This window comes from Pomacea canaliculata, linkage group LG2 (assembly GCF_003073045.1).
Source record: "Pomacea canaliculata isolate SZHN2017 linkage group LG2, ASM307304v1, whole genome shotgun sequence".
Taxonomy (NCBI): domain Eukaryota; kingdom Metazoa; phylum Mollusca; class Gastropoda; order Architaenioglossa; family Ampullariidae; genus Pomacea; species Pomacea canaliculata.
In genome coordinates, this window is record NC_037591.1 from 11,586,524 (window position 1) to 11,658,612 (window position 72,089).

The window sequence follows — 72,089 nt, forward strand, 5'->3', positions numbered from 1 at the left end:
AAATTGTTAAGTTAATATTTTACAAAACCTATTGTATTACAAGCCTACAAACAACCAAAAGACAGATGGAAAAAGTAAGACTTTTTTCTCCCTGAATGTTTACTGATTATAGTCACACCGTGTCTGTGGCCACATTGGCTAGAAAACAAACAGCCTGTAGATAGCTCTATCAGTTCTGGAGTGTACAGAAACATGGGGTCCGCAAGAGAGGAAACGGGCATTGCAACAGCGATCAGGATGAAGATTGGTCCGGGGGCCGAGCGTTGTCCGATCAGCAGAGCCAGAACTGTCTTGCTCGCGCAATCAGTCGAGGATCGCACTTCTTTCAACATCTGCAGAAGTGTCCCAAACAATCACCTGGATGTCCTCGGACAAGAGACCAGAAGGCACGTGACTTGATGGCCTTTTCTATTGTAGACTCGACATCACTGTCATCTGACAGATCGTCATCATCGTTTTGCAATGCATCGTGACGCGCAACCGCACACGTTTTGTAAAATGTTCTTGATGGCCGAACCCTTGATCTCAGTGTCACCATCGTCCTCATTATAAAGGATCATCACGTGCACCATTTCTCTCCCTATCTTCGTTCATGCCATCATCCACAGACTGACTTTGAGTTTTCTTCGTCGACAGGGAGAACGTCCGTCTGCATCGCCTGCAAAAGGCTTCTTTTTATCGACTCATCAGTGGAAGCATATGCTTATCAGTTAGCTCAGTAGCTTTTTCCTTGCAGCCAATGAAACGCGAACTCGTTTTGGAAGCTCAGGATCTGACCACTGACTGACAAGTTCTTCTTCCTCAGTTGTCTCCAGCAGGCTCAAGAATAACAGAGCATGATCATACTGTTGGCGAGTAACGTAGTTTTTCAATCTCTTTTCTAAAATCTCGACATCTGATGAATCTTGCGGTCTAAATACGAATATCTCATTGAGAACATTCAGGTAGTTTGTGTAGTTCTTGATCATTTCATACAGTCTGCTTATCTCTTTCGGTTGGTGATTTGGAAACCTCATCCCTTGAACTGCACAACAGAGATCATAAAATGAAGGTCTGCTGGCCGGAAGGTCAGGCTCACTTGGAGGAAGTGATCTCACAGCTTGACACTGCATCTGCAAAGCTTCCTGGAGCAGCCTGCAGCCCTCGGCAGCGTATTCTTGTCTTTCTGCCTGATTTCTCGCTCCAGTTTTTTTTCCTCATGTAGATGAAACCCTACCTGCTCATGCGAACTGATTAACTGCATGGGAACACACTGGTGATTCTGTCATGTTAATTAGTTTAGAAAACTGGTTGAGAGCCTGATCATCGTCCCAACACAGACATACAAGTACTGCTAGATCGTAGATAGCTGGTGTATTGTCACCCTGGGAAATTTCAATCGCCTGCTGAAAATGATATACGCCGCTTGAACGTGTTCGTGATCTATGTCTAGGGACCCTGGTCTTGTTTGCTCCTCCAGGGGATATTTTGTCCTGCTGCCGCTCCCCTGCTTCCTCTCCTCGTGAAGATCTACCCCCGTGAATTGTACCTTTCTGTTTGAGGGGTTTTGTCTCCATGAGTGTGATTCAGACCCTCGCTCATTGTCATATCGTCTGCCTCTTGCACTAGCTCCCCAGTCCTGTCTTGACTGGTATTTCTCTTCCCTTGCTAGTTTTGTAAATGTAGTCCCGAGGTAATGGTGGGCAGTTGTTGTTGGTCTGATTTCAATGGCGCGTTCAAGAAGTTCTCGAGATCTCTGGAGCTGCTTCCGATTGCTGAAAAATTTCCCGCTGTACGTGAGCACGTGCGCGTCAGTGGGCGCTAGTTCCACGGCTTCTTCGTAACACTGTTCAGCGGTTATACCATGTTGTCTCGCTTTGACTTTTCACGTCTTCAAGCTCAGGAGACTTTGCGATTGCAGCAATGGTGCCCAGTTCCGACCAGGGCTTCGGCTCTTAGTGTGTGTGGGGCGTCGCTCTTCTTGGATTTCCAAGAGGAGAGTCAAAAGCTCTAAGCGGACCTTTCAGACGTTAACTGGAAGGGATTCGAATGTACATCACATAATTAGTGTGTGTAAAGCGCCTCAGAACGAGCGCCAGGCCTAACTTCCAAGTGTAGTCACATGGTCTGGCCTTGACGACCTCTCAAACATGTCCACCGCTAGATGAGCGTAGACCATCCCCATCCTCGAACACAGTAAGCGATTTCGGCTTTTAGGCGTCCCTACCTTCTCTTGAAAAGTTCTCCTGTTGGCGGAGGTTCTCTAACCTTTCAACTAGCCTGCTCTCTTCTTGCCTGTCTCCATTTCCCACTTTAATTACAGCCAATGGAGGCCAAAGCAACAACATATTAGAGTCATTATTGGTGGGTGATTTCAAGACATTTTCAATCTCTTCAACGCCTGTCGCGATCTTCCTCAGAAAAGCAGAAAGGCGATGAGAGTTAGAAGAGGCTGTCTTCTCAGCTTCTGTGCAATGTATGATCACCGTCTTTCTCGACGGATAATTTCTCTAGAAGAGTCTCTGTCGTTTCTGGTAAGCTTCTTGTAGTCATTTATTCGAAAAGATTAGGACTCTCTCAGCTTCCGACGAAAGATTTCTCTTTCTTTTTGCATACTGTTCACCTTTTAATCATGCTCGGTGAGAGGGCACCTGTAAAGACAACGTAATACTGTATATCAGTTGAATATACATTTATACACTTCTCCTGCTGCTGCTTCTGCTACTGCTACTTAGTATAACTCCTAGAGATTACTTCTAGAACTTTATACAATGGAGATCACTCAGCTCTAACATCTCTAAACCAAACCAAACGCTTACGCTACATAAAATAGAATAACAGCAATATGGATTTGCGATATGTCATTGTCGACATCCGATATGTCCCAGGTCTTATCTACCGCAGCTGTCACCACTCAGAGGCTATGAAGGCTGACATGTGTACATTTCTAAAATAAGTTGTTAAGCGACTGAGAAGCCTTTATCTTTCTTCGTTCTTTTTTCGAAAAACAGCTGCAAGTCAAGAGGTCTGAGAAGACAAGAAGAGGCATGCTAGTAGTATCAAGCTGTATCGATGTCTGAGATATGTCACGGATAGTCTGAAAGACACCCTGTACACACAACACCCCGTCCCCTTTAGCAACCAAGCAATGATAAACACGTTTCAACAATAACATTATTTGCTGGGCATTCAAGTGGAAACTCCTTACTATGTTTTTTTGGTTTTTGCTTTGTAAAATAATTCTTTGAAAAACTGAGTGGCAAATTAAGGTTATGCTAAGTGGATACAGTGGCCTGCCCGATCAGTCTTCTCTTGAAATATTCTTGATCTCAATTGGTTCTACCCTGAGAAGCTACTAGCAAGGTAAATAAAACTTTCAGTGGCACGTGTGCCACATAGTAATTATGAGATAATGTTAACAAGCATGACAGTAGATCAGCTTTTGTAAATCATTTTGTGCAATCATAGAGATAAGTGGAGCTATTCGCACGTGCGAACAATCCCTATTACTATTTTTTTGCCTATTGAATCTGTTGTACAATTCTCCGGGGTGCATTATAGGTGATATCTTCTAAAATTAGTCTATTTACAGAGAACAAGTTGATATTTGGCATTAAACTATCAAAAACTGTGCATTGTTCACAAAATGGAGGAAATTCGTTTTATACTCATGTATCACCATTTCAGTCATCGCTAAAGCTTAGAATGAAATATAGTTCCAGATTTATAGTTAATAAATATCAAAGTAAATAAATAAATAGAAGTATTTCATGTCTTACCTTCCTCCTGCTCTCTGTTCATTGTAATTTGTAGAACAGGTGTGCAGAGTGCGACTGTCCTGTCGACATGAAGCAGTGAAGTGTTTATTCGTCCCCAGTGCGACGAGAGCTAAAAATAGCTGCTCAGATTAAGAGCGGGGGGATTCCCAGTTCTCTCTTCTTTCGATTTCTACTTCCTAGTTGTTGCTGAATTCCTAGAAAAAACCGTTGGTCGTGCTATAACAGTTAGGAGAAAAATGCGTACACAATAAAGTGAACAAATAAATTTTAAAAAGACGTGTTCATCAGCTTTTCTATCTCATTTACACCCATTGTTATCAGACATCGATGAACAGGCATTAGAAACAAGGTACAAAAACAAATCAATTACTGTTCTGATTTTCAAAAATCTTCTCTTCAGGCATATATCTGACGTTTTTGTTCTTTGGCTTTGTTTTAATTTATTTATTCTTTGTTTCTGAAACGTCGCATGGTGTCAGCTAGGAAATAAAGTATAACTGATGAAGCCTGCAATCATTTCTTAAATCTATGAGATCCAAACAGAGGTGATAAGGATGGGAACGAACGATTAGAAATACTTTTATCAAAAAGATGAACCTGCTGTTTTTATGCGTTTGAATACATATTGGTGAATTAGGTTTATAATTTTATTTGTTAAATATTTTCTCATATTAAATTTGTTTCTTTAATTCAGATTTTTGTTGTTGGATTCTATTTCGTCTGAAAGTAACTGAAAGAGTGCGACAGTTAGGGAGAAGCACAAACTACATTCGACTTATCAGCGAATTAAGAATGACCATCTAAAAATGCATTTTATTTAAAAACAACTACTGTGATCTAATTCAATTTAGCAGCAGCGATGTGCTTCTAGGAATGGTCAACGAGGACAAGTTGTCAATAGAGTTGATTATTAGATGTCTAAAGCGAATATTTTGACAAATAAATAGAAAAAGTAAACGACAACCCTCATATTATGAGAAGGAAGTTTATTTACAGAGGTTTTCTACTGAAGCAATAAGTGTAACAACATTCCCTGTAGGGTTATCTATTAGGTTGTAGACTAAAGAAAAGCAACAAAAACTTAACTGATATTATGATATAACAAATTGTGCAAAGTGAAAGTATATCACCACCACACTTCGCCACTAGACTAAGAAACGGAATAAACATGAAGCCAGCTTTATTTATAATAAATGATAGTGTATGGATAAATTTCAATTGTCTAAGATATTCTAGTAACAGAGTATTAAACAAGAGCATAGAAATATATTGAACGCCTTTCCTTTCTGCCTAGAATAGTTGCAGGAGTTCTAAGAGCACGAACTAGAGTGTAGCACGTTCTCACGAAGAAGCACAAATACCTGTAACAAAGTGCTAACCCCATGCCAGTCAGATATGAAAGAAAGTTTATAGTTACACCTGATGGGTTGTTTTCCAGACCTCTGTGCTGAATACAAAAGCGTGTTTGAAAAGGTCAGGTTGTGTCTAGCGCTGCTGAACACAATATCACCTTGTGGGTAGGACAGTGTCATAACGGGGTAGACAGCTACCCCGTCTATGTAGTCCCCACAACAACCTTTACCAGTCACGAATGACTGACATGCATACCTCAGCCCTCCAATGTTTGCCTTTTTCGAGTGTTAGAAACTCTCATGGTATCGTACACACACACAAACACACGCACATATGCACTGCTCAAACTCCTAGGGGTAACGGTACAAAGCAAAGATATATCAGCCGGTGAACAACTGAGCTATGGTAAATATTAACATCTAGATTTATAAAGAAAAATACTAGCTTTCAGTTAACAACCAGTTAAAGAAAATTCATCGAGGTCCTCTTATAAGACATGGATACGTTGTAAAGAAAATTAAGAATAACACGCGGTAGTTTGGTAGACAATGGATTCCACACAGTCGCTTTACACCAAAGACAAAATCTACACAGTAGTTAATAATTAGCTGATAACCAAAAAGCTGTTCCAAGAACAGTAGATGTATTAAATGATAGCACAATGCAGGTTACTTTTCATTTCAGAAGGTAAAATCCACATAGCAGTTCAATATTAGCGAAAAACCATATAGTCGCTGCACACAGCGGGTTACATTTCATAGCAGTTACATAAACAATATTGTTTTCTCCTCCCTCTTTACCTTCACCAATCCCCCTTACATTTCAAACTCACCCTATTTATATGCTATCAGATGATCGTTCTAGAAAATTATCCCCCACTTTCCCACATTCTAATTACACAGTGGTATTGACCTTGCTAAAATGAACCCCAAGCAACAGGTCCACCAGACATCTGCGATGACAATCGCGCGACCCTTTACCCTCTACAATAAAAAAAAAACCATTGTACCACCAGCCGTCCCTCTACATCCCGCCACAATAAAAGGGGCAAACATACATTTATTTTAATTATATTTGTTTCTATGTCGCGGCCCTCACGTCCATAACATCGATGACCAAATAAGTTAAGAACAGTAAAGTCCAGAAAAAAACACAATAAGTATTGGCTTAAAACTCCTAAGCATCACAAAATACGATCATTATATATTTTCTTGTCAACGCTGTAGTTCGTTCTTCGGGGCCTCGGATCTTGAAAACCCGTGCATCACAAGTCACATATCATTTGTGATGTTTTTGTTCTACATGTGACGGTATCTCCAGATCGGGATGGACGATTTATTAGGATGGTATGTGTTAGGATGTAATGTTGCTCAAAGTCATAAGCAGCGTGGCACAATTAAGAGACTCGTATTATTGACTGCTAAAGACATCATAGGTCAAAGATAAAATATTATATTTGATTGATCCAATTTACCCATATCAGTCAGCAATCATTCAAAAGATTATGAAAATAAATTATAAAAAAAAGTGAATCTTCCTACTATATCTTAATAAAAAAAAAATGATGCAATTTTTGCAGTGTACATTCATGCAAGTGAAAACAGGTTACAAAATCTTATAAGGGTATCTTCAAGTTTAAATGATAAAATAGAAATTGACAGAAAATTATGGCTGCAATGAAAAGTTAAGCAGTATATATATATATATTGATACAATCTGATTTATCTTTATCATCAAATGCAAAACCAATTGCAAAATATCTTCATTCAGTTTTTGGAATGTCACATGTTGTCAATGGTTAAGTCAACAAGCAAACAAAACAGTCCAATGACAGCGCTGATATGTTCTGGATTGTAGGGTTTACGGTGTTGGAAGAGAGCAGGTGGACATTGCAACGAACGATCGGGATGAAGATTCGCCGGAAGCTCAGCGTTGTCCATAAGCAGAGCCACAAGTGTCTTGCGCCTGCTGTCTTCAACGGAAAGCGTTTCTGGAAGAATCATTAGAAATTTCTCGATAAATTCATCCGAGAACTTTCTTTGTCCACAGAGTAACAAGAGAATGCGGGATCTCTTGATCCTTTTGATGATTCGTTCGTCGTCACTGTCAAGTGACATATCATTTTCGGCATCCTCTGACATGCATATGGCGTGCAACCCGCACACGTTTTGCAAAATGTTCTTTATCGCCTGACCTTTATCTTTCATGTCATCATCATTTATGTCATGAAGAATCATCACGTGCCACCATTCCCCATCCCGATCTTGGTTCCAACTATCGTCCATGTAAGTTCTCATAATCCTTTCATCCGACTGGACATGTGCTGGAAGTGCCTGCAAAAAACATCTCTTTATGATTTTGTCATCAATGGAATCGGATGGCGTATCAGTTAGCTTCAAGAGATATTTACTGGCAGCCATAATACGAACTCGTCTTGGAAGTTTGGGATCTGACCATTGAGGGACTTTGTCTTCTTCCTTCGTTGTCTCCAACATGCTCAAGAATAATAGGGCATGTTGTACTGCTCGCGTCTAACATAGCCTTTCAATGTTGTCTCCAAAAAGACGGGGTCAGAGGTGTCCTGGGTCTGAATCCACGCATCTCTTTCAGAACACTCAGGTAGTCCACATATACCTTGATCATGTCAAAGAGTCTAGCTACCTCAAACTGAATTTCTTGTGAGTTCTTACTTTTTCCAGCACTGCAGAGTTCAAAGAATGAAGGTCTCGTAGCTTTGAAGTCAGGTACACAGGTGTGAATCGATGATACAAACTGACACTGCATCTGCAAAGCAGCTTGAAACATCTTTCGACTCTCAGCAGCATGTTTTTCTTCTGCTTTCTTAACCTTAGCTCGATGCTTCTTCCTCCTGTAGATTAGACCCGACTGTTCATATGCATTAATTATTTGAAGAGAGTTTCTGAGGAATTCAGTTTGATTAATCAGAATAGTGAACTGGTTAAGAGCCTCATCGTCGTCACCGACTAACACGTAAAATACTCCGAGATCGTAGATAGCTGGCGGGTTGTCTTCTCTAGACAATGTGATTGAATGTTGATAGTTTTCTTGTGCAAATGAAGCTCGTTTATCAGGCAGCTGTATTGATGCTGGTTTTATAGAAGATTTTATCATCATCTTATAATCCCATGACTGAAAATCAGGATGATTGTGATGACGACTGATGACAGCTGAAGCAGATTTTCTGCCTCCTGACTGGCGCTGGCGAATAGAGGCATTGATATGTTCATCGTCTGCACGAAAATATTGATCATCACCAAGAAGTTTACACGCTTGGTTTACATTCATGCTTGAGAGTTTCTTGAAGCCGATGAATAAGACATTCTGACAGCAGATTTCACGACGGTCAAAGCAGAAGTCCGTATCCCTTTTTATCTCTCTTTTGATTTTTCCTTTTCTTTGACCTCTGCCCATTGAACTACCTCCTCTAAAATGTTGTCTTGACTTTCTTTTTTGGTGAACTTTTGCCATTTTTACATACGTGTTTCCAAGATAGTGATGAGCAGTTGTTGTAGGTCTAATGTCAATGGCGCGCTCAAGCAGTTCGAGAGATTTTTCCAAATCATTTTTCATAAAATATTTTCCACTATAGGTAAGCACATGAACATCACGTGGAGCTAGTTCAACAGCTTTTTTAAAGCATAGTTTTGCCTGTGTAGGCCTATTTTTAGACCCTTTTGTTGCATTTTTCAGTTCCGGAAGAAATGCCGCCTGTTCTAGCAGCATACCAAGTTCGGTCAGTGCTCGACCCTTCATTATTTTCGGAGCATCACTGTTCCTGATTTCCACAAGAAGATCAAACGCTCTCAGTGCCATCTGGGACGTAATCTCAGAAGACAGTTGATAGTACATTCTGAAATTAATGTGTGTGAACCGTCTCAGAACTAAGGCGAGACTATATTTCCAGCTGTACTCGCGAGGTCTTTCCTGAACAACTTCTTCAAAAAGCTCCACTGCCAATGAAGAGGACTTCATCCCTATTCTAGAATAGAAGTAAGCCATCTCAGCTTTAGCATCAAGCACCTTATCACTGAAGTCCGCCTTTCCACGGAGTTCCTCCAGATTGTTAACAAGTCTTTCTGCTTCCTCCCTGTCCCCCATTTTCCACTGCATAACAGCCATGTTGGCCAAAGCAACAATATTTGTGTCATTGTTTGGTGAATTTAAGGTTGCATCAGCCTCGTCGATAGCTTCGTTGTTATCACTCATCAGAAACGAGAGAAAGGCAATGATATTGCAGAGGCATGTATTTTCCGCCGGTGTACGATAATGACGATCATCATTTCTTTCTGTTTTCAAACGATCTAACAAGTTCCTTTGTCGTGTTGGTGTCAGTTCGGATAAATCTTTTATCTGGAAAAAGTGTGGGAATTCCCTCAACCTCTCCCGAAGAATTTGTGAATTCATTTTCGGATTTTCTCCTTGGAACTCTGCAGCTGTAAACAAAAAAGTAAACAGACAACATTTTACTGAATTCTAACATATTTGATGAGATCTACAGACATAACAAAGTGTCAGTTAGTAGGAAGCAGGTTGTCCATGGGACATATTTTCTATCCCATCCCATCCATGGCAATTTATGCCTGTCCCATCCCATCCCATCCCACGGGACGTTTCCCATGGGATTCCCATGGTAATAACAATCCTATGGACAACACTGAAAACCACTTTCGGCTTTTGTTCTATAATTCCTGCTACTTCACATATAAATGATGATTCAGAGGAAAGATTTAAATCCTTGATGAATGACAATAACAGTAAATTTATTTTGCAATATCAAGTATCGACTACCATGGAAATACAAATGTGTGCTGCCCCATCCCATCCATCCATGGGACGTTTCCCATGGGATTCCCATGGGATTCCCATTCCTATGGACAACCCTGGTAGGAAGTCCCCTTTTTAGTATGTTTCCCTGTTATTTCGTGCTCGTGTTACAAAAAGTCTCTTTGGCATTTTCCTATTCACTATCGCCCTGCAAGTGTTCTAATGATGTTTGTCATTTTATACAGCACTATAGCTCTCGGTGAGGTAGTGTGCAACAGTCACTTTTATTCTATTCTAATTTCACGATCATAATTTTCTTACCCACGAAAAATGTCTATAGACTATTACCGAACTGTTTAATCGTTGTCATAGAGGTCAGGGTTGCGAGGTAAGGTTCTGTATTATATTGTTATTATGTTGTATTACGTTTCCTTGGCTTTGTCACAAGTTTTTTCTTCAAGTAATATCTAATCATTTTTTTCAGTACCATTGGCATCAGTTATAATTTTAGCTTTGTTTCGCTTGATTTCAGAAAGCATAAACAAATCCAGCGATCAACCACTCGGCAATCCGCTTCCACGAAATTGGATGAATGAAGCACTAAGTGAGGTGTCAAATCCGGTCAAAAACGGGGACAAGTATCAGGTTCTGAAACGATTCCTTAGTAAACTAAAACCTGTGCTAATTACCCAGAATGTTTGGACTGATAAATATCTAATTAATGTATCCTAACAGATCTGTTGCTTTGTGGGAGTTAATATTTGTAGTGGTAACAGTTGTCATTTGACAGAGCCTGTGCAATTAATCCACGTCAAGTGCAGTTTATCAAATATTTTAAAAAAAAAACATTTCGCTTGCCTTTAAAAGAGTTTTTGTGTTACTCAGGCTTATTTTGTAAATTATTTATAATTCATGCATTTCTGGGCTGTTGCTTAGACTGAATCTATTCCTGCAACTTGTTTAAGATATTTTCAACACAGTTCTAGGCCTCCAACTATTCGTTTTGGGTCTTACATTGTAATTTGTTTCATGGGCAAGTAATATAGGAATTTTTCTAAACAAACCAAAAAAATTATAAAATAATAAAAGTAGTATACGTTATGAATTTGAATGTGCTTAAACTTATGCACGGTCGACGGATTAGTTTGTACAACTAGTCTCGTTAGCAGGACTCAGAACACGAAATTTAATCATCATTTTCTTGACACTTTGCGAACTTCTCTTCACTAATCGCATGATTCCAGCTACACGATAATATGCTCAAGAGTTAAACATCGTGTTCATAAAGGATCACTCCAATTATAGATTGTTGTTCACGTTGACATAAAAATATGACAAGTATCGAAATGGAACTCATTTTAAAAGTCTTATTTCAGACTCATTGGAAGAGAAATAAAATTGTTTTGTCCTCTGGACCGAGTCAGCTAGTTTTAGTTCTTAAAAGTAGACAATAAGACGATGCTTCCCGCATATCATGGACTGCTAAACGCTTAACAAAAACGCCAATAATAATAATAATAATTTATTATTATTATTATATTATTATTATATTTATTATTATTATTATATTATTATTATATTATCATCATCGAGCTATGCGTAAAATGGTGTCTTACCTGTCTGCGAGCACTTCAGATTGAATCTTTTATATCGCTATTCGCTCGTAGGAGTTGTTCCGTCTTCGACGTGTACGTCCTTCAAACAAACTGAAATATTTTGTAAACAACTTACAAACAGAAATTAAACTTTAGTAAGAAAGTGATGTCAAAAACAACGAGATTGAAAGTATGTGTGTTTGTCACAGTTCTGTGTATACGGTTATAAGCTTTTCTTTTGCCGATCTAGTCAGTGAACTAAATAGTCGAGATATTGGACATTTGCCAAGCGAAGCAACGTTTCTCAAGTATGTTAAGGCGACTTGTTTTCTTTCCTACAAATTTTCTTTCAACCCTTAAGGACATATTCATGGCTGCGTTTGTTGCACCATTTCATCGAGTCGCCGACTGTGATTGAATTGCAGTTCTTCTCTCAAGAAGTACATAATCTGAGTCTTTTGATGTCAACAGAATTAATAAATATTCAGTATGTTGCAGCCATAAGATTTTACTTCGATGCGCAGAAGGCAAACGTATGCTGCACAAGGACAAGTGAACGAAGTGGTATTCACTTGTCAACGGGCGCATGAAGGGTGTATCAAACACTCTCCTTCTTACCGTCACTTTACTTTTCCTGATAAATCAGCCCATTTAGGGGTTGTTTGATGGCAAAGGGTAAGCCAGGTCCTAGAAAGCCTCTAATCACGACTTGCTGTTTCCAGTCAGGACTCACAACCAGCCAGGGTATGTATCCTCCTGACGTACAAGTCCTGTCTATATATTTGGCGAATACAGCTATGGACAGGCTGTCCCCGGTGTTGCTTTGCATCCTGTCCACAAGTACATTCTCGTCTATTGTCCGGTACAAAGATACAAAAGTAGTCGTTATACCTTTACGAGGACGAAACAAAGTCAACCAACACAAAAGCAGCGGATATGTGCTCACAAGGAGGTCGTTGCCCCTGTCGTCAAGGGCCAATTGGTATATTTAATCTCTTTTGCGCAGTAACCTGTCTTCGTGTAAAGAAAGCCAAACCAAATAAGTTTTATTTTAAAGGCTAACACGGGTGCTCGACGATAATCGCTGGAAGTAGAGCATATCGCAAAACCATAGTTCATATTATATGACTAAGAGCACTCGCACGGACAAAAACCAAGTTTTCTCTTAATCTCAGCCTGAGATTGTCAAGAGCGGAACGTGAGGTAAATGCGGTATTTCTAAGAGATGGAGTCGTCAACATGTGCTGACTTCGAAGAAAGCAATGCAATCATCGGTAAAGAGAAACAGACTGGGACACAAACATGTTAAATATTCACTTCGATACTCAGAAGTAGTTAATTGATATTCGTTTCCTCAAGACACTGGCTAACAAACGACAGCGGATTAACTTCGTTCCCAGTAACATTTGCTAGCTTTGTTTATTCGCGTCCCGACATGAACTAGCATATTGCGCATACAAAATATAATCGGTGTAGCTGGAAAGTGGAAGGGTGATTGCGATATCACACGAAGAAATGAGAAAATAAATTTAATAAATACGTTCTCGTCTATTTTTGTGACGTCGGTGTGAAAAGTCCATGCAATACATTCAGGTTATATGTCAGGTGGTGGCTTCGGTACGATGAACGATATTTTCATGAATTAACATGTGGCAGATTTTATATTTGTAGCTCACAAGAAGCCTTTACTTTAATATTAATTTAGTTGTTGCGGTTACTTCTGCGCTAATTCATAAATTTCTACCTTATTTATTCAAGCCCCCAAGACATAACACTTCTTACAAGCCTAACGAATGACATAAACGCTGCTGTTCAATTGATGCGATGCGATCCCAAATCTCAAAATCAGCCCTAGGTGAAAAAAAAGATATGATATTTCAGTAATGTGATGTTCAATCATGTTTGTATTTTAAAATTCTAATGATGTCATAATTTTAATGAGTTTAGAAGAATGTCACCCTAGTCAAGGCGAACCACTAGCCGGATATTCAAGGGGTGGAGACTCAAGAGGCGTGAGCCCAGCGATTTGCTTGTATTTGTGTGTTTAAAGATGCGTGCAGCACCTGCTCTATATCACAGCAAAAAGTGTAACTGGAAGGTTAAACAACCTAAAATACCTTTAAAGGTCAAGCATTATAAGATAAACCCAAATTGGTGAAAAAAAGGGTGGAAAGCAGATAAAGGAGGGTGTTATGATCCAAAAGTACTCTACATAAACCGAAAACCCAAAAACCAGCATTAAGAACATTAATTTGAGATAATAGAAGCCTATTCCTATTAAAGGGATCCGCCGCGATGGGAACGGACTAACTATACGACTAATAGCGAAAAAAAGATTTTTCTGTAAAAAAATTACACAACGAATAGGCAGTGTAAAAAGACAAACAAAAACGGTTCAACACTGAAGGTATGAACAGTTAGTTGCTGACATGCGTAAACACTCATTATTCTCATGCATCATACAAAACAAAAGCCCAGGAGAGTTTCAACAGTCAATCAGAAAGTTTATAACAAATGTACAGATGATCCTGCGAAAGGTTACTAACATTGCTCTATTACATTAACATCTAATATAAAGACTCCATTTCTAGAGAGGCATGTAGCACATATACTACGATACCTAATGTAAATGGTTTTGGTATAGTAACAAGCGTTCAATACCATACTCTTTAATGGATGTACAAAATACAAATCTATTTACATGGTAAAAAATACTGTCGAAGCAGACGCTATGACAATTTTATTGAAACACCTATTGAAACTTGACATTTCAAATTTATATATTTTGAAGCGAGAGATACCCCAATGCATGCACTAGGGTTAGATACAGATGAGTAGACAAAAGAATGATTGTAAAACAAAAAGTGTGGGAGAGTAATATGCAGGCGATTCAAGCTATTACCCATCCCCCAAAAATGATATCATTACAAGTAAAATAAATGGATGACATGTTTCTTTAACACCGCCTAGACCATAAGGAGTACGTGAATTCCCTTCTAACCCCATGCCTACCTTATCTCATCCAATTCCTTCCCAGTGACTGTTGTTCTGTCTATTTGCCATATCTATTCATCAGTAAATCATGTTCACTTTTTCTCACACTGCGATTCGTGCTTAATGATACTTGGTAATATTGTGACTTGGTAAACCAGTTGTCATTGACAGAGGCCTGTGCCAATTATCAGTCAAGTGCATGTTTATCAATATTTTTTACAAAAAACATTTCGCTTACCTATAAGATTTCTCTTGTGTTACTCCGCTTTATTTTGTAAATGTATATAAATTCATGCATTTCTGGTGTGCTTACTGACTCTATTCCTGCAACTTGTTAAGATATTTTCACACAGTTCTAGCATCCAACTTTGTTTGTCCACTTGTAATTGTTTCACTGGCAAGTAATATAGAACTTTTTAAACAAACCAAAAAAAATAAAATAAATATAAAGTAGATATAGTTATGAATTGCAATGGCTTAAACTTTATGCACTCGATGGATATTTGTTACAAAACTTTTTAATTTAAGGGGGGTTTTTTTTTCTTTTTTTTCGTTAACAGGACTGAACCACAATTTTTAATCATTTTCTTGACCACTTGTGCGAACTTCTCTTCTCTAATATCGCATGCTCCAGCCACCGAAAAAAGCTCAGAGTTAAACATGTGTCATAAAGATCACGATATGCTATAGTTGTTACGTTACATAAAAATTATAGCAAGCATCGAAATGGCAACACATTTTAGACTCTTATTTCAGCTTCACATGAAAGAAACTAAATGTTCTTGTCCTGGACGAGTCAGCTAGCTTTTGAGATTATCTTAAAATTTAGACATAAGACGATGCTTCCCGCATATCATGACTGCTAAAAACGCTAAACACCACATATTCATTATTCATTAATATCATTATTATTTTTTTTATCATCATCGAAGCTATGCGTAAAATGTGTCTTTACTGGTCTGCGCACTTCAATTGAATTGACTGTATTCTATCCATTCTTAGAGTTGTTCCGTCTTCACGTGTACGTCCCATTTACAAACTGAAAATATTTTGTAAACAACTACAACAGAAATTAAAACTTTAGTGAAAGGTATGTCAAAACACGTGATTAAATACTATCGTGTGTTTCCAGTTCATGACTCCTATATTTTATACTTTTCTTTTGCACAGATTAGTTCATAATATGCTCATCTTGCGACATTGCCAAGCGAAGCAGGGTCCTTCTCAAGTTTATTAAGGCGAAACTTGTTTTTTTTCACCTACAATTCTGTCAACCCTTAAAGACACATCATTCACTTCCGTTTGTGTTGCACCATCATCGACGTCGGCCGACTGTATTGATTGCGTTCTTCTCAAAGACGAACAACTAACGAGTCTTTGAAGTCACAGAATATAATATCGATGATTGCAGCGATAAAGTATTGACTTCGATAGCTCAGAGCAAACGTTTATGCATGCAAGACAGAACGAAGTGGTTACCTGTCCGCGCGTGAAGATGGTTCAAACACTCATCCTTCTACTCCTACTTTTCCTGATAAATCTAGCCATATTTAGCGGGTTGTTGCATGGCAAAGAGAGTAACGCCAAGTACTAGAAAGCCTCTATTCATCACTTGCTGTTCCTAGTCATGGGCTTGATTCAACACATCACACCAGGTATGTAATCCTCCTGTCGTACAAGTCTCTTGTCTATATCTTGGCGAATACAGCTATCGACAGCTGTCCCCGTTTGTTGCTTTGACATACCTCGTCCCCCCAACAACAAGTAAAACATCGTCGCTATTGGGGGGGGTTCCCCCCAACAAGAACACAGTAGTCGTTCGTTATAATACACCATTATCAGGACGAACGAACAGAAGTCAACAACACAAAAAAAGCAGGATATGTATTGCTCACAGTGAGGCAGTTTAGCCCTGTCGTCAAGAGCCAATTGGTATAATTTAATCTCTGGCGCGGTAACCATGTTATCGTAAAAGCCCAAACAATAATTTATTTTAAAGGGCTAACACGGGGTGCTCGACGATAATCGCTGGAAGTAGAGCATATCGCAAAACCATAGTTCATATTTTATTACTAAGAGGCACGGACAAATATAACAATGTTTTTCTCTTAATCTCACCTGGATTTGTCAAGAAAGCCGGACGTGGGGTAAATGCGGTATTTCTAAGAATGGAGTCGTCAACATGTGCTGACTTCGAAGAAAGTAATGCAATCATCGTTAAAGAAAACAGACTGGGACACAAATATGTTAAATATTCACTTCGATACTCAGATGTAGTTAATTGATATTCGTTTCCTCAAGACACTGGCTACAAACGACAGCGGATTAACTTCGTTCCCAGTAACATTTGCTAGCTTTGTTTATTCGCGTCCCGACATGAACTAGCATATTGCGCATACAAAATATAATCGGTGTAGCTGGAAAGTGGAAGGGTGATTGCGAAATCAAACGAAGAAATGAGCAAATAAATTTAATAAATACGTTCTCATCTATTTTTGTGCCGTCGGTGTGAAAAAGTCCATTCAACAGGTTATTATCAGCTGGTGCTTCATCCGATAACAATTTCACAAATTATGTGTCAGATTTTTATATGTTTACTCAGAGCTTTACTTAATATATATTCTTGTGTTGCTGGTTACCTTCTGCGCTAATTCTGATTAACTTCTACTTTTTATTCAACCTCGAAGAGATGAATTACAGCCTTACGATGACATTACGTGGCTGTTCAATGCGCATGCGTCCAATCTCAATCCTACCCTAGGTCTGAAAAAAGATTAATGGCATGTTTATATGCATGCATCATGTTCGTATTTTCAACGATTTTCTAATGATTCATAATTTATGAGTTAGAAGTAGTGTCGTGGTCAGGCGAAATTCCACTCGCCGAAAACGTTCAAGCGGTGAGCCCAGGCGTGTAAAAAGACAAAAAGGCGGTTCGACTGAAGGTATGAACGGTTATAGGTGCTGCATCCGTAACACTCTTTTATCTGCATGCATACAAAACAGCAAAAAAAATATTTCCAAGTTCTTCAATTAACAAAATGTACATCCATTCCTCAAAAAAGGTTTACTAAACTTGCTCTAATACATTTGATGCTCTAATACTAAAAGATCCATTTCTAGTGGGCTGTCCACATAAACTACATACCTTATGTACAGTTGGATTGTATATACATTTTCAACCGTTCACAACTTTATGTGTACAAATACTTTCATATGGTACTAAAATACTGTTCAAACACCTATGACATTTTATTTAAACACCTTTAAAACCTTGACATTTCAAATTTTTTTAAGGTGTTGCCTCCATGCATCACTTAGGGTTAGATATAGTAAGTGACAAAAGAAATGATTGTAACACAAAGAAAGAGGAGAGAGTATATACAATGAGATATCAAAGCATTTCTTCCCATCCCCCAAAAAATATCATCAAGTTCTAATAAAAGATGAATGTTTCTTTAACCTGCTAACCTGGAGTATTGATAGATTCACCTTCTATACCAGTGGTTCTCAAAGTTTTTCGGACCGCGGACCACATTACTTAAGTAAAAACTATGGCGGACCACCAAGGCCTAAGTAAAAAATATGGCGGACCACCAAGGCCTAAAAATCAGTCTGTACTATGAATTTCAAATTTAAATTGCCGCATTTGTTTCATTTTAATTCAAAACTAAATGTACTTCTGTGACAGTAGTATAGTAATAAGTTGACAAAACTACGTATACCTCGTTCTTTGTAATTAAAAATGTTAATACGAGGTTTGCATCACTTTAAAACACGACGACTGTCAGCAGCGGACCACCTGACTTATGCCCGCGGACCACACTTTGAGAACCACTGTTCTATAACCCATGCTCCCTTTCTCCTCTTCCTTGCTTGACTGCTTGTTCTGTCTTATTTTGCATTCTTCTTTTTCATGTACATGTTCACATTTTCTTACCTGCCATTCTGCTCTTAATGACTGGCTTGGTTCTGGGGCTTCTATCCTAATGGTATTATGTCTATGCATTTTAAAAACTTTTGTAAAGCACTTTCATCTTGCCTTTGATGGTGAGGGTCAAACACTATATAAATCAACATGTTCATCGTTATTAGATCATGATCATTATGAATAGGTCTGGGCATGGAACTGGATGACACCAATATACATGAATTTATTGACACTAGTTTCAATGTTTCTTGCTTCTAAATGGAATATAGCATCAAGCAAAAAAAAAAAAAAAACAACTAATCATAAAGAATAAAGATTCCAATCCATATTCTTGAAAGCCACAGTTCAACAAGTACAATATTCTATGGAATGTATTCTGTTCACAGCCAAAAGTGCTACTCCTGTGATGTTTGAACCTTAAAAATGAGACACGTGACTTTAATCATGTTCTAACAATCAATGTAAATGACCTTTTGAAAGATACAAGTAGACAGTGCTTATTAGAGTATTTATCTCCTTAAAAAGGTATATTGTTAGCATTTTTCTTCATCTATGGTTTGAAGAAAATGTATCATCACAATAGCTCATTCATGGTCAGGTATATGAGAACACAGGAAATCCACTTTATATATATAGGTGTTCATAAAAAATGTGACCCTAACAATCACAGATAAAAGACTTTTAAAAAATCAGTTATTCAGACATATTGCACTTCGCTGGTCTTTAGGTAAAACTGAACAAATATATTCAGATGTTAATATGAAACACTAGGGCTTAGGATCAAACATCATACAACAACCCTAATTTTTCTTCTGGGCAGGACATGCTACAAGTCTGAGAAGAATCCTCCATAAGCTGTCAAATAAACTGCACCAAATATCTTCACAATATTTTTCTTTCGTCTGAAGAACAGTAGCCTAATCAATATTTACTCAATACTAAAAGCCAAACTGAAAGGTATGGAAGTAAATACAGTGGAACCTCGGTTAACGAACTTAATCCGTTCTTGAAAGCTGTTCGTTATCCGAAATGTTCGTTATCCGAAACAATTTTTCCATAAGAAATAAAGGAAATAGATTTAATTGTTCCCAGCCCCTGTTACTCGCTAAATTTGAAAGTTACAGGCTATACAGTTTGTTTTAATGAGAACAGTTATATTGCAATAAAAATAATGGAGTTAAATAAACATAAAAACATTAACGAAAGCATTTAAACATCAGAAAACTTGCCGTTTTGATGGCGTGGGTGGATGGAGGTGTGGGGAGGAAGGGGTGGAATTTGATTTCCCCCTCCATGAGCACACGTGACATTATAAAATCGGGGGTGACTTCCTTTTTCTTTAACTTAGAGGTTAAAGGAAAAATCTTGTCCAGTGTCTGTTCCTTCTGTCTTTGTAAAACTCTTCGTAATACATTCACACATCATGCACCTTCATACTTTGAAATTCATTTCCTGTTTCAATTCATTTGTTGGCCGCTTCCTTGTCATTACCTCACTACTATTAATTGCTCTTAATCCTTTAGAACATTATTGAGGATTATCTATTAAAATAAAGCACTGCAATCACTAAATAAGAAGGATGCGCACAGATAAGGAACGACCGATCGTAACCTCGAGCACGAATGATGACATGCTTGGTCGGTCACGTGTGGTTCACGGTGGCTGTTCGTTATCCGAAATTTGTTCGCTATCCGAGACAACTTTTAACGAAATTTTTGTTCGTTAACCGAAATATTCGCTATCCGAGGCGTTCGCTAACCGAGGTTCCACTGTATACATATTTTATATGAAAATATAAAAAGTCAATAAGCAAGAAAGAAAACTACTTTCCTTTTCACCTTAATGGCTTTATCATGCCAGAGATTAACTCTACTAATTAAATAGTCAATATTTATGTCCATATTTAATCATACATCTTTTCTGTCACACTCTTTCCACTCAACTGAATTGTCGCCCATAAACAACTGAGAAGAAAACAAGAACACAATGAACCTGAGAAACCGTAAAAGCAACAAATACTACCAACCTCCTTGATGTTAACTTCAAGCATTACATGGGTTTCAAATTGTTTTGGGGAAATGGTAAACGCATAGCATTAAAATTTTAGGCTCAAAATTTTAAGTAATTATGGTTAACCATAAATATCACTCATGGTAACCCGATTTTACTCAAGATGCAATGTTAAGCCTGAGTACTGGTTAAGGTTAACCATTTTATAATAAAATTCCAAGTAATGTTCATGGCTAACACCTAAAAGGTTAATATTTGTCTGATAGCTTAAAAAATGCTTAAAATGATATTGCAGATAAAATAATAGAAAGCCATGAATTGATAAACGTTGGAAAATTTAGCCACACACTCTGTGTCTCTGCTACTAAGAATGATTATCGAATCACACAAATCAAGAAGGTAGACACTGACTAGTTGACATATTGCAGCCCAAAGCTTGTTCACCCTTGGAGCATGTGGAAATATAATTTGACCTTTTTACAAATGAGAACTGTGATACTCTAAGATTAGTATCACCTGCATAGAACAGAGCTATTGGCTCAGATTTGAGAAATATTTTGAAGATAATATACTAATGGCATGAACATGAACCAGATGTTGCAAAACACAAGTTTTTACACATCTGGGGCTATTTGTTGTCATATGTCAAACACATGGCTAGGTACTGCCGTTTATTACAAACCCTATGTTAACTCAAAACATTCCCAATCATGAACTTTTTGCATGAAGTTTCTTGCTGAGCCATCAAGTGGAATTTGTATTTCAACCACATGCAACTGACTGAGCTAGGAGTCACATACATGGACATGTACATGGGGGGGGGGGGGGGGAAATTGGTGTTTTACGCCGTGTCAGCAACTAAGGCTATATTACGGCAAGCAGCCAGCCCTGTAAACAGATGCCACGTACAGAGAAAGAACAGCGTGCCCGAGACGAGAAATGAACTCAGGGCAGCCAAACTTCACTGTATTGGTGACAGGCGCTAACCGTTGCGCCACCGGACCGCTCCTGGACATGTACATGGAGCTACGTTACAAAAACATAATGATCAAAATAACAACACGGAAAAGACATCAGGAAATGTAACTTCGTGGAGGTTAAATTAAGGTTAAGTAATTAAAAATGCTTCCTTTCATTCTGGGACTAGGGAATGGTAATAAATCATAAACGATGAGGCAGAAAAAAAAGTTCTGTAATGATATGCTGCAGAACACATTCGGTCATGGGCTATGATTGTACCAACAAAATTGGGAGGTGGTGCATTATCTTTCTTTATATAAATGTGTTTGGAGTTATTTTTAATAAATGTAGTTAATACAAAATAATATAAGAATGTCCTCAAATGTTCCAAATGGAGTTTCATTTTTATAAAACTTTCAGCAACCAACAACAATTATAAAATTCATGGCAAAAGATTTCTTTCTCTTCCATTACTGTACACATTTTCTTAAAAAAGAAAAGTCAAGACAACAACAATGCACCCACTCTATGATTATTTTATCTACGTTCATCCCTTTAGGGCAATTACTTTAACACCTTCTTTGTCAGTTGTTTAACAGTACATCAGCTGTTCTCATCACATATGCAATGATTGTTTACTAGTCATTCTTTCCGATGTGATAAATCAATGGTTCTTGATGCAAGAGGAACAAAGCTATTTGATATTATGTATCAAACAGTACTGCAAAAAATGTTCCTTCTTCCTTTGGTTGCACTGTACATCACATCTTACTGAAACAGTCTTTGGCACTTGTCCAGATAGCAATGCCCTGTGAAAACCAGAAAGTCACAAGCATTTAACATGTCATAAATGTATCAACGTATCATAATGTAAAACAAAACTGTTCACAGATGTAAGAGTTATATTCCCGTGCTTCCAGTGAGAAAAATCCAAATAAAGCTAAAAGGCACAGAAAATAAATAGGTATTTTGCTAGCATCTCAAAATATGAATAATGTGAAAATGCAAATCTATACAAATCTATATCAATACCTTTTTACATTGTTTGATCTGCATGACAGCATAATTGGTAAAGATCTCACGCAAATCTTTTACTTTTTGTCGTTTGAAACGGTCAATATCACGAAGAGATGCCTCTATAAATGCCCTGTAACAAAATGAGAGCTACACACATTTAAGCTGAATTTATTTGCACATCTTTTTCCTTTATTTAAGATTGTTCAAAATGGCTATTTTATTTTTTTCATGCCTTTTTATTTAAAAAAAAAGAAAGAAAGAAAGGTATACTCCTTTTTTAAAAAAGTGATCTGCATGATTACAACTATACTGATGAGGTGAGCTTTATGTTACTTCTGTTAGAGGGTGCTCTTCATCTTCTTCTCCTTCCCTCCATCCAACCCTAAACTATTTTTCAGTCTTATTACTCAATGAATAATAACAATCAACAAAGAACTATAACAGCAAGCTCTAGTCAATGAAATGATTTCAGTCACTTAGCTTACTATTTTTTTTCAACACCTTACCTCCCCTCCTCCCTCCAAAATATAGGAAAAATTGTTATAAGGTTAAAAACAAAGAAACAAAAACTTACTGTGTTTCTTCTGTAGAACGTTTAAGTTCTACTTCTGCTTGTACTATCTGTTCCTCCAGCTGCTTGAGTTTTGTCTCACGCTGCTCCGGAGTATCTCCCCCAAAAAGTTTACTCTTCATGCCACTGAGTGAGAATGAACTGGCACCTTTTCCATGTGCCTGTTGTCATAACAGACAGAACAAATCAAACAGACCTTTAATTTTATGTTTCCAACCTTCCACACATATTCGCAGGCATCAGTAAACTCTCCTCATGCTGGTGGAATATTCTCACTCTTATCTTTTAGGAAACCAAGAAAAAACATTATTACATGGGAGACAGGGAATGTAGCTGTGTTTTGCTGATTACATTCTACATACAGCAGCTACTCAAAATAAATGTGTCTAGATATACAGCATTTCAATTAAACAATTCATAAATATATGCCTAAATATTAGGTGAAAACATTTGTTTTCAAGTAAATGACACATTCTTAATTTTTTCAAGAAACGTTCCAGTTGAAAATGTTTTTAAAGTCATTTGTGTTCGATTGTCAATAAATAAAACATTTTTGCCATATTGTAGTTTTAGTATTGCACAGAGACCAAAACAGCACTGAAAAACATAAGAAATCAGCTCATTTATAAATGGATTTATGTCTAGATGACTTTCAAGGATGAAGAAACTCGTTTTTGTTTTCCCCTTTTAATGAAAAAGCATGCAATGCATGCTGACAACATGAAAGCATGTAAAAATGTTGCATTTGGCATATGCTATTTGCTGTCGTCTTTGATATTATCATAAATGTCTTATTTATATGGACCAAATGAAGGAAATACCATATTACAAATGGTAAATGTATACAAGTATAAACAAGGTTAATGGTACACGAAAAAAAACTGAAGCCTGTGCTAAACATACACACAAATAAGTCTACAACAGCTGTCAAATACATCTGTCAATAATTTTTTGCTAGTTGATAACTATACTTCTGAAAAGCAGAATAGGAATAAATTCTTGCATTTTTTATCCGTGAAAATTGTTTAAAGAGCAGCTGCTTACTATAAATATTAAAAATAAATAGCTTCCAGAAATTCATTAATTTCTTTTGGTAATCTAAATATAATCTTTCCTTATCTGAACATGAACCTAAAGAAATCAAACATACAATATACAAAATGAAATAACAAATGACATAAAGTAAAAAAATTATAAACTTTGATGAGCAACGAATCTGAAGGGGAAAAGAAATTATGAATCCTCAAAACTAGTTTGTCTGGACAGAAACTGATCTGAAAAAGCAAAATTGTAAACGACATCAGTCTGATCATTCTTACTTGCTCATGCTCCACAACACATATTTCATCTGGACATTGAAGGACTCTGAAGCATGTGTATCATTTTGACCCATCTAATGATCATGTTATAAAAGCAAAAAGAAAAACACTACTTATTTTTAAAACACAACATAAATCATTCCATCTGCAATTAACACTAAAAGGCAAAAAAAATCCAAAGCCAAAACTTCAGTCATTTAGAACAGTATAAATTAATGGATTTTCCCAGAAGAAAACATGGGTCTTTGCACATTCTCTTCCTTGGAACCTGACATGCTTGGAGCAGTTTTATATAAAACGTCATATAGAAAATAATATCAGGCAATCAACCACTTAAACCAAAGCCACCATAAATGATACTACACACTAGTGATACATCCCAGCTATGCCTGCATAAACGACAAATCACGCTTTCCAAACATGCATGATGGTATTCTTTTCAATTTTATTGTTACTAACTTAACACAGACAAAAATGGAGGTATCTAGTGGATGCCTTGTGTACCTCATAGGTACAAAGAAGACCGAGTGAGTAAGATACAAAGAATGTTCCTAAGAACTTTTAATCATTATGTTTAGGGTAACGTTTTTATTTTTTATGTGAGAACTATCATGCAAAAGTGCAAGTGAAGGAGAGACAGTTTACAAGAACAATGCTCAAGAACAATGCTATGCTTTCTGAGCAATTAGAATACAACCACTCACCACTGGTGGCTCCAAGCCATAAATGGCTGCACGCTGTATACAACATATTAACTAAGTGAGAAAGGTGGACCCACCATCATGCTGTAAAGATCACAGCTAGCATTTACGATACATTTTACTGCCTTTGTACTATACCATGTGCAGCTCATGTCAGATAACTTTGAATATGTTCCTAACTATCATACTGGTCAATCCCCATTCCTATGTTACATTCACATTTTAACATAAAGAATCAGTTAAAAGCCCCATACAAACAAGGAATTAGCTAAATTAAGAACTAAAACATGTCAATAAAAGCACTGACAGGTCTAAAAGGGCAAAAGTGGTACAATTATAACAAACTTCCCTTATCATATCTTAATTACATGTATTAGTATGTTTCTAAAATGCAGCCCAAGAGCTTCAAGAGCTTAAACACCTGGCAAGGAATACAGTCAAATCTCCCTACTATGCCACCCCGCTACTATGCCACTCTCGGTATTATGCCACTTTTGCTCGGTCCCGACTATAAATTCAATGTAAAAAAAAAAAAAATTACTATGCCACCCCCTACTCTCGCTACTATGCCACTTTTGTGTGACTGTTAAAAGACACAAGTTGTGAAATTTCGCGCAGTGCTCGATTATTATACTGTATGGTAGTGTGGGACATCGCAGTTAGGTAGGATGGAACATAGCACGCACACAGGGACGGTGGAGGCTGGCAATGTGGGGGTCAGACACGTGACAGAGGGAAGGTGTGAGGGGGTCGACTAGCGACAGGATGCAGGTGCGCGGATGTGGTTGGGAGGGGTGGAGGATGAAGAGGTGAGGGGGAGAATGAGAGGAGACAGCTAGCGAAGCCGACGATTCTTGAGAGCTTTGGACCAGACCTGGGCAAAGGCCTCCTGTCTCTGACTGGCCTGCCAGCCAGTATATATACTATACATATTGGGTAAAACTGAGTTAACTATATTAGTCCGGCCCTCTAAAACCATCCCAATTTCTCATGCGGCCCCTTGGGAAAATTAATTGCCCACCCCTGCTTTGGACTGACGGGTAACTTGAGCAAATAAAGCCGTTTTTACGAACCCTCACTTCTATGCCACTCTCGCTACTATGCCACTTTTGCTCAGTCCCGGTAGGTGGCATAGTAGGGAGATTTGACTGTACTTGGGGAAACAAATCTGAGTATAAACAGACTAAAGATGAGATACAATCTCAAAATTCTTTAACACTGTAAAATTTCACCTTGTTTTAGGATTAATTTCTCAACACCACTGCTGCATACCAAAATTTGCTAGCAAGTAGGAGCAAATTATATTAGATGTCATTTAAGTCCAAACTATCACCAAGATAATAGGTTCACGTTATCTCCCACTTTATGATTACTGAAAAACTGATGATTCCTAATTCCCTAGACATTAAGTAAACTCTGACAATTTTAATACACTCACACATGAGACATGCATGAGAAGAAAGAAACTTGAAAATTACAGCAAAGCTGTAATATACAGGCACAAGGTTGATGTTATAATATGTTGGTCTAAACTGTTTGGGTTAGAACTTTTTGAAATTTACAGTTTGTTAAGCAAGAATAAAAACAATTTTTTAAATCCACTACAAAAAAAAAAAATTTTTTTAAATTAGATAACGGAAGACAAATGCAAAGAATAAGTTAGGTAAATATCATTTCCTGAAAACAGAAAAGATGGTGCAAGATGCTGTTCGGGCAACCAAACTGCATAACACAAGAAAATATTATTGTAAAATTATTATTGCATTCGCTAATGTTAAATTTAAAATATAAATGCTGCCATTATGTCAAGTCTATCTCCAAAAGATAACTTTTTGGTAGGGAAAGAGAGAGGAGAACAAGGAAATCAACCTCTTTTCTTTACAATGAGGGATGGAGCCAGTAATTCTTTACAGCTCAGCATATGTTGCTCATATCTGAGTAAACCGGATTTTTCAACAACGTATGTCTGAAAAGAGTTAACAGGCTCCATCCCCAATCCAAGCCATATTGGGACACACCTTTTTCTCACCAAATAGATAAATAACAAGAAATTCAAAAAAATAAGACACATGCAGCAAAACAGCTCACAAAGTTTTCAGGGGTGAAGTACCAATGAATATCTTCACAAACCAAAAACAGAAAAGTACCAGTAGATCACGCTGACTTGCTCTGGATGATAATGTGTCTTCTGCTCTCTCAAGGTCATACTGGGTACATTCATAGCGTCTGCACACTGACCTGGTCATGCACAGAAATTTGAACAGAATTATCCTTTATAAAGAAAAAGCTGCAGAAAAAAATATTGTAAGCAAATGACAATGAAAAAGAGCTGAGTTAACAAAAAACATTAATGCAGGGAAGCGTTATATCCAACAAAACCTAATTAAATACTTATGTTTATCATCAAAAGTAGTACAGGCGGTCCTTGGGTTACGTCAGCCCCTAGTTACAATGTTTCGTGGTTACGACACATCTCCCATTTACTGTATAAAGCCTTGTTTCAACTTAAGTGGTTTTGCATCGTAAACATCGTAACGCTAACTTCATGCTTTTTTTTATTATTCCTGTTTCATTTTATTATTAAACGTATTTTATATGTGTTTTTGATAATTACTATGTTATAATAGGTGTTAGGACAGGATTTATGTACAGTATATATGTATGATCCGACTTACAGCGAAAATCGGTTTACGACGCGACGTAGGAACAGAACGTCGTAAATCGAGGACCGCCTGTATAATACTTTCCTAGGAGACAGACTCAATTACTTGAGCACTTAACACTTTTAGATAATTCATTCATACACTTGTATTTAAAAATTATATTCATTCATTTATTTTGTTTAAACAGACCTTAAAGAATCTCCAAAGGCATAATATTCTTTAAGCTGGTCAGCATACTGTTCTTCTTCTTCCAGAGCTGCATCCACTGATGAAGCGTAGCTGAATTTAATCACAAAAGTAAATCAGATTACACAAACAGGAAAAGAATTTCAAAATAAAAACATAAATAGGTCAAAATTAACACTTAAAGGAATGTCCTTTGATCAATCTTCAAAAGCATTAAATCTGAATGCTATGAAATTACAAGAGCTTGCTGGAACAAAGCTATGCCATTATTTTGTCTACAACACATCTACACAAATACCAATGATTTTTCAATTCTCATTGTTGACTAAAACAAAATCTGCATGAATTAATGGCTTACACATCCATGTAGTGTCCAGCACTTTGCAGTGGCTGTGCAATGTCCTTTTCTATCAGACTCCACTCATGAAAAACTCGTGCATAATTAGCATGCACCTTGTGAATTCCATACAGCTTGTCACATAATCGCTGAAAAATGCAATTTTAAAAATAAAAATCTACCATTTTCTAATACATTTATAAGAATGATTCTGTTGGCAAGTGATAATAACTAATGTAATCATGAAACAAATGATTCACAATCAGTCATTCATACACATGTGTACATGCACACACATATTAATGAATATCAAGCCATGCATAATTCAATCTGTATGAAACAAGAAACATTCAATGGCTGTGAAGCATAATATTTTAACAATGAACACCTACCACACGTATTTTAAGAATATTTGCAATGTTGTTTTGCAGTTCATTACTATAGTTTTTCAGCTCCTCAAAGCGACGATCAGGTTTCTTTAGGCGAAATGCTGCATTCAGTGCTTTCAGTCTTGATTCAGCCTGAATTCAACATGATGAAAAGTGCTTGTGAACATATAGACATCATACGCATAAAAGTACATATGTAAACAGCAAACAAGATATACACAGAAGAATCTGTACACAATTATGTATATTCAAATATCTTTCATTGGTACTTGCTCTAGTTCTTCATAAAACTCTTCTACTTCACAGTCATCATATATAAAGATCAGTGCATAGACCAGGACAATAGTGATATTGTAGGGTCTGGCAGAAGAGTGTGTGTATATGGCAGGGGGAATTAAAGCTTTACACGGAGCCAGCAACTAAGGTTATATCATGGCAAGGTAGTCAGCCCTGTAAACAGATGCCACATAAAAAGAAAGAACAGCATGCCTAAGATGAGAGCTGAACCCAGGACAGCCAACCCTCAATGGATTGGTGACAGGCACTAACCATTGTGCCACCAGACCTCCCCATCGAGTCTGGCAGAAATGCTGAGGAGATCAGAATTCCCAGAATGGGTGTGCAGCTGAGTACTGCTACGACTACCTCCCTGCAAAACACCACCCCTCCAGTAACAGACAATTTTCCATCACCCCTCCCTGCAGTGTGATGGAGGAAGGTGAGGGCAAAGTCACTGTTAAGCTGGGCCATAAGCTATCCAACAAGTTGTTCTAATTGCTGAAAGTCATCACTGTCCTGTCTCTGGGTTTATATGCTTGGCGCACCCATCTCCTTTCCAAGCCACCATACAGCCAATACACTGTACCCATCTTTGCCTTGCAAAAAGGTGGGCACTGGTCCCCAGCCAGTACCTTCATGGAAAATGTTCCCGCAGAGAGTGTGGTGTCCTGGCCAATGTCTATGTGCAGAGCACCCTCAGGATGGCAAGCCTATTAAAGTAGTTTTACCTGCCAAATAACTACTTTCAGATAATACAGATGCCCCAATCTATTCCTCTAAGTCTAAGTCTTACACTCCACGCATAGGTCTGAATAGAACCTGTTTGGTGTCTTGTTTTTGGACAGGTGCCCCTTTCAACTATCCCTCTAAGCCTCTCTATTTACAAGCACTTGAGTTCCTTAGGGTAATTATTTCCATGGGTCAGATGTCTCCATTGGGTTCTCTTGTTCAGCATCTCATACTCGAAAAGTGCACCTAAATAATGTGTGGATTAAGTCAGTTACAAAGCCTTAAGACAGTTCTGTATTGTTCTTTGTCACTACCTCCTCAAGTGAGGTGGATTAAAAGCATGCCGTTGCATTCTTGAATTTGGTAACCACTTCTGGAGCTCCTTCTCCAGAAAATTACTGTTTGATTACAGAAAATAAAGTGGGACCACAACCTTTCAGCAGTTCTAAGAATATAAACATGAGGTAAATTTTACAATTTCACAAAGATGAAAACTTAAGTAACCCTTAGGGATATTTTCTCTATTTAAATATTTCAAGGGTAGCAAAAAGTCATAAAAGTTATGTACCTTGCTTTGAAAGTCTGTAGCATAAACTGTCTCCTTCCAGCCATTTTCCTAAGAAAAAGATATTAAAATATGCTTAATACAAGATTTCTATCTTCCCTTTCACTCACATATTCCATGTGTTCATGATGGCATGCATGCACATCTATGCAAATGAACACAACCACATGTGCTCAAAGCTGTGAACATTCACAGAAAATTAACACATTTGCAAGCTTCCTTACTTCTTTAAGGAAGCCAGTGAATATCTTATCTTGACAAAGTTTGGGATGTGCTGCCACTCTCAACAAAAATATCTGAAAAGAAAAGCAAACATTTTTTGCCAAACCAAGTTTTATTAAGACAAAACATCTCAACATTGCTCAAAATTTGCTAAAATATTTTGATAACTTTCAAATACATTTCTAAATATTCTGATACATACAAAGCTCTGTGTGTGTATTCATAGACTAGGATGTAGATGGGTGAGGTTAGATTTAAAGTTAATGAGCTGGGGTTGATGTTTTGCAAAAGATTGCTCTGGATTAATGCTAAGTTTAGTGTTGAGGTTAAGACTTTAAAGGAACTGCATGTTGGATAAGGGTATCACCAGGGGTATAAAGAAATTTTTAGTTTGGGTAGTTTTTTTTGTGGAATTTGGTGAAAGGAAGCTGTGATGTGATGAACTTGGAACAGTGCCAGGTGATGTTTTATGCACATAAAAAAAATGATGATTTTGTAGCTGGACCTTCATAAACTGGAGAGATTAAAACCACAGACTGTTCTTTGTTTGCATACATATTTTATAAGTGTGTTGCCAATTGGGAAATATATGTGTATTGTGTAAATTTTAGTGAGAAGTGTATTTTTGTAAACTGCCACTGCAGAATGTGTATCATCAGGTAAATTTAAGTGCAGAATGACAATTACGGACCTAGAACATTTTGTCTACCTCAAGATTGAGTATTCTTGTGCTTTTAAGTAAAAAAAAAAATAATAATAAAAATAACACGAGAAAACACCTCTATAATACCTCAAGCGCAGCACGTCGTCGTTCTACAAAGTCTGGGTCGAACTTGTCTGTAGAAGCATTTTGCCAAGCGTATGATGCCTACAAAGATAACATAATCTATAGTTCCCAATAAAGCCAAATTAGCTGAGCAGAGCATGTTGCTTACATAATTTTTCAAGGCATATGACAGTCAACACATTGGCATACACCAAACTTTTAACCAAGTAATTTTTTTCAAGGGATGCATCCTCTTCTTAAGCTCTGTAGCCATGTGTTAGTCTGGTGTACTTTTCTCATATCTTGACCCCATACAGAATAACTGTTTTATATATAACTCATTCCCTCATTTATACCTATCTGCATAATCTATTTAGATATTAAATGATGTTCAAACCTTCTTCTCAGGCAAGGGTGGAACAACAACAGTAGGAAAAGTGATGTCCAGGTAGTTTCGAAGGAGTTCAAATTCACTGTATCGTCGCCAAACAGATGTAGCTCCCTCCCCATAGCCTCGCATTTGAGGATCTGTCACTCTGGAAGAAATAAACCAAATTCTTTTACTTTACAACTTTTGAAATGTGTAAAAAAAAATAAGAAAAAAACCCAAAACATATTGTGTCATAAAATTTTAATGAAGTCACCTAGGGTTGATAACATCCCAGCTGAGCTACTGAACCATAGTAGAGGGAAATAGTAAAGGCCCTTACCACTCTGAAACTAAGAATTTGGGAAAGCGAAGAGTTGCCCAATGAATGTCATACCCCTCCCAAAGAAAGGTAACAGCTACAGTGCCAGAACTACAGAACCCTTTGCACAGAACATCAGCCTATTAAGCCACCAAAGCAAAGTCATGCTTAAGATAATTTAAACTCGCCTCAACTCCATGGGCAATGAGCTGCTAACAGTAAAGTAAGCTGGCTTTAGAGCAGGAGCACAACTGAACAAATCTTCAACAGCTGGATCAGGATAGAAAAACATCTACAAAACTAGAAAGAGTTTCGCCATATCTTCATCAACAGAGGTATTTGACAGAGTCTGGCATTAGGGACTGTGACGTGTGATGCAGAAACTCAACACTGAAGAGGATCTTGTTCAAACCATGAAGCACTACATCAAAGCACAAAGTGCACAGTTCTATTCAACAATCAAATGGAAGACTTTTTTCAAACAAACAGAGGGTATTTATCAAGAATGTCTCCTGTCACCAGCACTGTAACATCTTCCTGGAAAACATCATGCGAGAGACTTTTTGCAACCACCACACCTCTGTTTCCATCCATGGCAGACCCTTATGCAACCCGCAGTTTGCAGACAAAATTAACCTGATGGCTGATAGCAGTTGCAGAACCTCATAAAATCTGATAGAAAATGCAAAAGCTTATGGGATCAGTACTGACACGAGCAAAGTCATGGTCAACATCAACGGGCATGACAAAGTAGAGATCTATACAAACAGAGTACACCTTGAGGAGGTTAACAGCTTTAAGTACATGGGCGCCATGCTTTCCAATCATGGCAGCTGTGTGGCAGACATTCACATCAGGATCCCTGATAACAGAATTAATGGTCATGCTGGACATGATCTGATGCAACAACAGCATAAGATATGACATCAAGAAAAGGCTTTATAACTCCTTTGTAATCCCCATCTTTATGTACAGTTGTCAGACATGGACATTGAAAAGTAAATCCAAGCATTTATTACCCAATGCTTAGGGAAACCACTCTGAATCCCCTACAATACCTCAGTTTTACTGGTTTCTTTTTTTAATTTAATTTTGCTGAGTATAGGAAACTTTACAGAGGGTCTAACAATTTTGTATGAAGCATGGCTGCAACCCTCATGGGACACTAGGAAACCTTTTGTTGCCATGGTGAAGAAGCACAACCTGGTCTGGATCAGCCATGTTGCCAGGCACAACACTATATGAAACCATTCTACAAGGTTCCATAGGAAGGGGTCAACGCTAACGTAAACAAAACAAAGAACTGGTTGGCAAACATGGACTGGTCAGGACCTACTCAACACCACACAAGACCATCCAAGAGGCGCACCTTGTCAGCTGCTATTTCTACTCAGGTCCCCCTGGCAAGTACTCAGTCAAACCGAGGAAAGACACAACAGGCACAAGCCAGGCCAGCTTATCTGGTGATCAGCTAGTACCAATCAAGGGATGGATAATGATGATAATAAAGGCACTTAGAACTCACAGACATTTTCTTGTTGATGTCAGTATAAAGTAATTATTAAGCTTCTCACAAGTTTCTTTATTTCAAGATATCAATAATTACTAAAAAGGGATGATGTTCTACAGGTGCAAAACACAAGGCACAAAATATCATGATTACACTTAAGCACCTGTGAGAGACCGTGCATTGGAATTAATACAAGCAAGCCAGAGTATGTTAGTACCTTGTCTCCACCAGATAAACAATAAATGTGTCCTGCATCTTCATAGATGCCACAGTCCTTTTTTCTGGCTCTGACACAGTGATTTCCATCCATTGCAGCAAATGAGTCTGATGGTTATAAGCAGAAGAAAAATCATTCAGCAAAACACTACATTATGGCAATGTTACATTATCACCACTATAAACAAAAAAACTTGCCAATAAAACACTGATGAAATTGAGTCAGATAAGTTAGGCCTATGGTTAAATCTTACAGCTTATATCAAGTCTTCAATATGACAGCTTTTCTCTACAATTGTTAACATGCATCCTATGCATTTGTCATGAAAACTAAAGCCATTAGCTTGAAGCAAGCATTCTAACACAACCAGTATCTGTTCAGCTTTCTCCTACTCCACTCCCTCTCTTGTCCCATCCCTTCTCACAGTGGATTATAGGTGGATATTTTATCTATGTCACAAGTACTTTCTCTGGATGTGGCATATAGTGTTCGTGCTTCATGGTAACATAACTAGAGTGCTGGCTTGGCTCAAAGAGACCAACGGACTCAAGTACCCTTTATTATCAAGTATCTGACAGGCCTTAAACATAATTTTAAATCTTTAACTTATGAAAACAGGTGATTTGTGAGCGTAATTAAAATGTAAAAACAAAAAATATGAAAAACAAAACACTAAGCTGATGCGAGAGACTGTAATGTTGATGTTAAGACATATATTATGGAGGTCTACTTTTATCAGTACTACAACAATGTTTAACACAACTTGATTCATAATGATATTATTATTGATCAATACTGGACTAAATAATAACTAGTCGGGAAATAAGATTTAATTCTAGAAGCCTATAATTTTACTTTCAGTTGTGGCATCAATACTACGTCTTCACAATACGAACTAATTATTTTTGGCATATGAACACAATTAAAGTATTTAATTTATTAACTATTAGGCGAACCGAAAGTGGAGACTACTACGTTATTGTTGCACTATAATTTCCTATTATATCATTGAAAATACGTATTTTAGTCATTAATCGAACAAGAACTGGGAAGGGGGTGGTTTTGTTTTACGTTAATCATGATCTTAGCTTCAAAGCATTTGCATAATGCTTAATAAAAAGTAGTCCGGATTTTAAAAACAAATTTCATCCATACCATACGTGGTCTCTCAATCTTTTGAGGTTTTTCTCCTTCGTTCTTTTCGGCATTTTTTTCCTCTGATATGGGGATCGATTCAACATTCTCAGCCATTTTACTCGATGGATGCAGAAAACTTTATTTTGCGACATAAATTACTTGATTTATACTTTTAAAAATAACATATCATACATTTATTAAAATAAGAAGATTATTCTCTTTCAGTTATAATCAATTCCCATATATTTAATTGAAAATATTTATGTTTTAAAGCAATAAATATGTCAACTTTTACGACATTGAGTCGTCTGCTTTGAAAGAAGAAAATAACGAGTCATTTCCCTTTGACCATCTTCATCGACATCGCTTTATCAATTTGCTGTCGGTGAGCAACCAAGGTATCTACGTCAAATTTACATAAATATTTGAAAAATTATTGTTTCTAAGTTGGATTTTTTTTCTATTTCTTTATTTTCTTGAATTTTTGTTGCATTTTTTTTTTTTTTGCTTCACCTACGGAGCGCCAGAGCAAATACCCTGTTGACGTACAGATGCCAAAACCATGGCCACATATTTGCATGAGGTTCTACGTAAATCTTTGCCAACATCTCCTATCGGCACGGTGTTTTTAAGTGATGTGGAGCGATAGAAATTATGCCACTCCTTTTTTAGAGCAATATATTGAAATAAAACTTGGATATCTATGTACATGTTCCACAAAGTAATAGTCTTCTTTTACAATACATGTGTTCTGCTGGTTTTAATTTCACGTACAGGAAATTTTTACAAAGGGTTATTCACAATTTATGAGAAATCGCGTAAAATCTGTCTAAAAGTTAATTAAAAACTCGGAATTATTGGGGGATGCTGGATAAAACTGTCGAGATTGTATATTATCTATGAAGCTGAATGTCGGTTTCATTGTATCGTCTGCAACTCAACAAATGACTTTTACCGCCTGACGCGCAGCACGTACAGCAAAGGAGAAATTTGTCAAATTGCAAAGGCCCATAAAAATACTGTTCATTTGAAAAAAAGTTTTTACTACAATGTCTCTTTGAAAAAAAAAAAAACAACAACAACATTGTTTGCGCATGTTTGAGAAAATATTGCAATGGACCGGTATCCAGTCTGCATATTTACACGACTTGGTTCCTCGTGATGCTTCTGGACCCCGACGGTACTTGCAAAAATTTCAAAAATGTTACATTATTTGCGAGATAATTAATGAAATTTATTTTTTAGACCTCCACGTAGTTCTTGCTAATGTTTTTTGCTATTTATAATTGATGTAGCAGGTATCTAGTAATTAGCAAATTTTGCTGTCACACCCTGAAGCTTCAAATAGTTCAATTCAATTCAATTTAACTTTATTATCTCACTAGGAGAAATTACAAGACGTGGTAAAACAACTGGCTTATAATAAAACTTATAATAAAAACTAAATAACAACTTAATTCCACTCAAACTATCATCTCACACAAACACCTACAGTCCATGTAAATACCCAACTAAATAAGAAACAACACTAAAACTATATTCCAAAAACCACACACCCACACCCTCACACTCACAAATCCTTCCAACACTTATTCAGTAAGACAACAGACTTGTGTATAAAACTATTCCGAGAACGGGCAGTGGAAGCTCAACAAAAAACGTCTCTTGGACTATAATACTGAGCTAAAACATGTGTACTATCTTTCACAATCGCTCTCGCTTTCCGTACTACTCGCCTCTCAAACAACTCACTCAGACACTCCTGTTTCACCCCAATCACCTTCCCACTCACACGCACAACTCTATCTAACACATTCCTATTACTAGCTCTCAATCCTCCATACCAACATAAAAATCCAAATGTCAACACAGACTCAAGAAAACATCTATAAAAAGCACTTTAAAAAAGCACTTAAAACCTTTAAGTTAGATATTCAGGTCATGATTCTACCGAATTTTTTATTTGGTGCCCTGTCGAGATATGGTCGCCTCAAAGCTGTATACAGTATAATAGAAAATATTAATAAAAATTCTTAAGTTGATGGATAGGCGCACAAAAGAACATTAAGGTTATAGCCGACTCATGAGTTCGTATCTAGCTTTGCAATGCTGGGGATTTTTACTCTATTACTTTGCTCCTTTTAGAGTTTATTGGGGAGCGTGAAAAAAAAATCACAGCGGGTTTTGTTCCATTTTTGTTTTGCTGTTCATAGAATGTGATTATGTCTAAAGAAGAATATTTTCGCGTTGGTCGCCTTTAAAATATTTGCTTGGCCTCATAGCGCGCGTTCTTCGAGTAATCTGAATTGTAGACCGTAAATTAACAGAAAATCTCTTTCTTTCCATCCAGGAACGAATGGATACCTGATCTATCATGAAGAGGTGAATGGAGAAGGATGCTGCGGGTTCTGTATGCGGACATGTTCACGTCAATCAAGTGTTGAAATCGCAGCTTACACTTTAGAAACAGGGTACGAAAAGAGAGGAGATACAATAAATTTTGAACAGCTGGAAAAGGATTTAATACACTATCCAGAAAAACATTATCTGTATTAACTGAATCCGGTGTTGGTGACAAGGCCACAGACCCTTCTTTTATTTTTGTCTGCTCCTTTTTTAATTACATTGTTCTGTGCCTTGTGCCTTTAATCTCAACGCATGTAGGGTGCTTGGGGTTTTTTCTTTATCATTATTTTAAAGAGTCAAAAATATTGATTTAAGCTGTAAACGGCGCAGTTGGGCCATGAAGTCTTTGTTAAATCACATCAAGTATTTTTTATTCCAGTGACCGAAAATGTGCATGTTACTATGCGTAACAAGGCAACAGGATAAGTGTTAAGCAGTTTGGCCTCGTCTCAGATGCGAAGTAGCCTACTTGTAACCGTTCATGATCTGGCCCCAGGATACCTGTCGAAGGATTGACGTCTTACCAATAAAGCGCAACGGTCTGCTTGTGCGCTTTCTGTCAGACAAGCCTGTGCACCGCTCCTTTTTCTCTTGTCCCACTGTCTGGAAGGCCTTGCTCCTCAGTCACCAGATTCGAAGCTTGGTGCTGTGTACGTTTTCTCGCCGTCCTTTCTTCCCTTTCTTCCACCCCCATTTTTCTTTGTTTTTGTGGTCAGTAAACTATGCTAATTTACTGATCAAAGCGCACTTTTTTCAAGCAGGGAAATGAGCAAGATAAGTACTTTATTGTTTTATTATTGACAAAAAAAAAATTAAAATGGTAGTGAGAGAACGCGACGCCATCTCTCTTCACTTTTAATTCGTCTCCAGGCCTTTGACCTGCTTGGATAGGCACCAGTACATGTCCTTGAAGCCTCGATTTCGTTAATAGGCGGCCTGAGCTAGCTTCATTTTCTCTTGCGTTTCCTGACAGAAATGAGCGCCGAGAGAGGGACAGGATATGAATTGTTTCTCGATGCTGTCGTCGTGTTTTTAGGGGTGAGTTTGCGTGTTGTTTTAAGGTCCACGCGAGGAGGTATGGATTTCGAGTTGTCAAACACTCCCTCACGCCGCCTATTCTCTTCACGCCGCCCGTCACGTGATCGCACGCGCGCGCGCGTGTTTGTCCTTGATGATGAGAGACTTCTTCGATGACAGAGACGCGAGACGCGATGTCTTTTGTTGCCCTGATGAGACAGCGGCCCCAGTTTGACTGACAGAGGGCTTGCCTCGAGCGGGGTCATGCGCTGCGCCCCTGCCACAGTGAGAGTAGCTGGCTATCGAACGCAAGACTAATTCGTCACAGTGCGCGCCCACGTCGCTTGCGCTTTGCGTAGCGCCTTTTCACTCATACGATGTCGCTAAACTTCAGAGGGTGAGCAGCCCCTTGTGTAGTTTTATGAATAAACAATGAGATATGAATGTTCATGCAAATTATCCTGTAAATTTCAGAGGATGAAAAGGCATACAATTTATCTATGAACATTTACAAGGTCTGGATGTTAATGCAACATAACCTGGATTTTGTTTCTTCAGACAGCAAGACTTTAATGGACCAGTTATGATGCTTCCGTCTAAACATTAAGACAGTCCACAAAAAGCAACATCTACACTAATTATACCCTTAGGTCTATATGGCATTGTATATTATGGAGAACGAAAAACGATGCGAAACAGATTTGGTGCATCATTGTTTCATGAATAATGCAGAAAGCTGCACGTAAGACGCATGTTTACTGACGAAACCTAGCAGGACCTAAACACCACACTCTCCAGGAATGGTTTGATCAACATTCCTGTTCCCACTTAATTGTGAAGACCCTAATTTTGATGTAAGCAATGGTGACCATTTTCGTATAGTTATGGTAGTTTACCCACAAGTGTCAAAAGACATGCGTGCAGTGTATTTTATATACACTTCTACTGTATTATCCAAAGCATAAAAAAGGGATTTCAAAGATTTGAAAAGACTTGTAGCAGTCTCTGGCAAGATTGCAAATGTATCAACCGACTTCGAATCCGCTGAGTAATTGATGCTGTACAACTACGAGGACACCAAACTGAGGAGACTATTTGTGCCGCTATGCTTCCATTTTTAACTTTATTTTAATTTTATTGCCCCACCTTACCAGGGATTAGTTCTAGTCGATTTTATTTTTTTAGCAATAAGGTTAAAAAGCAGAGCAGAATAACAACAAAAGATTTATAGATGCCTAATGAAAGGACCATCTTTGCTAGACCTTAGTCAGGAATCATTTTTTTTTTAAACTGCTGATGTGAGTTTTTTAGGGAAGAGGAGTATTAAAAAAAAAACAACAACAAAAACGGACGTGCGCTGGGCCCTGGTCGATTAAGCAGAGGACGTGCGGTGACTGCAGGCCCCTCGGCAGGAACCACGAGGTCCCTTTGTCCTCACGACCTGCGCTCGACCGGAAATGACGTGAAATGCAAACGCCCGCGCCTAGGTGGCGCGCGCAGCAGGAGCTGTCTGCTCCATGCAATTAAACAATCCATCCATGCCTCGTAATAAGATTTTATGAAACACGAAATTGTCACCCGCGCCTTAGATTGGAAGGTACCCGAAAAACCAAATGTACGCCTAGACGGATTTTACTGCTTTGTTGCATGTTCTGTGGCATTCGGTCGGGGAGAACATGATAGTCGTCGTTTTAGGAGAACTTCCTAGCACATAAGGGGTGGAGGCTCACGGCTTCTGCCAATTTCATCTGTTTGTTTCCCCCACTCAGAGCAACTTGGTTCCGTTCTAGGATGGAGAGTCCGGTAAAAATAGGAAAATATGTTTCAGTTAAAGGGTCGCAAAATAGCAGCAACGGACTATTTTATGCGTCAGACAACTATTTGTCTTAAGACTAAGCCTTTCTACCGAACAGATTCTTTTTAAATCTCGGAAATCGGGAGTTGTGTCCATAAATTGAGACAAACAAGATTAAGAGATGTTAAGGCCTCAATGGCCGCGGGAGCAAGTGAAACAATAAATATTCAACCCGACCAAAGATTTCCTATGGTAATTTTGAAGCAGCGCGCGCACGCGCGTGGCACGTGATTAAGACGTCAAAAATGGGTGGAGAAAGCGCGAGCATGAAGCGGAGGGCCCGAAAAAGATGAGAAACGCGCCAGGCTAAGAACAATGGAAACTTTCTTCTCCTGTCTGCCCGACGATAAATTCCACCCGTTTGTTGTGTCTCACCCGGAACAGGCTAGAATTATCTGCCTTTACATTAGATCGCGCATGCGGCACCCCTAAAACATGCTCGGAAATATGCGTGTTCGTTTATTACTTGGCAAATTATCAGTTTTCAGCTCTTGCATCCGGTTATTTCTAGCCCAAATGTCTTTTGTAAAGACCGGGTGTTTGTCTTTCTGTACACCGTGCATTTAACTTCGGTTTTTTTAAAGGATGGAGGTGGGTGGGTTGGTTTTAGTAATGTGGTAATTGATAAAAACGAATGTGGAGACTAAGAATGGGACTTTGAAAGAATTAATAATAAAACAAACACTTTTTTTTTTTTGCCCTTTCGGGTTTGTTACTAAAATGATTTACGATCCTTCTGTCAACAAACGAAGACTTTATGGTGATCATACAACAATAATACAACAATAATCTGTCAGTTATTTCAACAATGGAAAAATGCAATATGCATGTATTCATCTGTCTAAAAAATACGTTTTCAGTGTTTTAATATCTGCCTTTTATTTTTTTTCCAGCGATGTGAAGACTTTTCCGCAGCGGAATCAGCAATAACAGAATATACAACAACAATAGTCGGTCCTCATAATCAGCATCCTCGTAATTAATCACAATACAACGTTTCTTCACCACTTACTCGCCTGCAAAGCGCATCCCCAGCAGGGAGGCCGATTCCCTCCACGAAGCTCGGCAGGCATGGCTGAATCACTACTCGAGCCTGACGCGCCTGGCACTGGCCCACCTGCAGTCCTCAGGAAGCAGACAATATAAACACCGGTAAACTATCATTTGCTTCCACGTTGCCCTTCGCCTGGCCCATTTTCTTCTCTTTCTGTTCCGTCGAAAGGTTTTGGCTACAATGAATAGGCTCGACTAAATCCCCTAGTCAAATCACTCATATCTGGAGTTATCAGGCCTGAGAGGAAACCGTCCACTTCGTCATTGCTCTGACACGGTGGTTAGAGGGACAATGAGGACATCTCATTGCGAGAACGAACCCCTTACTGCCAGGGCAATGGGGTGTGGCGATCTCATGCTGTAAACCTTTCTGTCTTGCACAGGTGTGTAGAGAAAATGCAAACACTTTTTAAAATCGATGAAACTCTTGCACAAAAAGACCCATTCACGAGTAACATGAACAAGTGCGAACAAGTAAACACCGCAAATGCACACGCGCGCAAACACATATATGTGCAGACGCATGCGCGCTTGCGCTGTTACCTATAAACGAGTCGCTGGCCATTGTTCGAAAAAATTGAAGGTAAATACCGCCATTCGGTCTACACTCCAGCTTGTGCCGACGTTTTCGAGATCAAGAACTTTAGTGACATACTATATCCATCCATTCTTTTACATGCATTCTCTCTTTCGCTTGCTCACACACACACACGAAAAACACACACACAGACTCGAGAATCGTATCCTAAGATGACAACATTATTTTGACTTCATAGGATTTTGAGGGAGCTGTTTAAACGAGGTAAGGGCTACATCGACAAAATTTAATAATACCAGAGGCTAAAGAAGACACAATTCGACTGCTGACCTTTACAGAGAAGGGGTCTGCAAGGAGCATGACAGAAAAACAAACCCTAAGACTTCAGCACGCGAGCCGTACGGCCTTTTTGTCAATGCTGGCACGGTCGTGATCACGCGACTAGTCGCCCGGAATAAAACCTCGAGCGACTAAAATTAAACATTTTTAATTGCTGCTTGGCAGTTCATCGACCGTCGAAGAAACGGTCACAACAGTTTAATAGATTGGATGTATTTTAGTCGCTCGTCGCCTGTAATTAGCAAACACGTCATGTCCAATATCAGGTCTTTAGCTAACAAAAACAGCTCTTTATGTGAGGTCGCTCGCTGGGACTGATTCAAAATGGAACACGGAGAAAAGAACCCAAGCACCAAATTACGTTGGATGGAAAGTTTTCAGCAAATCGGCATCTGTTTGAATGAGTCTCTCAGATTTTAAAAGAACTCGTGTTTATCGTTCGAGCCCCCCAAGTCTCTAATGGGAAGTGATTCACTTAGTGAAGGAATAGGCTGTTGTGGTAATTAAATTCTAACCTTTGGGCTTGATTAAAGCGTCTTTGTTGATATCAAAACAGATTTGCATGTTTCATCTTCTCGTGTAGGCAGTAAGAGGAGCATAGGGCTCTTCGTGTTGCACAAAGACTGGAGTTCGGAAGCCATTGATGAGCCTGCAGATGTTTGAAACCCTGAAGGATGGGAGGGAAAGAAGTGACGTGGGGCTACACTTTAAAAGAAAATGGGGAAGCGACAACAGAAAAAGTTTCCCAATTTTTGATGAACAAAGAAAATAAAAAAGATTTTCTAGAAACTTAAGCTATAAATGTTCCACAAAAACCTTTAAGACAACTAAGAATAATAATAATTTTTATTATTTGAAATCGGAATCGACTCAGAACATTGTCAATCCAGACAAAAAGACTAAAATAGAGTAGTAATTTACCTCCACGTGATGAACTGAGTGCTTACTTGTGTGTGTGTGAGCATAACATCTTCGTTTCTGCAGCAATCGTTGCCTAGAATTTTCTAAAACGTCTTGAAGTCAAATCTGTACGGGTCCCTACCAGCTGTTTTAGCATGTCTCCTTACACTTTTTTAACAAAAACTTTCCTTTTCTTGAAATCATAGTTTTCTGTTTAACCTATGCTTTACCTTTTTTACAACACAACAACATAAAATGTGGATATGGCAATGTCGGACAAAAGCGTCCATTTCTTTATTTTTTTAAATTTTTTTTTAAGAAATCGCTTGAAATGGTTGTATTATTGAACAAGGAATGACAAGTATTCCTTTATGTAAGGGGAAATAATGCCGAGGACACATAGGATTAACTGAAAGTTATAATCAAACATGCTCCTGTTTCTTGTGTCCACCACTTCGACACAGCTTTGCTTACTATGCTTATGTACGTTAAGGAAACAATTGAGTAATCGTTTTAAGATCTCAGCATAGTTGTTTGGAAATCTTGATTTGGTTTGAGATATCTGAGTCTGTCATCTTTCTCATTCTTTCGACGTGGCTTGTTTTTGTGTTGATAATCTTATCCGTCTTAACTCAGTCATTATTTTGAGTTAGAGGTTTACTGTGCACGTTGAGGTGCGAGGTGTTTGTGTTGCAATGTGAACACTTTACTCTCTTAGAGACCTCTAGAGCGTAGCGGTGGAAATTTTACTATTCAAGTACACACACACATCCTATCTCTCCTTCCCTCTCTCTCCCTAGATAGAGAAAGAAAGTGTGTGTGTGTGCGCGCGGGCGCGTGTTACTCTGTCAGATTTATTTCTGTTTACCTGGAGAGATGATTTTTAGATATACCTTTTGTTTTTAAGCAGTTACCCTTTTTTAACTTCCTTGCATGCAAAGCTGTTTTTTCCCCCTTTAGAAAGTCTTAATTTTACCCTTTTTCATTTACCTGTTTGCAGGCGTTGGACCACGTAAATTGCACGTAGAGTATAAACCGCACAACGTTCTATGTGCGGTGAACACTGTCTTGGAACAATAGTCCACCACTATTACCTTACAGTAATTACATTGTCGCCCTCCTACTTCCTAGTATGAGCAATGGCTTCTGCTCGTGCGGCGCCCGGTGATTGGATTACCTGTCGCCTGGCGGAAATTGCCATTAAATTGGCATGTCATTACCTGCTGATGAGCGGCCCAGACAGAGCGGCCACCTGAGAGTGGCGAGGGTTATCTCAAGGTGTGGTGCACATGGTGTGCTGAATGTAGTAGTGCTGCCGTCTCTGTCTTGACAGCGCTAATCGGCTAGACCTGGATGTGGAGCTGAGAAGCCAAAATAGTAAGAAAAAAAATGGCGGAAGACAATTTCGCAAAATAATTAAGTTCCATAAGCCGACTAGGTTTGAAGTCGGCAGCCACCTCATCTTATACTGATTCGTGTTTTTCATTTTCATCTTCTGATTTGTGTCCCTAATATTGTCTGTCTCTTTAGAGACAATGAAAAGCAGTCTGATTTTATTTTTTATTATATATCTCTAGATAATACATTGGAGGACTTTTAATACCCTTCCAAAGGTATAGTTATTCGTTTATATTTCTGCATAATTATTGATGCAATTACCCCAACGATTTACTAATTACTGAAATTTTATTATCTAATTGAATGCAGTGTTAGATTTCCTTAATTATTCTTGGTGCTAGTTATTGATGTGGGCTTCTTCCTTTTCGCTGTTGTTCCTGGTGCTTCTCAGGTGTTTGACGAAGAGCACGTGCTTTTCATGTCTGTACGCACGCGACGAGCGCACACTGCCCCGAAGCTTGCAGAGACACATGACGGCTGCTTGGGGCGAGTGAGGTTGGGGGATGACGCGATCGCTCTCCAGCTTGTACGCGTATTGCCTTTTTCACCTGCCGCTGACTCTAGCATGTGATTCGCCTTTGTGTATCCTTTGCCCTGCAGATGAGCCTATTGTAAATTCGAAGATCAGTGTCCATTCAAAGCACGACTGCAAGGAAATTCTGAACTTTTACCAACAGGTATCTAAGATATTCTGAACGTCAAACGGCTTACCAATATACCAATCAAACCTAGAATTCTGCATGCAGTCTACTAGAGCAAAAACAGCGAAACGAAACTGAGGAAATGACGTTGGCTGGAAAGCTACCTCGAGGTAAGGGAAACAAACACCCTGTAGTAAGGGAGGGAGGGAAGTGGGAGTGATGCCAGAGACAGGGCAAATGAACTGCTTCGCGCGAAGCAGACTTAAAACGTTCAGCAGAAAGCATGATGTTTATGTTAAGAGCTTCTTTGACACGCAATTCTTTCTGGGTTAATACCACACCTATATGTTCCGAGGGTGACAGTGTCGCATGGACACACTGCCATGACTGGACACGATGACGAACACTGTGCAACTCAGTCCAGGTAAAAGACAAAAATAAATCATTTTTCAAGGCTGTAATGAGAGCAATAATGTCCATATGATCTGAAAGTAGTGACAGGTAACTGTGATGACGACGACCATGATGAGGATGATAATGATGATGATGATGAGGAGGAGGAGGAGGATGTGATTTGAAAGCGACAAATGAGTGGATGTATATATCAAGTCGCACTATAGATCAATACACACATACACTTGAGAGCACCTGTTCAACTGCCATAACCTCCTTAACACCTTGTACATATTCATAGGGCAGTCGCTGATATTGGGAAACGTTCCCTTTGCGCCTAGGCGACTCGATCGTCGCTCACATACCCTGACAGCTGCAACGGATGTGCGAAGAGAATGACCAGGAGCCGTCGCAGGAAGGTCGCCGTAAAGATTTCTACGTCACAACCGCTGTTTCCAACGCGACGGAAATGAAGTTCGACAAGCTGTGCGCCACGGAGGTCGGTAGGTGGAGAAGTTTTATTAATCGAAGTAAGTGTAATTTCGGACACACGCCGAAGCCAGTCGTCACTCATTCTTGTCACCGATGAACTATGGGACAGCATTTCACCTTGATTACTTTACCTGCCGAACCCCTCCCAGCCCGCTGAATTGAATTATGAAATAATATTCTCTCCATCCCTTGATGAGGTCTGCGTGTCGTCTTTTGTTTCACGGCGAGCAAAATGGATTGGAACAGCCAAAAGGCCTAGCGGTCATGCTTTACACAACCGTGTGTAACCCGTACGTTAATAGACTTGTACTGGCAACTTCCTGCCCAGGCAAATCGACTCGCGTGGAGAATTGAGAACAAGGCTAAAATTTCCTGCCTGATGAGTATAGGGTTTCTTTCCAAGAACGCCGGATTCTTACTTGATCAATTTTTTTCATGCTAATTACCAATGATCTCCTTCTCAAAGTTCGGTCTGGATATGAACATAATTATCTTTTCCTTGATTACTTCTACACTTATGTACAACTGAACACGTTAAGTTTTGGAAAGGAACTATAGAAATTAGTTAAAGGGTAGGAGTATTCCTTTTATGTGGGAGGTGGGGGTAAAGAGACCGTGCACTCGCGAAGAACATCGTATAGGTGTGCATATTGTTTACCTCCAGCAGATGCTTTTTTAAATTTGTTGTTGTGAATCTAAACAGGAAGAGACCATTGGTTATTTTCTAATAAAGAAACATAAATAAAGAATCTATTCCACAAGTCCAGTTAGAAAACGTGCAGGTGAAGTCAGACCAGTACAGTGTCCCTGCTTCTCTCTCTCACACAAACACAGGCGAGAGAGAGGTACACGCACGTACAAACTACTCTTCCCGTCCAAGCAAAATTCAAGCACACAGCCAAGATTTCCCGTCGACCGTTGGAGTTTTAGAACAGTGCCGTCGACAGCTTTCCCTTCTGTCGACGATCTCATTTGTATTGTTCTAGAACAGACCTGGGCAAAGGCCGGCCCGCGGGCCGGCCTGTCAGTATATATACTATATATACAGCATTGGGTAAAACTGAGTTAACTATATTAATTAGTCCGGCCCTCTAAAACCATCCCAATTTCTCATGCGGCCCCTTGGGAAAATTAATTGCCCACCCCTGTTGTAGAAGATGAAGAATTTAAGAACTCTTGAGAATCGTTCTGCAATGCAATATTTTAAAAAAAAGGTGAAAAATCTAAAATATCAATATGTTTCTGCAATTTGTCTAAAGGCTACATACGGTTGCTATGTGCGCTTACAACAAAGACACAGAGTTTACCAGCAGATGCCGACCTGTGGTGAGGTAGTTAACGTATCTGATTCGTAAAGCCACTTTTTTTCCGTAGACTTTAATCACGTTCAATTCAGAGGAGGTCTTTCATTCACGTGTGTGAAGCCGCTTTGTGCAGTCGCCAACGCGCGTGCAGAGAAAAGACAAAATGGTTCGTGGCACGTGCGCGTCCATCAAGAACACACGTGCTTAATTTTGGAATGGCAGTTTGAAGTGTGACGCAAAAAGAGTCACTTGTTCGGGATTGGTGGTGTGGCTGGTGTCAGTCCTGGTTCGTCTCCTGTAGCCTTTGAAATCAGATATGATGTAGTGCGAGGGTTTTCATACATTTAATTCAATAGGTTAGCCACAAGTTCGTGACCTTTAGTTACGAAGAGACCGTTCTTGGTACTCTTTTAATCTTCACTTGAAGGACTTTCGCTTAATGGCAAGGTGAATTATGCTTTATTAGCACTTCGTCTTCTTCTCGCCTCCACTCTTACACGTTAAAAAAAAAAAAAAGCCTCTCGGTATTTTTTCCCCCTTAGTGGCTTTGTTGCTGTTACGCTAAGATTTATTTTCTTAACTGGTCATCATACGGAGAGAGATCTGGTACTGTGACATTGTTCTCGGTAAAGAAAAAGGCAAGTGAAATAGCAAGTTGTGATTTAAGTTATAGATACTGACGTTCTGACTAGTTTGCTCTCAAAATCACAGGTTGCTAATTAAACGTTTACTCAATCACGATTAATCCACGGCTCAGGGAAGTACAAGAAGACCGCTATGTTTTGTCGTGAGTGGCAGTGGTAATTGTTGTCTTCATTATTATTGTCGGTATTACATTAATACTTTGTCTAACATGTATCAGAGGCAACAGAAACGCGAGCCAGCTGGCTAGGGGTAATCTTTTAATTTTTAAAAAGAGACACGAGGGCGGGACGGCAGAGCTCCACGGATACAGACCGCAAAAGAAGGTAACTTTTACGTGCATTGGCAGCTTGCGGTTGCAGACGCTCAGACCGCATGTCAGCGTAATCAATTCTGCCTTTCCGATGCCCACCCCAGATAGGCTTGCAACTTTGCTGCAGACACAAGCGATTTCATGTGCGTTGTTCGCTGAACGTGATAAAGTAATTAGTCCTGAGAGCGAATTTCATATTTACATAATGAAGCCGAGTGACCCCAGCTTCCCGCATTCGTCGTGCAGGGAATGTTTTTTAGGTGTTGGAGGTAGGGAGGAGTGAAAGGGGGAGAGGTAGAAAAGGGGCTGTCGACGGAGTGCTCGAGCTGGCTTTCGATCAAAGGGAGATAATCCTGTCGCCCTTTACAGAAAGCAGTCCGTGTCACGGGGTCTCGTCTGGCGCGGCGAGCGTTGAAGCAAAGGCTGCAGCTTATCACGTGCTGCCATCGTGCACCCTTCCTCCAGACGTGATCGCGCGTGACCGCTGCCACCTGTCAGCCACCCGTCTGTGATTTTCTTGCTGGTTCGTCGTGTTCCAACTCGAGCTGCACAGTCAATATACGTCTGTGAATTTCTTGCTACTCTTCGAAGTTACATCTCGAGCTGCAGCAAAGCCAACCCGTCTGTGAGGTTTTTTTTTTTGTAAGGATGTCATTCCTACCTTTATTATAGAGGCTGATGGTCATCATGATTCCCTCACAGTGGGAAATTATCTCTAAGCGGAAGATTTTTCTATCAAATAAACCAGAAAATCGGATTTTCTTTGAGGTTTCTTCTGGGGCGTGGCTTGAGGTGAACTTGTTTCAGAAGTGAATGAAATCAGACGAAATTTCAAGTCACAGCCCATACTCTTCACTGTTTCAGCAGCACATTTATCCTTAGGGTTCTCAATAGGTGGGAAATTGGGGTTTACATCAGTGTCTTATGGCAACATCCAATCAGCATTTAGCAATTTTCTTAGTGCCGTGTGCAAGGCGCAAAAGAAGTCGAGCACGGACGTATATTTCAGGCCAAAACCAACTTTAGCCTCTCGCAAAGTTGTAGGCTGTCAAGTCTCGGCGAACCATTTAAAATAAGTTTATTATTTAGTTTTACTTTAGTCCTTGTTACTCCCTGGGGAACATAGGGCCGCAGTTTATTATATAGTTACTTTTTTAAATGTCTGGTAGTGCGATACGGATCTTTTACGCTGCTTTTCTCCAAGCCTGGCAAAGATATTCGAGTTTACCCTGTAGGCAATTGTTTTATTTTTCGTGCAGATACTTTTATTTTTTCGCTGTCTTTCATGCCCACGAGCTAATATTGTGATCTGATTGAAAATCCTTACACGAGACGTCGATCACATTGTGCTGAGTCTCCCTTCTTAGCGCTTGCAACTATAATTGTCATTTTTCGAGTCATTTACCTTCTGAAAAACAGGCAATACACTAAAACTTCCCTGTTAAGCCCCTCTAAAATCCACCAAACGCGGGTTGAACTGACAGGGGTCGTAATAGGGTAATCACCCTGCTTTCATTGCCGGAACAAGGAACTCAAGCACCTATAAATTTAAGTTGGTTTTTTTTTAAAGATTGAAATAAAGCTCTTGAAAAACTGTAGTGTTGGGGCATATTTGACTCTCGCGGGTGGTTTATATGACTGGAGTGATATGGTTTGGGTCGAAATGACCGGTGACCCATGTTCATGCAGTCTGTATCAAAATGCACTGAATTTATTTTACATTATTTCTGCAGAAAGTCGTAATATACGATAAACACTCTGTCAGAAGCAACTATTTTAAAATTACTAAATACTTTTCAACACGCGACGTTTGCAAAAAGGTCATAATAGGTCTCAAACTGTTGGTCACAAATCGCCTTGGGGAAGTAATCCTAAAAGGGATGACGTTTATATAGCGAAATACGTACGAGAAAAGTGTGGGGGTCGTACCTAGCAGGAGGTCACAATACATAAAGTCTCAACAAGGAGGTTTTACTGTATTAACTTGTTAATTTACCGTTGCGGCAGTTTGTAGCATTGCAGTGATCTGTTCCATCTATTTACGATCGTACGTCTCGGTAAATGCAACTGAGTGACGAACAGACAGAATCCACTTTAACTATCGATGAGTGTGTATTGCGCATATGCTGAATTATTGACAAGAATTCCCTCATTACTATAACACACCGTCTTGCAAGCTCTAACTTTTACATGTGCGTTGCTAAATAAGGAAAAAAAAGTAAATGGACATTTAGCGGCAGTTCAGCAAATGAGAACCTAATACTGGACTTAATGCTTCGCAAATACAACACCAGCTTACATGACAAGATTGGCCTACGGCTACTTATATATGAAAGGTTTGTAAGAGACTGAGTACAGGATGTCTTGTTGATTGTGTCTGCAATGGGATTATCACATCTACATTTGGTGGGCGGAGGCTATTTTGTTTCCAAAGATTTCGGAATGTTTCATGTCTTTTTTGTCATTATCATATCAGTAGATTTTATTAGTTAATTTTGAGAATGATTACTTTTCTGAGTTTTTGTTGGTTTTGTTGTTGTTTTGTCTACAAGCAGGTAAATCTAAAGCCCGTGATTAAAGGTAAAGGCAGTCCCTTAACCTTACGGTTGTATGGATGAGTGAGGTGTCTAAAGTCCTCAGTTATCTCGGGCCTCTTTTTGTGAGGAGGTGCCCATCTGCTCTCCCTCTCTTTACCCCTTTTCTAAGGAGTTAGGCATTTAGGGAAGCATGCTGCCTCAAACGGATATCAAAACTGGGATGGGGAGGGGGAAGCGTTGGTAGGAGTATGTGATAGGTTTCGGGTTTGATTGCTGTTGCTCTGACCACTGTAAAGACTGTCTGCTCCCACCAGAGCCTCTACATCTTGCTGATTGACTCAATTTGCCACCCCATCCTCTCTCTCTTTTCACCATGGTATACCCTTTGCTGCTGCCACAACTAACCCCTGTCTCTCTTCCCTTTCCCTCCTATCGTTTTTCACTTATTGTGTGGGCCTGAGGAAGTAATTTGTGCTTTCCTCAGTATGAGCTCTTCGAAGTCACCAGAGGAAGCATAGTTTAATTAACAGCACTATTAGTAGGACCATAAATTTAATAGAGAAATAACTTGTATCATGGATCTCCAAACACCTGCGTAGTCGAGGGTCGTACGTGCCAGTGGAAAGTGATTTTTCGTTTCACAATAAATCTTAGCCAGCTAGTCTAGCCACTCCATCGTGACAGTGACTGTACAGGCAAGGCTAAGTGGATGAACTGTAGATCGAGACCAGGTGAGGGAGAAAGGTTAATGCGTGAATTTCGTGAAGGTGCTAACATTAAAAAAAAAAGCAAAAAACAATGCACCTGGGACGATCCTACGATTTGCTCAGTGCAGTGAATGACGCGACATCCACGCGTGAGTAAAGGGATGTCGACAGACGGGAAATCCCACAATTAAACCATTGTGTGGACTGCTAAACTTTCCAAGTGTTGAAAGAACACAGGAGAAGAAACCAAAGTTCTGTTATCTTTCTGTCCTCATAGAACTCTAAGGGTTAACCATAGTCAGGCGGCAAGTTACAAGCATATAGAACTATCATTAGCCTTTTAGACAGCGGCTTGGTGAATTTTTTTTTTAATTAGAAAGAGGACGTGTGTTGACAAAATGAAGATTTTCTTATACTTTTGGGCTTAGCGTCGTTAAATGAATGCCTTTTTTTAAAAAGTATACCTAGGTTAATAACTAAACTGTGAGTGGTGGCATGTTTGTGGCATTATTTATTTCTATTATAATCTATTATTTATCAATAATTACGTTCTCCTATTTCAACTGAGGAATAGCCGATGTCTGTAGCATTAAAGTATTTTAATATGATGTCAACCAAATAATATAGCAGACATCCAATGAATGAAACATTTTGGTGGGCTTTTATTATTGTTGATAACGTTGTCGTTGTTATTGTAAGAGTTGCAGGAGTTAACGCCACAGCTTATCTCTCGATGTGTCCCTGCAATAATTTGTCATGCAGTAAGTTTCGCAGAGATCGATGAAGTCTTGCTAGCCAATGGCGCGGCAGATATCAAGATTTCTGTTGGAGTGTTGAACCCCTGTTGTCGGTTTTCAGGTATCGACGAGATATGTAACCACTAGCAGTCAGCAAAGAGCGGGCACAAGCTTATTTGTAAGAGGATATAAATATGGAGTTGAAGCACCTATTTCTATTTAGTGTGCACGGTCTCACAAAACGAAGACTTTTACAAGCAACCTGAGAAATGAAACTTATGGAGGTTTATCCCCAGCCAGCCAACTCTACTTCCACGCGTCCTCTTCTTCACTCTCTTTGAAGTCTGCGCTGTTTGTTGACTGCGTATCAAGTATCAATCTGCAGTCCAGGCCGCTGCCTAGAGTATTATGAAATAACAAAAACGTATTGTGCTCTCTTTTGAATCACGTTTGATGAGCAGTCTTTGGGTGAAGGGCACTGGCGCGGCCACTTTCACTACCGCTGTCATATTTACAGAAGTGCGTCTGCCTGGAGCTGTGGCTGGAAAGGGCACTGTTTTCATCTGCCCGTGTAAGGGCAAGATGCAGGTGGCTGAATTAGGAGACGCCATTTAATAACGACACAAATCTCGCGAGTTTTAAGATATGAAAACATTATATCCGGTCGTTAAATACAGCAGCAGCCATCAGCATAATTTTTTTTTAATTCAATGACTAACAAACAAAAACTAAATTTTTTTTACCAGTTTATTGCAGAAACACTCAGCAACACTGGTATTAACGGGTTAGCGGATGCACGCATTATCAGTACACATAAATTATTCTATAAGTCTTCTTCTTTGTCCTTTAATTAAACTACTGGCGTGGCAGATTTTTCTGTTTAATCCCCCATGAAGGCATCACTCCATTATTAAATCATTTTCACGAACAAAACACACAAACCCCACCATTGATGACGTGGTGCTCAGCGTTCGGGACTAATTTCTCACTAATAAAAACCCGACTCCGGATTCCCTTGATTGGACGCCTCTCACCTGAAAAGCAAGGCACGTGCGCGCGTGTGCGCAGCGCGTACTCACCTGGAAGACAGCACGTGCGACAGATGCGCGTGCCGCTTGCGAGCATGACGCGGGCAGAACTCAAGGAATTACAAGATTTGCTGTCCGTATTTAAGAGGAAATTAATAGGCGATAGATCCGTGCCATGCCACTGCTAGAGTTTTCCTTTCAGTTTTCCTTCCATTTTCTTCGGAGGGGTGTAGAGGGTCTTGGTTGGCGTCTGTCGGGTTTTTTCTATTTCCTGCCACGCTGGTGACTCAGGTTTGTTCACCATTGTGGCCCGCTGTAGGTGTCCGTGCTTTTTGCTGGTCAGATGAACCAGTGCCCCCACACACGAGCACAGATACTTGCACAACTAACAGCCAAAGTTGTACGTTACGCCTCTTGGCTACCACTAGTATTTTCCCTTCTCATTTTTGCCACTGACCTCCGCAGGTGTGAACAGGCAAACGGGGTTGCCAGCGTTAAAGACTTAACTATTTGATGACACAAATCACGCTCAAAAGACTCCTTATCACTCATCTATGCCTAAAACATAAAATCGCAAGAAGAAACACGAATCTCAAAAATTTAAATTAAAACGACTTCCTTGCCTGTTTAAATTTTCATTTGGGCCGAAGCCACCTGATATCATGGCTGACCAAAGCATATCTGATACAAGTTGCCCAGAAAATACTGAATCTCGAAAACCCGATACAGAGATGGAAACGATTGTGTCGTTATTGAATGCACAGGAAATCATAGTGATGGAATAAGTGTTCATACGTTCTTAAAGGATTCATAGTTGAGAAGACAATGGATCAGCTTAGCTGTTGTGACTGGCGATGCTACGTTGTTAGTAACATGCACACAGTGAATGATAAGGAATATCTGCAACAATGTTCCCGAAGATATCTGCTTTTCCTTTTTTTATTAAAATTGTGCGGGTGAAAGTCTTTCTTCTTCTCACTGTTATTGACACCAGCAACCATTTGAGCAACTATACCCTTAAAAAAGTCCAAATCAGTCCCGAGATTTTGCAGGAAATGCTGACTCCAAGTGCAAATCGTCGACTTTGAAATTAGATAATAAATAAACCTGTTTTCAAATCTCGTCCCGGGACACTCTGTATATGACACATGGTTGGCCGTCGGGGGTTTTCTCCGAGTGTATCAGTTTCCTCAAAGTGCGAAATCACATACATTTATATGCAAAAGCGCTTTTCCACCAAAGCAAGCACATAGCTCGTACGTTCTAGATTGAGAAAGGAGTGAGGAGGAACAAAAAACAGTCGTCTCCTGGCCAGTGTTGTAGGGGTCCCATCTCCTTTACAATGCTTATAAAATGATATAAAGGGAGAACAAATAAAGAAAACAGAGCAGATGAAAAACATTTTCTTCTTCCTTTCCAGCCGTTCTTTCTTTCTAAATTCAAAACTTTTATTCTCCAGTTACATAATTCAATGTAGGGTTACCTTTTTAGTGAAACAAATTCTTAAATTGACGTAATATGTGAAGAACTTTTTTTTACATGTCAAGATTTATTTAATGGATATATCCCATTTGATCAGAAAGAGAATGTAGCAGTTCGTCACGTTGGTGAAATTGTATGACTGTGCGTACTCTCACACCCCTCTAGATTCTTGTGTGTGTGTGGTCGCGCGCGCCCCATTACGTGTGTGCACGAGTGCAAGTGTTTATCTGTTGGCTGGCCTGTGTCCGCGTCGATCGTTCTGGCAGAGATCGCTCCATGGAAACGATCCCTTTGTGCAGTAGATGCGGGGTAATAAGTCTTTTAGCTGCCACATCCAGGTGCCAGTTGGGAGGGGAAAGAGAAAATAAGGACATGGACAAAGGAAGAGGGACCCTCGTGCTCCTTAAAGTAATATGCAGTACCCTGGTCTGTCTTAATTAACAGAGTGCAGTATAGCCGTAGGTTTGGTCACCAGGGCAGCCGTTCTGACAGCGAGAGCACGAACCCACTGTTTTCCCAGCGCTAGCCGGGTGTTTGGAGAACAAGTACCCGTCTGTCCGGTTTGCAAGTAGCCATCTGTCTAACAGTTGTGAAGCACAGAACCTTTTCGTTCTTGTCTTTGTTTTAAAGGTCCTGTAAAATATTTATTCCTGCCTTCTTACATGCCTGTTTTGCTACGAAGATATTTAGTTTATAACATTACTTAACCTTTAATTGCGAAATTTTTCAGATGTTTACAAATGAGACAGCATAGAAATGTATAGTCTCATACTACATCCTATTGTTTCTGTGGTTACAATAAGCAGGGTGCACAGCCTATGGAGTGCTTTAAAAATCGTAAATAACCGTTGTTGGCTCAAACCTGCATGAATGCAAATAGTGAACCGTTCGAAACATGCCGCAGCACATAAAAAATCAAGGACAAAAACTAGGGAAACATGCGGCGGGTGGGGTGCAAATAGAAGTAGAGTGTAATGATGGCATAGATGAGTGATCGTAATAATTTTTGCACGAGCATTTTCTGATTATGCAGGTCACGCGCATGAACACGGGTGCGTTCGCAAACAAACCCACGTTCGCGCGCGAGAGCACCGGTCATAGGCCCTACGTGCTCTTTTCCGCTCGTCACCCTTCCTTCGATGACCTTCGCCTTTCTACGAGTCCTTTTAGCTGCCAGTAATCGTGAGCAGCCTCCACTCCATTCTTTCCTGCGATCTACAGACCATTAGAAACCCAGATGTGCAAGGTAATTTTTTTTTCACAGTAATTACTGCCCCATTCTTCTTTCTCAGTCGCTCTTTCCCCTCGGCATCCACATCTTGAACAGTCGTCGCTCAGAGCTCGGAAGGAAGGAAAACAAAAACCTTCTCCACCCGCCATCAAGAGCAGGATGAAGCCTGACCGTGGAGAACAACAATGGCACGGGCTTGGGCGACACTTGCTGTCACCTGCGTAAGGGCAGCCAAGAGTTTCCTCCACGGACCTGGGAGCCTGAGTCATTGTCACATGTCAGGGAGGGCCGCTTTGTCGGAGCTCTCTCGCACGTCGCTAGTCTGACTGGACAGACGGAGGGATGGGGAAGAGAAAAGCAAACGGTAGGGATGGGGGAACGGGATAACAGCGATCTTCGAGCCGGGAGGTGATAATGCATCTCACGTTGTCCCCGAGAGCTCACGAGAGCTCTCCTGGCCCAGGCAAATGCATCGCTCGTGTTATTATCGCCTCGACCAACTGGTCTACAGGTTCGGCAACTACCCATCCGAGGTCTCCTTTAACTTTGTCACAGCCAGCAATGTAAAATCCATGTCACTGGCTTTTGTGTCCCGCATCACCCACATGACAGTGAAATCCTTTTACCTGCCCATCTGTCAAAAAACGCGTATTGGGGATAAACCTGTGAAACCATTTGCTTTCGGTGTGTCTTCAATGTCACCTCACCAACTGCCAGGCTTCCTTTTGTTAAAATACATCTGTTTGTCAGGAATAGGTACACATAGCCCTGAATGGTCTCAGAGGAAACATTCATATATTTTCCTCTACTGAAAGCAGCATAGCGAAAACGGATCAGCCTGTCTCGGAACTTGGGCATGGCGTTTGATTTAATTTTTGAAACTAATGAAGTATCAACCAGTATCTCCACGGTGCTTACAGCATGCATAAATGATACAGCACTGGAAAAAGTGTCATGTTGACAACAAGCATCGTCACTATTTTTCCGACCAAATCCTTGCACTTACCCAGCTTAAACAGAGTGCAGAATGGAGTGAGCTGAGTTTACGTTTATTATAAGATTAAAGATTATAAGACTCTTACCTCACCAACGACCAGGTTCCTTTAAAAGTATTTTGTCAGCAAGGGAAATATTGCAGATTTTTGTAAATGATGGTCTATTCTGGTATCGCTTGTACAGGAACAAGTAAAGTTACGTAATGGCAGGCGCGTATATCTTTTTTCTTCTGTAGTTGTCGCTCATTTACAGAAAAAGTCAGCTCTAGAGCGGATGGGGCACCTGATCGCAACGAGAGAAAAGAGGTGAGAACAAGGCTTTGAAGAGGGTTTTAGTGTCACCCGTTCGCCTGTCAAGAGGCAGGGTAAACGGCTCCACGGGTCACGTGACCGGATAGAGTCTGAGAAGGAAATGACTTTTGGAGTAGCCAACAGGAAACAAGCAAAAGTGTTCCTGTAGAGACTGTTAGCTAACCCCATGTGTTGCAAAACTGTTGTCCGGATAATGATTCTTAAGCACTTGTTCGATAATAGCTCTGATTATCGCACACTGATCTCCCTTTGATATTCACATCCGCGGTTTTATCTATGGGACAGAATTAAGTTTCAAGGCTTATTGCTAAAACATTTCGCATACGAAACGAACTCCAGTAATAACAAAAAGTTTATACAAGTGTCTACGTTAAATATATTTATAGACTTATTGTCATGAAAAAAAATTGTTTTTGAATAAAAGGTTTACTGCGAGGTTCAACATTCAGTGACCGTCCCAAAGGTTACCTAGTAAAATCCCTGGTGTGGAAGAGGTGTGCCAGCTGCAAGGTATTGTGGAGACAATGCGAGATTGTTAGTCTACTCTTTACCTGCGGATAGATTTCACGGGACAGACCGAGAAGATAAGCCGGAATCGTGATCAGTTTGATCAGCCCCCTTCTTATCGCAAGCATAGAGTGTATATTGTCAAGAGCGGTACCCGTCATAAGTACCGGATATATGAGGTCTTCGTGAGAGTCGCTTCCTCTAGCCCTCCTTTCCACACGACCTGACAATTACCACAAAAGGGGATACAAAGGAGCCTATCCAGTCACTGTCTGATCCGGCTACTTCAGTCAAGCTGGGGCCTTCCTCGCCGGGTGACGAAACACCTGTACAACCACGAGCCGCCGCCAGTGTCCTCCTAGCACTGATATACTACACTGATAAACGCATGTGACCAGTCTGTCATGCCTGATGCCTCGCTAATTCTTGCTTGATGGGACTTGGGGAGCTCTTCACCGTGACGCTGAGACCTCTCAACACCAAGACATCATTAACTGTAGCTTCCTGTTGGCAACTCGCTTTCTTCCTCTGTCTCTCCCACCTCTACTCTTTGTTCATACAGCCGACCGCGCGTGTCAGTGTGTGTGTGATGGTTATCTGACCCTTTATTCAGAGGAATAGAATATTTCTATACTAAAAAAAAGTACTTGATTCAAACAGTATCAGCAGGGTCATCATTGCCACCACCACCGCTGGCATGGTTTTCTGTTTACTCCTTAATGCACTGTTTGTCGGCAGTTGTTGCAATCATTTCAACGGCAGTTTTTATTAGTATTAAAGCAGATTTATTGAGTGCATTTCTCAACCACGACTTGGTCCGTTTTACAAAACAAGTAACTTTAACTTAACAGATTCAAACAAAAAGCAAAATAAATAAACACGTTCAAACACAGGGCCAAATTTATTGACAAACAATTATACAGAGACACTGCAACAACAGTAATGCAAGGTAAATAACGAAAATGCTGCACAGGAGCATGAACACAACATCAAAATAATAACAGTAAGAAAGTCGTGGCGAGGCGAAGTCCACATCTTGCTCTGATTTTTCAGAAGTACAACCCTCTTCCACGATGGTAATCGTTTTACCCATCCCGCCTAAACGCATAAAAAATAAATTTAATGCATAAAACAGAGAGCTAGTTTATTGGTTAAAAAAAAAAATAAGCGGAGAATCGCTATGAAGTCTTTTGTTGTCATTTAATACTGTACACAAAATACATTCGACAACAATCGAGCTTCAGTCAGTGCAACTACCTTCTTTCGTTGTAGTCGTTTCGATTTAATTAACAAAAGGCCAAGGGATGAATAGGTGGGGTTCGTTGGGGGTCAAGGGGTCATCCCAGGCCAGCGCTTGTCTTCTCTTCCCTGCAGGCAATAATTACACACCAGCTCCACCGCGTACCGAAACAGGGACCAGGGACTGCGACAGCCATGCTTGCTTCTCCCACGGCTCGTCGTATCGCTTACCTCCCTTGTATTAGGTTCTTTCTTCTGGTGTGTCATGACAGGCAGAGGTCGCTCGGTTTGTTCAAGGTGTCTGCAAAAGTTTGTTCAGAATACAAGCGACGACAACATCGCCACTCGCCACAGCAACGACGTGCGGCGGACTCGTCGACGCGTAACCGTCCCACTGCTGCGGGCACGTGCACGCACGTGTTCTGTGCACGCGCCGAGGGTTGTCCTGGGGGTCTTCCCCCTGGTGACGCTAGGTAGCGTCATTGTCTCGTGCTGTGTGTCCCATCTACGACAGTATGAGACCCTCGTGGTCGGAAAGGTCGAGATTGTTTCGTCGCAAAGCTTTTCTCTTGATTGTGAGTTTTATTCTCCAGTGCACAACACGATCCGAAGTGGATCATGAATTGCGGTGCTGGGGCCCCTCGTCATGCACCAAAATATCCCCACCCACCCCTCCCACGCCCTTTTGGCAGATAACTCAGTTCACGCTCTGTCGGGCAAACGAGGTAGTGTCGTATGACCTTTGGGCGTCAGTATGAGGGCGTAATAATGAGAAGGCCAGTACCTTATGACGGGGTGAGTGACTAAGCATCGCTGCATCAAGTTTCCTGTGATCTTTATGCCTGCAATGTTTTGATAAGCCTGACCACTTTAGCAGAAAGCGCTGCATGTTGACTTCTGTGACAAACATGTCTAAAATATCTTGATTGTTTCTAGTAAGATTTCCTTTTAACTGATAAGAAAACAGGTTATGCATCTATGTAAAAGTTTCAAGAAAAGTTTAATCTTAAGTCAGTAGAATAAAATTTGGATCGGTAGATTTTATTAGCCAAATAAGAGAGCGAGATCAAGCTGATACTGTGTAAACTAAAATCAGGTGATTATTTCTTGGTTTCCAACGATGTCCAAGTGACGAACCTAAAAGCATCGCATGTGGGATAACTCCTTTAGGTAAACACGTAGTCCAATCATTTTGTCTGGAACAAGAGGGCCTTGGCACGTGCCGGCTCGTTCGGTTTCCATGTTAGCACGTGCCGTCCTCATTCTGGTGTCCTCCCCTCTACCTCTCACATTGACACCTGGCGCTTCGCGTCTCACCCGTATCTTGGGTTTTGTGCCTCCTTCCCTTCCCTGCGTTCTCGTTGATTGTTACGGGAAAGGGGTGTTGGTTGGGAAGGACTAGAGGAAAGAGTCCCCGGCAGGGCCCTACGGAAAAGAAAGGTGTGAATGTGGAGAGAGGGGAGGAAGGTTTTGATCTGTGCAATTATTGTAATAACGTCTTCACATTCTCTGCTCAAGTGGTAGTTCACTTCACATGCACCCGTATCACAAATCTTCCGTTGTCACAAATGTGTTTGCGGAAAGACAGGACTGTGAATCAACAAATACAAATGCACAGTGGATCTCGTGCCTCATATCAAAACATGACCTGTCTGTCTGGTCACAGAGAACACGCTAAAGTCTGGCAGGTCAACACAGGGCAGAATGCACGCGCCGCGGCAACGTCACGAAAACCTTTAAAGGCAACTCAATTACTGCGGTGATTGTTGAGGCTCTTACCTGACTTGTGAAGGGACAGACACAGATAGGTCCTAAAAACCCACATCACGACAAAGGTTTTGTGGATGTTGTGGTCACAGCCTTGTTAGCGAACAGATTTTGGCACAGCTAATTTCAATGTCGTTTCGAAATGTCTCTAGTTGGTGTGCTCGGGTCATAAAACACACTGATTTATAATTTATAACATTGCCACCAGCTCATTATTCTTGAGAGTAATGATGATGATTTCTGTGCCCACCGTAACATCAACAGCACACATCATAGTCAATAAATTAGCGCTTAACATGCATCACAGTTTTTATGCTTTTTCAATTGTCAAGGTGTGTTCACAGCACTGTACATTCAAATATATAACAATAATGTACCAACTGATATATGATTGTCTATTCTGGAACTTATGAAGTAATAATAATCACGAAGCAGACGCGAAAGTACGTTAATGCATGTCGTAACGACAAAGGCAACGGTGACAAGGTTGACAGCGTGGAGCATAGTTTATTTTTCGGCGCACACATTGATGACTGTTTGCATTAACACAATGGCGGTCAAGAAAATAAATGGAACTGGAAGCAGGATTGCAGTCAAAGAAATCAAAGGGTCAGTCTGGGCTGTTGACTCCCGCAGGTCCAGAATACAAACCGCGGAAAATGTAGCAATAAAATAGTTTGTAGAGTAGAAAGTGTAGACAGCTGCAGGTTATCGGAGAGGATTGATCCAGCAAATGACAAAACAAAAAGAGTGGCATCAAGATGGCCTAGACATGGCGTTTGAGACCGTGAGAGGATACTGAATTAGTTACAAACATGAAAAAAACAGTTGAGAACAGTGGTAGATTGAGCAACAAAAACACACTACAACAGTGGACCCTAACATAGTGGACTTGCAAAAAAAAGGTATACAGGCCATTGAGCTGAAAGACTCCAGGAGGGTCATTCTTACGAGTACATCATCAGTGAGGAAATAGCATTCCTTCCACAAAGACCATTATAAAGGAGGAAATAGGAAGCGGAAAGGAATGGAACCTACGAAAACCTATTGACTTCAGTAAACAGATGCAAATTTGAGGGAAAACATTTCAAATATCATCCGAGCTTCCAAAGACAATCATCCAAGGACTGGTACAGGGAAGCATGAGGAACAGACAGGAAACGATGGGAATACAACATCGCACGGACGGGACTGATATTCAGAAGACCTCAGAAAAAGGACAAAACTCTGATAGACGGTCAAATTTAGTATGTTCAAATCTTCAGGGTCCCTTCATTGTTTGTGGGTGTGCCAGTCACCGGAGACTTCAGTGATATGGTGTTGAAAGACCTGTTTTATTTATTTTTTTTTTTTTTTTGTTAGGAACTCATCGCTGGCCTCCTCTTTCCCAGCGTTCCTCGTTTTTTTATGTGGAGGTCACCGTTGACCGCATCCGACACATGCTGAACTCTACCAACAAGAGGGCATCTCTGCCTGAGTGATGTTCAAACAGTGCTTTCGGCTTCCAGGTTCCTTTCCATTGTCCAACCCATGTTCGCCCCCTTTGTTGTGTCAGTTGCCACGCGCTCCCCTCAAGTGCAGTGTCCGATCGTCCTGGTCGCGAGCATCCTGTCAGAAGGTGCTCAGGAGGTGTCGGACGACACACTGAGAAACCGGACCCGCGTCTCAGGCGGACCCCCTGCCCCGACATTGTGCAGCCGAGCCGTCCATTACCGAGAAAGGTTGAACATTGAACACGAGGAAGTTGGGACGTCTAACCTCTTCCCACCTTATTTGTCTCAGGGTCACACATTTGTCGCAGAGTGTGGACTACTTCAGCAACTCAACGGGTGTCCCTGCTAACAAAAATCTGCAGAGCAGACCTTGTCTTGATGGGCTGCACTATATGAAAACAATATCGGAGTATGATTTTGCAAGGTTGAGCCAGCGTCCGAAGGTCTTACGAGTTGTATATGTTTGATCACGTGAATGCATCAACAGAAACAAGTACACACGAGCAAACAAACAAAGAATCCAGTTGGTATATCTGGTGTGTTTAATGTTGGAGATAAATAATCACAAAGTAAGCAATTCTTCTCATGAAGGATTCGAGAAATGTCTTTAGGTATGAGACGTACATTTTCTGCTGCAACTAAAGACAATGAAGCCACATGTTTTAATGCTGGCAGCTCTGTTCCTGCCAACAGCATTCCACTAAGATATTTTTATTTACTAATATCTTACTACAATAATATGATTTAACTCGATCTGAGAGTTTGTTATTGTGTAGATGCATCTGATCAAACGAAGTCTGTGTCTGCATATACGAGTGTGCTCGAGTGCGTGAGCGCATCACCTCTCATTGCTCCAGACTACCGGAGTTCGCTGTTCATCGAGGTCCTTTCACCTCACATAATCGCAATGAAGATTTATTCAGCGAAGATTTCATTTGACTTGCCTAAATTCACGGCCGAAGCGACTGAAAATAATTTCGGAGAATTGCAGTCGTAAAAGACCATCGCATGGCTTCGCAACCGGACGAGATCAAAGTGGGCCAGGCCACGTCGAACTGTAAAAAGATCATACGCGGAGACCACCCCTGCACAGAATGGGGCGGGTGGCTGCAACGAGTCCGACAGCCGGGTAGATTGTATTAATCGGAAGATGACAGCCCAAGCGTGGGTTTAATTACGGGTGCCGTAAGCGACAGATGAGAGAGGCCCGGCCCCATAAGGGTGGTCATTGTGTACCATGCTGGCAGGCCTGCAGAAAGGGGCAGGTCACCGGCACAAAGGGGGTAATAATTCGGACAGCAGGCCTACAAACGAAAGGGTCTGTGGATGATGGGCATCGCGAGCACATAAAACCTTTTTTACCATTCTTTTTAACCTCTACATAAACGATTAAACATAAAAGCAACTTTTGAATGTCGATTGTCAACGTGGACACGGCTTTAAACAATCCGAGGCAACGAATTTCACGCTAGGGCGATTCCTCCGAGGAATTTCTCGTTAGGCAGAATAGAAAGGTAATTCTGAAATGGAGGAAGAGGATGAAAAAAAGGGGGTTAAAAAAACCCCACCGAACGTTAATTTCATGACGCCACATAACCGGAAACCGTCACATAGCTAGCTGCTTCCCTCCCCTTCCGCCCTTTCTTATTTTTTTTCCTAGGAGCTTTCACCTAGTTTTGAACGCCGAGTCACAAAGTTTGTCTGGCGCGTGCGTTGACACGTCATTTTGCTGACCTTTTGTTTCGGAGTTTCTTTGTTTCTTGCAGAATATTTATTTAAATTGTCGGGAAAGGGGTGGGTGAGAGGAAGATGGTCATTAAAATCCGCTTCCATTTCACCCTGCGCTAGCTAAGTCGGGTTAGCTTGTCTGCTGATTACACCCTGACGATGTTCAACACAGTATTCTTCCATTTCTAAACAGGAGCATGCCGAATATTTTCTTTGTGTCTATGTTCGAACACTGTATACTCTTTCTGAACGAAAAGGGAAATGCAGTCCACATAGTTAACTTTTTCTTTTGAAACGTACGGATTTTATTTCCCTCATTGTAAAGACCCAAACCCTCATGCAATAGAGCTCATGTTCTTGAAGTCTGAAAAATACTCACTGAAACTGGGGAAGGATGTATTGGAAAGAGCACCTGCTACGAAATTCATACATTTAGCACGCAGAGCTGTTGTATCGCATATCTGACGCAAGAGAATAATAACAATAAAACAAATACTCCAATGTAAGGTGTGCATTACACACAGAAGTTGGCGTTTATTTGGTCATTGTGTTTGTGGCGAGCGAGCATGTGAACAGTGATCGGTGTGATCTTGGAAGAGATAGCAAACTGTGTCAAGTTCCCCAGGTGACACATGACTAACTGATGCAGGCCCCTCCCTTTCTTTTGTATTGTCGTTAACATCTGTGACACCCACTCGTTATTTTAAAATAAATCCGCGCAAACTGTTGAACAGGGAATCAATGACATTCGTCACTGATAACCACAAAACAAAAAAGCGTGAGCACTCTTGCGAAAAACCTCCATCAGCGCAGGTATCAAAAAGGTCGATAAGATCATCTATATGACAGTAACATCCCCTCAAACAGGCGGATCTGACTCGTCCACAATGTCCGTAATTACTTTTGTCCTCAATCAAAAATATCTGGTCAAAAGCGTTCTTTCATTATTAATTTTTTTTTTTCGTTCGCGATTTCATATATTTGATGAAAGATTCAATGCCGTAATAAAATCCTAAACAATGATTTAAATTGAAGTGACTAGGTTAAGTTCAGTATTATAATATTCAATACCAACACCCCAGATCCGAGGGTGTAACTCGCTTCCGTTCGCCACGTGCAGCACAGTGACACCTAAACGGTTATATGAGTCACCTGTGTAACAGCATACAGAGTTTATTCACACGAACTTCCTCGTTTAATCTAGAAACACATCGACGTTCTTCGTTGAATGCGTTTCTCGACACTGCATTCGGACATATGGAAAACTACCCAGCCTACACACCACACGGGCCATCCAGTGGCACTACGGTTAGCGACTGTCACCAATGCAGTGAAGGTTGGCTGTCCCGGGTTCAGATCTCGCCTCATGCATGTTCTTTCTCTGCATGTGGCGTCTGTTTACAGGGCTGGTTGCATTGCCGTGATATGGCCTTGGTTGCCGTGTCGGCGTTAAACACCAATCCCAATCCAATCCCACACCACACTAGACGAAAAAAGAAAAAGAAGAAGGAAAGTGACGAAACGCTGGACGTTAAGCGGCCATTGCTTGATGCAAAATTTGGAGACAGGCATGGAAAGACACCAAACAGGTTGTCAGAGCCTCCTCTTCAAACATATTGACACTATGCTCATTCAATGTCACAACACAGTGTGTGTGTGTAAGATTGAAATGAGCTTCTCGAATTCTTTAAATATGAAGTTCATTTGTCAATAATTTTTTTCTGGTCATTTGAATTATTATGTATTATATTTCTCTCACTTTGAGTTGCATGTGTGTGTGTGCGTGCGCGCGCGTGTAATAAGTGGTGTTAGGGAAGGGGAAACTGGACTCGCGTTTACGTCCAGACTTGTGATGACAGAACCTTTATGCTTTAGTCTTTGCATACAACACTGCTCAGTCATTGTTTTTAGATAACACCGTTTTCCTATTGCTGTTGTGCTTTCGATGATTTGTAAAGGGAGTGTTTGTTGGTTTATTTAATTTTCCACCAAAAATCTCTGTATCTTCCTGTCTATCAAATGTGCACAGATGCATCGACATGCTGTGAAAGTCAGACCATTAATTTGGTGGGATTGTTTTTATCCAGCTACCCAGTTTACAGCTTTAGAGCTTCAATGCATAATCAAACTCCAAGGGGAGTAGGGAAAAACTACCTTTGGTAGTCTAGTCTCTTACGCCATTAATAGCGTAAAGTACACCGTTTATCAAACAAAGGGAATCATAAAACTTCATGACAAACTCTTTTGAGAACAGATGAATTGCTGGCGACATAAGTCAAACAGAGAATGACACCTCTGCACGACAAATGCCCACCCCTCTGCGGAATACTCTACCCGTATGAGCAAACACCCTCTTCAGCGTGCCCTGTTGGAGCTGGAGAAGTCATTATCTGACAGTGTTCCAGCAGGCATTGTCTCTTCTGCCGTGAATATTTAAAAAGACGAACATAACAGGAGGTGGAGAAAAATAATAACAATAGGTGGACAGATGTGATATTAGCATGAAACCGCCGTGACTGAACGGTTTTACCCAGCATGACTGGCGCAGCAGCTCAGCTAGAACGCTGCGGCTGGGGCTGAGGCAAGGATAGCATAGCCCACCCTTTGATGAGAACAGCCTTGATGTGGTTTCTATCGCTGAGTCACGGGCAAACCTTTACAACATAAAAATATTTCTGTAATTTCTATTATCATGATGTGCAGCAGCTCACGTAGAACGCTGCGGTGAACGTTAAGCCCGTCTTCAGAGCCCACAATCTGGTCAAAACTTAGATATGTAGTTTCTATTGTTGAGTGATGATTTTTTTTTTTTTTTTTCGCTTTCTTTTCAACTCACGAGAGACCTTTTATTTACATAATACTTTAATATTAGAATCATGATACGTAAAAAAATCACATTTTTGTTCTTTATGTGTGTATATATATATATTTGCATTATTTTTGTATGCGTGTTGATGTGTGTGCTTTATTGTAAAATAGAGAGAAAAGGGGGAGAACCCAATAATGATGATGGTTATTACTACCTAAGCGTCTTTCTCCACAACCGAAAGCAGCGTCGCATATATACACAAACATACTTAAAGACGCACAAGCACATACTGTAGGTAGACTGTAGACATCTACTGTACTTTACAATGTCACTGTCCCGGAGTACCTGTAGAAAAATAACATTTTTCATTTGACACACAATTAGCATTGTATTGTGGTCATCTGTCCTTGCCGTCTCCTGTCTGCCCGGGTGCATACTTTAACAATAGATGCACACATGCGTACGTTGTTAAACGGTAACATTTGCGCAGTTCGCGTGTTGCCAGTGTTGCATGTCCTCCACACACTTTTGTATCCTCCTGGCCTGGTGGTGTAGGTCACGTGTTCTAGCGTGGATGGCGGTGACTGTGGGCACTTGAAGAGGAAGCGAGTGATTGAAAATTAATGACATTTCTCACCTGCCCTTTGATTGGCGGCTCAGGTGGGCGCTCACCTGTAATCACCGTTGAAAAGCGCTATTCAGCCGCCATTGTGCGCGTGCTGTTCAGGGCACAGCCACGCTTCTTGTGGCGCCGTCTAGGGAACACGTCCCTAGCGCACGGCAGGGGAAGATAAGCGCGACGGTGGGCGGCAACACCCTTGCAATCGCGCTGAACATGGCGCTGAGCTGTTGTGGCTGAACTTTGTGGACGAAGGGATGAAATATGTCGGAGGCACTGTTTGCACTTGCCTCCTTTTTCCTAAAAACCATGTTCATTCACGCCGCGGCAGCTGGCTCTGTCCGCCATGTTTGAGCACCGCAGCAGGAGACAAGAGGAGCGAACTGCTGAATAGTGGTATAGAAGGGCAAGGAATAGGGAAGCTAGGAAGGGAAAATTAAACCTTATTTAGAAACAGACAAGAAAAGAATAACTCAGCTTCTATTATTGTAAAGATTGTGTTTTCTGGAGTGTATAAACACCGCCGGCTTGTCTTTAATCATGGAGCTGCAATGGCTGGAGATGAGACAGAAGGTGATTTTAAAACACTAAGCGTGTAGGGCTTTCAGATACGTTTCAGATATCCTTAAAAAAAATGTTGAACTGTCCTTAATGTATACATGTCAGGGCTTTCTTAGTGGGACACATATTGCTATCTATATAATCATATTTGATGATATTAAAAAAATGACGATCACGCAGGAACCAACGTTGTGGTCCACATTTGAGTGAATTTGCAAATGTGACAATGATAATATTTGCCTCTTTACTAGCAATACAAAGCCCTTAGATTACAGCTGAAATAACGGCACAATGTCTCGGGTATAAAGATGAGTACAAAGAATAAAGATTATAAAGAGGGTCAGAAACGAAAACCAGGCTCTGCATTTTTTTCAACACATTTAAATTCCAGACTGTTCAAAAACAGACTACAAAGAAAGCTAGCTATATTACTTTTAAAATATAGAGGGAAATTGATAATAATAATGAGCATAGCTGCGCCGTTCTGGTCACAAAATAAAAACACTATAATGAATTGGCATTTTAGTTACTAGGCCATTTGCAGAAGCAGACACATATATACATAATTTCAAGCGATGGTGTAAATACGTAAAGTAAATCACTAATTAAGACAGCTTTAATTTTAGAATAGTGGAAACAGCAAGTGGTGATGTAGGTCGTCGAATGAGACCAACTTGAACTGGTCTTCGACAGTAATGATCCGCTGCTCAACATCCCCTTGACTGCAATTAGTTAAGAGGATAAGTGTCACTGATTGAAGGAATACTGATGGGTTTGTTATGCACTGTATCAACAAAAAGAGCGACTGTAGCGGACACATCTTGAAGGCAATCGAGAAAGCTAAATGATCACGACAACGCCTCTCCATTTGGAGTTAGGTCCACGGAAGAGGGCAGGAGGATGAGGTTTCATGGAGTAACAAGGGACAGGGACGAAAACTCAAACATGACAACAACCAATCCAACCGGATAAGAAGGTGTCAGACACGAGTTCCTCCATTCAGCATTGTGTGTTGAATCTCGTCAAGGACCGACCCTCGACACCAGGCAGACTGTCAGTTTGTTTACGCGAATGTGGAGATTTGGCGTGACAGTTATCCGCTTATAAACATTTCACCTGTCGTGTACCACAGCGACAGAACCGTCGCCACCTCACGGCTCTAACTACCTGTGAACGAGAAAGAGAGAAAACAGAGAATGTATACACATGTTGCTGGAATTTGTTGCCTTAGTTTGCCTGTACCTTGATGCAAACATCGCTAGCTGTTCTTACAAAATTGTGGTAGCTACAACTTCGACAATCATGAATCATGACTTGTCGGCTTCCTTTCCTAAATTTCTTTGGGTCATTAAAAAATGTCTTTGTTATTGGTCAACATATAAATTCTTTTTTGTCTTGCTTTAATCTGAATATCATTACAAGATTGAAACAACAAAACAGTTAACACAACAAAAGGATTAATACTTTTTCCGTTTTCTGCGGGTTTTTTATTTACCTGCCTGTCTTTTTCAGGTTACAAATGTTAGCTTACAGAAGAAATGTTTTTAATTTAAATAGGTCTGTCTATTCGTTTATCTACCTTTCTGGCACACGGACACGGTCGTGTATTCCAGGACTTCTCTATGCACATCGATTGGACTGCTCCAAGAAAGACTAGGGCGTAATATGGAGTGCTTTCCATACAGCTCTCTAAACAACCTTTTAAAAAGCAGATTAGTATAACGAGAGAGCTTAAGCTCTCTGGTATAACTACGACTTAGTATGAAGAAAGAAAGAAGCGCGCTTGCTACTTACCCTGATTTTACAGCATTTACTAATCTTTTAACTGTGACGGGACTGGTTGAACCTAGTCATCTTATATAACTAACTATATCGTTACTAGAAGGACATAAAAAGGGAATTTTTTTTTACTTAAAAAAAAATCAGCCGTTGAATGAAAGTTTTCATATCTAAATGACATTATCTCTCATAATCAAGCGTACTGATTTCGTTCCTACTCTTCACCCATGCACTTCGTTCATGTTTGCCATGGTGTCATCTGTTTTCTGGCGCTTGCGTGATTGGCTGTCGGTTCGTTTGCAGTCTTTCGTTACAGCGCGCTGAGCTCGCCTCCAGATGAGGAAATCCGCTCTACTAATTCAATTATTATTTAATCTAATACATAAGGGATCTGTTTTTATAGAAGCGTCACGAACAGCGGGCAAAGTCTGTTTGCATTGTTTGTATGATTGTAAAGGAAATATAACAGGAATGGAAAAGGAGGACCAGAGATACGTGTGCAGTCACGCATAGATAATCGTACTAGCTTACCAAGGACAACAAAGAAGGGTCTCACCGTAAAGCAAACAAATAACTCTTCGAGCACCGTGTACAATTTAAAATAGGCACGTGGGTCGCAGGGCATGTGGAAAGTACATAAGGACCCGTTCACAAGGACGCCCTTGTCATCTCAGCTGTTTAGGCTGTCAAATCGTCACGTGGGCGAGCGGGTCACAGATGTGTGGACAGCCCCGAGGAGGCCAGCTGCCATGGTCAGCATCTTGTGACGTAACGTAAGCCCGTGACAACGGTTTCTCGGAGACTGGTGGGTAATGTGTGGAGAAAAGGATGTTTGGAAGGAAACGAAAGAGAGAGATCCGGCAGTGTGGAAATCACCTTCACATGGGACCAGGTGGGTTTCTTCACCATCAGGAGCATGAAAACGACCCCCAACCATCATCATCCTCCCCCACTCCTGAACTTGATGACTCACAGGTGACGAGATGTAAGAGGACCTTCGCAGCCTTCATTCTCACGAGTTAGGGTTGGGAGGGAGAGGGGTGTTGCTGCGGCTCTTCCAAGCCTCGTTCTCTAACTCGAGAAATCATTCAACACATGGTGAAGCGCTCCGAAGTGGCCGCTCGAAAGTGCGTGGTCGCTGAGGCCCCAGACCGATGACTGTCAGCATTGTGACACTGCCAACGCGGGACCCGGCGCTTCCTCTCACCTCTTCACACAGACCTAAGACCGGATGCACGCGCTCGCTGGGCTTTTCCGGATTGCGCGGTGCGCCGACAGTTTGGGGCGGATGTCTCTACTTCTCAGATGACGAGCCCCAGGCGCATGAAGGACTGGGGAGCCTGTAGTGTTTTGGACGGCAGTCGAAAGTAGGTCAGATCGAAAGAGATCACAATTGTAAGTCCACAATTTGTTTAAGGCGTTGAGACAACAGGTCCAACATTCAGACGGTCGTCTTCGTAGGCCCAAGCCAAGGTTGCAATCTCGCAGAGCCCTCGATCCTTTGAATTAGTTTCGTCGAGGTTATCCGGAAATCTGTCAATAATGCTCCACCGACCACATAAGTTTCTACACTGAATTTTGACATCTTTACAAATGAGGGAGCTCTCACTACGCTATGAAATCCACAAGAGTGAAGTGGATAGAGGACGATCGGAAATTCGCAAAATATGTGTGGAGACTAGTGTTTAGCCACAGTATAGCAAACATGATGTGGCGAAGGAGATGGCAGTGGGGCGAAAGTGCCCTCCGTTATAGAGGGAATAAAGTGATGAAGTTGTTGTTGGTAAATAATTGTTGCAGCCAGGTTTCTTCCGTCCAACAAGTACAAAATACTGGTATATTACAGATATTTCGAGTTGTGTGTAAGGGATACCTTTTGAACAAGTATCAAGTAGTATTCATTTATATCTAATCACACTACTCCCTATTCAGTTAAAAGACTGCCGTGATACTAGCTCGAAAGAAGGAAACTATTACAAGAAGAAAACATCAACTCGGCTCTGATCATTGACTACAAAAGTTTGTTTGTTTGTTTGTTTGTTTGTTTGTTTAAAATTTTTTTTTTAGTAGATGTGGAATTACAATAGAGAAGGGATGGGATATCGTCAGACGTGCCATTGTAGTAACAATCTTACCATCTCGAGCACCTGCGATCTTGTGGCTTGTCGATGATGCAACGGCCGGCCAGTCCGGGGGTTCAACGTGGAGATAAGAGGTCATCACACTGTTAGCAGCTGCGTGATATCCATGACCACACAAACGTTTGACCCTGCTCCCCACCCTTTCCTCTTTCCACTCAATAGATATGAGTGTACCTGATTTACCAAGAAATGTAAAGGTGGCGAAAGGAGGAGTTTGGGTTACATAGACCCTTTCATGGAGACGGTGAACCACCTACGTTCGCTATCCTCGCGGTGACTATGCTGTGGAGGCCCGTTACTTTTATTTAATTATAACCAATAATCTTACAATACCCGAGACAAAGCCAGTTTAACTGCAGTAATTAGACTAAGCACATCTGCACAATGTTGTGAGTGATTTATTGATGAAGGCGTTTTTAATATGCTTTTATGCGAATCTGTGT

The 72,089-nt window shown here is 40.2% G+C and overlaps 1 protein-coding gene and 1 long non-coding RNA gene across 4 annotated transcripts; one reads left to right on the top strand and one right to left on the bottom strand.

Annotated features, from left to right (window-relative positions):
• Positions 1-21,827: 21,827 nt before the first annotated feature.
• LOC112556463 (sorting nexin-4-like) lies at positions 21,828-34,840 on the bottom strand. Of its 2 annotated transcripts, XM_025225496.1 has the most exons (14): positions 34,702-34,840; positions 33,547-33,653; positions 31,528-31,666; positions 31,155-31,232; positions 30,367-30,438; positions 30,146-30,193; positions 28,573-28,701; positions 28,202-28,329; positions 27,847-27,936; positions 27,142-27,232; positions 24,998-25,030; positions 22,978-23,135; positions 22,419-22,533; positions 21,828-22,195 (listed from the first exon to the last, which is right to left on the bottom strand). In XM_025225496.1, exons 1-14 carry the CDS (start codon positions 34,795-34,797, stop codon positions 22,148-22,150), a joined length of 1,332 nt encoding a protein of 443 aa, XP_025081281.1. In that variant the 5' UTR covers positions 34,798-34,840; the 3' UTR covers positions 21,828-22,147. The 2 variants fall into 2 exon arrangements, with proteins under 2 accessions (XP_025081281.1, XP_025081282.1); XM_025225497.1 differs by lacking the exon at positions 24,998-25,030.
• A 194-nt stretch (positions 34,841-35,034) lies between these two features.
• On the top strand, positions 35,035-44,157 carry LOC112556480. 2 transcript variants are annotated; one of them, XR_003097741.1, is made up of 4 exons: positions 35,035-35,081; positions 37,034-37,154; positions 40,855-41,113; positions 43,792-44,157. It is a non-coding gene; the product is annotated as an uncharacterized LOC112556480 (long non-coding RNA). The 2 variants fall into 2 exon arrangements; XR_003097740.1 differs by lacking the exon at positions 43,792-44,157 and having other exon boundaries at positions 40,855-41,798.
• Positions 44,158-72,089: the final 27,932 nt, after the last annotated feature.

Bases quoted from the DNA above. Each gene is read 5' to 3' on its own strand.
- LOC112556463 (XM_025225496.1), bottom strand. From the start codon at position 34,797: ATGGCTGAGAATGTTGAATCGATCCCCATATCAGAGGAAAAAAATGCC. The intron at 31,233-31,527 runs GTTTGAACATCA...TTATCTTTGTAG, and splicing joins CACCCTTGCCTGAGAAGAAG to GCATCATACGCTTGGCAAAA. The intron at 30,439-31,154 runs GTATTATAGAGG...TTTTCTTTTCAG, and splicing joins GACGACGTGCTGCGCTTGAG to ATATTTTTGTTGAGAGTGGC.